The following is a 59,334-nucleotide window of genomic DNA, read 5'->3' as shown; positions in this document are numbered from 1 at the left end:
AGGCAGAAAGATGCTTCCTCCCCCTCCTAACGCAGCTACAGAAGGCAAAGCCACGTGGTTCCTCCTAAGAAGGGAGATGACCCTTCTGCAAATACTCAGTTTTAAGAGTTTCTGATGAGGAGCAACTGTCCTGATATCTTACGCTGATCTCTGAAATACTGGCACACAGAACACAACGTCCTTGCGAAAGCACCCACATGTACAAGGAGATGATAAAGCCCTGGCAATTCTGCTAACCCCACAGTGCTAACGGTGCACTAGAAGTGAGAACAAACGATCTGTTTAAATGTGGTTTAAGGATAAGGAATCCTTAAAGATTTGTCCGTTCTGCTGTAGAAACTGTGCTAGCAACACGGGCAAGAGTTTCCTGGACTCAAGGACGCAAGGGAAAAAAAAAGTGTTAACTATGGAGCAACCCAGGGCTTTATGAACAGATTTAATGCAATTCTCAGCCATGTCTGCTCAGAAGGCACAATCACGCTTGATCTCTGTTTGCAGTAATTACTCTTGCCTCCAGCACAGTTTCAATCATAGCATGGACGGTATGGAACTGGCAAGTTTTCTTAATTAAACCTCTGCCACTGTTCACAGCAGTCCACAACCAGGTCAAAGTCCTGCTGGAGTCAACAGGCATTTTGGGCAGACTATGGATCACATTTTCTGGTGGAAGAGCTCGACCCAAAACTAGATGTAGCCAGCCAGCACAGTGAAGGTGTGACTGCCCGCCTTACCTCCTCGTCTGAACGGGTGTCACTTCCAAAGCGTACCTGGTCAGATGCCAGCAGGGACCATCCTCCCATCCTGCCCCACGGAAAGCGTCCGCTGGCTACAGCAGGAATTTTGCCTGCATTAAGGACTGCGGAGCATTTGTTTTTAAAAAGAGAGGAAGACGGAAAAGAGATCATTAATACCAGTACTACACACAAAACGGTGCAAGGACCAGAATATTCAGTCAGCAATGAAACATGTCCTAATCAACCTCCCAGGCAAGCGGGCAAGTACCCGCAGAGTCAAACAATATCTCTCCTCTCGTGACTCCGGGGAGTTTGCCATTGACCTCAGCAAGATCTGACCTAACCACCAGAAAGGATGGACAAGAGGGTCACTTAGGATGAGGGGTTGTTCTTTGGTGCACGTCTCACTGTAGTCTGTAAGACATGAGTTATACATACTGATCTCCTGGAATATACCGTTACCCTACACAAGACTAGGTTTTTATTTCCCCCAAAGAAAAAAAGATGTCAAAACTGCTTGCACTTTGGAAGATACCACATGCACATTTATCCCTTTTCTAATCCACCGACTCCCACACTAAAACGTCGTCAGTTCAGGAACAAACTAACAAAGGAAAGTAACCCATGCAGCAAATCTACTTAATTTCTGTTGGTCGTCTTGTCCCAGGTTCCGCTCTATCAGGCCAGATAAACATATTGCGAGTTGTCAGCACAAAGTATCTGCCTCTGCAAGACAAAAACGAACCCAAGAAACCTGGGGGCTTGGGACTGGCACGAAGAATCCTGAAAGGGGGAGTGCCATGCACAGAGATCTGCAAAATCAATTATTGCATCAGCAAAACTAAGCCAAAACAAAAACCAAACCCCCCAAAAAACCATCCAAAGAAAACATTGTCAACCATTAAAATAATAAAAAACATTATTTTTTTGACATAGCTATAAAAATCAAGTAATTTATAAAACTGCAACAAATGAAGTCCGGTTGTGTATTCTTTTTCCTTTTATTAGACAGGACAGAGAATTTCCTTAAAATGCCATAACAAGTCACAGTGATTTTAGATGGTTTTTTGAAATGTAATATATTGACGGGAAATACCTTTAACATGGTTTAACTCTTTTTTTTTTTTGTCACTGTATATGTACCCTGGTCCACCAAACCATCTATCTTAAAGTTTCTTGTTTAGAGAGGACACTCTGTCTTCTTCCTCCAAAAATGAATTTTGTCTAATAATCCTGCAAAATAATCAACCTTACAAAAGGCCTTCTTCAAATGTTATATTTATATATATATGTATATACATATATATACACACACATACACACATATATATAAATATAGACTTCTATGATTTTTTTTCCCATTCTACGCAATGTCTCAATAAAGAGATCAGCAATTTTTATTCTACAAAGAAGCAACACATAAAAGGGGAAAATTAAAGTCTTAAGAACATCATATCCATATTTCACTGATTACACATAAAAGGAAAAAAAATCACCATGAACAACTGTCTTTGAAGTTTTCTCAGATTAGCAAAATTCAAGTGCAGAGAGGCCCCGTCTCTCGCTGCCAGCGGCAGGTTGGTTACTGGGCGGCTGAGGACAGCCCAGCCCGGCGTCCTGCCGTTCGGCGTTTTCTGCACTTCCCTCCCGCGGAGTCGGACGTGGTTGGAATGTATGGAGTTTAGGAAAGGTTCCCAACAAAGACCTCGCCGTCGGACGATCCCCTCTAGGCCAGCTTCAGTGTGCTCACTGGGAATGATGGCATGGTTACCATAGTCACCGGATTTAGGACCGTTTGCCCAACTAACTGCGGGTGATGGACAACTTGGGTTCCTACAGCAGGCTTGGCCATCACCGCTTGCTGGCCAAGGTTTGTGGTTCCATTCACTTGCTGGTGCGAGATCGTGTGAGCAATATGGCTCACCACGGGCTGGCTGACGGCCACGGGCTGAGGGTAGATGGGCAGCTGCTGGCCGAGGTGGGCCATGTGGTTGATGGTGGCTGGGTGCACAGTGATGTGGCCGATAGGCTGAGCAGCAGTGGTAAGTTGCACAGGGCTGGACGTGGAAGGTGCAATGTGAGCAATGTGCTTGGTCTGTGGACCCTGAATCACGTGGTTGACAGTCTGAATGACCGAAGCGTGGGTAGTGGCGGTGTGGGCAATAACAGTCGATTGCACTGTCGAAGCCGCCACGATGTGAGTCTGTGCAGGGACGATCGCCTGCGGCTGGACCAGTGCTTGTGTCTGGATGGGAGGCTGTGCGTGGGCTGGGGTCTGTTTCTGCTGGATGGACAGGTGCTGAGGCAGAACCGCCGGGTGGTGGGAAGCAGCGTTTGGAGGGACGGCTTTCAGGAGCTCTGGGTGCTGGCGCTGGGTTAGTTTTGGTAATGAGTTCACTGGCCTGTCATCTTCCATGTCTTCATCCATGTTGTCTTCACCCTCTGGAAAAAACGAAAGGAAGAAACTCCCATAAAAAAGAAAGCAGAGCACCAACTGGACTAACCAGCCTCCCTAAAAGGCAGCACAGGTGGAAGAGATGGCAGCAGGAGGAGTCACTGAACTATGGGCAGGCAGGATCGCACGGCACGGCACGGCACGGCACGGCACGGCACGGCACGGCACGGCACGGCACGGCAGGCTCCACCAAGCCCCAGTGGGGCAGCACACCCCTCTCCTCCCTGCCTGTGGGCCAAGGACCCGGAGCCAGGCAGGCGTGACCAGCTCGAAGCCCCAGCTAGGGAGGGGTGCTCACAGGCTGAGAGATCTCGCTCGGCAGGCACAGGAAGCAACGTGAGCAGAGGCAGACGGAGAGCACCTGGGCTGAACTCCGTCTGGGCTGAGGAGGGCTCCTTCTGGCAAGAAGAACAGGGTTTCCTTTCCTGTCCAGTTGTTCCACCGACCGGTACCACCCCTTCTGCTCCCAGAGCAGGCAGGAAACAGCCATGGAGAAACATGGCAGCAAGTTCCTCGTCTGGTTCTGGAAAACGGACTCTTGTCCAGTCCACTAACTAATGAAGCAATGCAGGAACATGCTGACCCTGCGGAGATCAGGAAGACGAGCACGGCACCTTGCACTAAAGCCAGCCATGCAGTAGAGATTAAAAATCTCGGAAGATACAGAAGCAGCAGGAAAACCAGGGAAGACACTTCCCTTTTGCAAGCTCTGTGGTTAGTAGTAGCTTGAAGCGATCATTTTCAGTAGAGGCCGGCTGGAGAGGTGAACGGCTGACACTCTATTGACAAAGCACTGCTACTCTCAACTTCCATCAGCCTACACTCGGAGTCTGCGAGTATGTTCAAAGGTGATGAGCCCGATACAAGCCTGAATGAACTAGAAAGCTCAGGTTTTCCCTTCCTGGAACCCGCTGTATCGTCTGCCTGCAGTGCCAAGAGCAAATTTGAAGAAACTGCTGCAAATGGTTACGGACTGCTACAGCCTCCCCATCTCTGGACAGCAAAGCACTGTACATCCATGGACTGCCTATTCTTCCCGCTGCAGATCACTGGTATGGAGAAAAGCATGCACTCTCCTATTTCACAACAACTTCTTACTGGGAATAGCACGCCAGATATTCGTTAGTATTGTTTCATCTTCACTGTGAATCCTTTTCACACAACGTGAAGGCTCATTAAGTTGTTCAAATGCTCTGGTGATCCTTCCTGTACCAATTCCTTCTTCTCTACATGGCTGAACACCCTCCCACATCCACGCACAAATACATCAGGATGCTCATACATCACTCAGTTCTAACGAGCAGGAATGCGTATTTGTGCAAGAGGAAAACTAAGTTTTGAAAGCAGGGAGCTCCATGTGAGGTATCAGCAGATTGAATGCACAAATCTGCGCTTTGAATCTACCTAATGTTAATGGACGATTTTCAGTCTACTTTACACAAGCGGCAGTGTATTATTAGGCCAACATCAATGATTACAAAACACTTGAAAACCTTTTACTTTATTCTGAATGCAAAGAAACCTTGATGGTGCTAAATGAAGATCCCCACCACCACTACATAACTGTGTCAGTGACATACAGTGATGATCACAAGACGACAGTAATTATGGGTACCTGATGCTGTCGAGGTAGATGCCTGGTCATCCTCTGGCTGAACTGTCTGTCGAATAATTCTGTCGATCTCCAAGATGTCCATCCACTGGCTCAACTCGTTCTTCAATTCTGCCAGTCGCTGCTGGGTAGCAATCTTCTCTCTTGCCAGCCGCTCCATCTCATGTTCATATTCTTTTTCCTTTCTCTTTAAAGTCTAAAGACAGAAGGAAGAAGAGGAAATAAAAGGAGAACAAAGACAAATACCATCTATACAAATATCATCTGGTCACTCCCACGTCCATAGCTGGTTTTCTTTAATTACCAGTTATGCTGGTGTAAAACGTGTTCAGATACTTATGCCTTTCAAATTCAGGCAGAAAGGGAAAGGACGAGAGCTGGTCACAAAAACCTAGAGGGTTACTTTGGCCAACCGCTTTCTGCCTTCTGAAGGAAAACTGACGAGCCTCCAAAAAGTAAATCTCAACCATGTCAGGTGTGAGTCCCTTCAACTCCAGGGGTAAATTTAAAGCCTAGAACTCCTCAGGAAAAGTTGTAAGGGCTTCTCTCTGAAAAAAAAGTATTTCTGCCACTCTAAAGACAGAAAATGAAATCTTCTTCCTGCATTCTTCCTCTTTGTCTCTAACCTTCCCAACAAAACTAAAAAATTAAGAACCAAGAGCACTGAACTATGACTATGACTCGTACCTGTAGCGTGGAAGCCAGACCCTTCCCAGCACAGCACTTCCACCCTGCTGACTTCCTAAGCTAAACACAGGACACTGACGGTACATGTGTGCAAACGCTAGCAAGAAAGAACCAAAAAACGACTCGTGGATGCAGAGCGCTCGTGGACCATGAAGCAGACTGTCCGACGGCCCAGACAGGTATCTGTTGGAGGTGCAGCAACATGCACCTGGGCTCTCTGTTCACTCCTCTCTTCTGTTTCAGTCCAAGGGAGCTCCTTCTTGCACTTCAACATCAGTGTAGAGTGACAGGGGTCAGTGCTCAGCTCCCAACCTGCCTCGTGAAATACTTGAGGGGGATTAGGGCTCAGCACAGGCTGGTGGGGAGGTGCAAAGGGAGGGAAATGGGTGCAGTTCCCTCCGATCGCCAGGCGAGAGGACACGAGACCACTGTCAGTTAGCCACTCGGCGAGTGGGGCTATGGAGCTTTTACTACATGTATCTATTCCCAAGAATCCCTAAGGAAAGGGAGACCAGTGTTCCTGCACAGCAACGGACTGCTAGCCCATGGCTTGAGAAAAGTGGAAAAAACCCCACACCCTTGCACGAAGACAGAAACCTCGTGCAGAAAACTCTGCTCTTATGCGGGAAGATAAAACCACAGACATTGAAGTATTTCAAAGACAAGGTGCATAGGAAGAGATAGTATCTTTTGCTAAACAAACTGACAGGAGTTGGGGAAAAAAGACAAGCTTTGGGCACACAAGCCCAAGAATGTCTACACAAAATCATGGTGCATTTCTGTAACCAGCACATAAATCATGGAGACAGAGGGAACTTTCACATGGTCAGAAGAAAAGAAAAAGCACAAGTACTAATTAGCTTCTGAGCAACACACACCACACCAAGAGCTCCTGCCCTAGAAGAGACAGCTAAGAGCCGACAATACCCTGCATCACGGGGGAAATCCTGAAGTCAAATGCGAAGGAACAATATATGTTCTCCTCTTCTGCTGATGTCCACTCAGCATTAGAAATCTGATACTTTCATCGGCAGGGAAGGGAAGAGATGCTGCGTCAGTCAGCACAGTACACAAAAATGCTAAACACTACCCAGTACTATTAATGGGAAATATAAACCACATGGATCTGATGGGGATAAATTATTGAGCAGTGCAGCAGAAGAACAGCAGCTGATCTTCACAAAAGGTACTGTTTTATGAGATTTTTAAGCCAGTAGTGTAGCACTGGATAGTAACAGGACAGAGAACCTGTCCCCTAGCCCAGGTCAGCACTTACTGTAAGCATAAAAGAGACAAAGTAAGTGAAATCTGCAAAACCACGTATAGCCTGTTCATTTTCTAAAGTTAAGTTTCGCCATTGGGAATCTAAATCACATACACACTTCTGAAAATACCAGCTATACAGAGCCTGCATGGATGCTTTTTCACTCACTGCTGGCAAGCACCGAATTTAAAAGCAAAGCTTACACTTAGCAGAGCGGCAGAGGATCAGACTCATGATCTTCTGAATACGTGCTCCTTATTTCCCTCTCAAGTCCTCCACGACAGCTGCAATCAGAACCTGACCTCATGCGTTTCAATGGTTCTGCTCATCTTTTATCTCAAAAATTAGCTGGGAATAACTTTAAAGCCTGTTCAGCCAGGCTTTTAATTCAGCCTAAGCCAACACAATGACTAGAGTAGCTCCTGCATTCTTCTTATAGAAAATTAAATTTAAAAAAAAAAAAAAAAAGGGCACCTTTGTCCTGATAATAACAAAAAAAAGGAAGTATTTTTAAAATGGCCAAACAATGCGTATTAGCAGGGCACAATCATTCCAGATGTGGTAATGGAGATAACTCCTTTCAACGAGGCTTATGCTTTGCCTCCTGGCACAGCTGGCTTTAGATCAGCTAAAAGCCTCTCGGAATGGACAGTTTTCAGGCAAAGGGGGCAGTGCTGTCCCTCTCGCTGCTTTTTAAACCATAAGCAGGCAGTGGATATGCCAGCTCCTCAATACCAAAGTTTTATACTGGGAACCCCAGCAGACCTGTAGCCTACAGCAGTGACAGGAGTTACTGGGACAGAGGGTGTCCGCGGCAGGGAAGGTCTCTGGGTGCAGGAGAGGCAGGTAAGCGGGGACGGGGACTCCCGGAGTCCTGGCTCTGCACCAGCACTCACTCCTAGCCCCGAGATGGCGTTTAGATCCATACATGGCTGAAAAATCCATATGCTAGTTTTAAAGTCTCTTATCCTACTGAGGGCGGCCGAAGCACTTTGCCTGACCCAGAAAACACAGTCGTGCTGCATGTGTGCTTTGATTTCCTTGTGGGATGTAGGTCAACACAGAGGGCAAAGCTAAGGCAATGAGGAAGGTGCACGCTTCTGTGCTCAGGTTTAAATATGGAAGAAGAGAACTCGTCCGAACATCTTCCTCTTCAGTCTCTAACCAGGAAAGAAGCAAGTAGGAGAAAGCCTGAGACTAAAATCACTGCGTTCAGACACGAGCCCGCAGCTCTGCAGCGTTTCTCTCCCAGCACATTCTCCATGCAGTTACTCACAGGGCACGATAATGGAAGGACAGAACACAGTAACACAGCTTTCCGGGAAGTGTAAGAAAGAAATCCAGGCAGCCTCAGCACCCGTATCGTGCACAGCACAAGCATATTCAAGCAGATTTGGCTTCCTTCCCTGCTGCAAAAGAAGACTCCTAGCACCAGGGGAAAGCACGACTATAAGGTACAGGCAGAGCAGCTGGTAATTAGTTACGAACTTTTAATTACTGAAAAGGCAGGCAAACCCGTAGCAAGTCCCAGGACGAGTCTCCCAGCGAGCGGGGCCAGGGAGCTCGCTCTGTCGCTCTCCGGGTGCTCCACTCCTCCAGCCCAGGCTTGGGGACATGGCGCTGCTCCAAGCCCGGCCCCGCGGGCTCTGCCTCCCTCTGCGCTGCCAGCAGCCCCAGCCCTCCCCGTGCTGGGAAACGGCTTGACGGGGTGCCAGCTCCCGGCAGCCACTCACCGCGACCGCACACTCCTCTCGGGGCTCCTGCAAACGCCCCCCCCCGCCAGCGTGCTCGCAGGCTGGGTGCACTCCAAGGGAAGCTGCTGGGGAGGCTGGAGGAGCAGATGGGCTGGAGTCTCTGCTGGCACCGATAATCTTTCAAAAACTATTCTAGGATGCAATTCACTATGGCTCGCTTGGTAAAGACGGATCTCCTGGCTGAGCTGCTACTTGGCCTAATAATGAACTCGGTGTGATTAGCCAGAGCCTTCCTCCCTCTCCAGCAGCTCCCCTGCGAGCACTGCCCCACTCTCTGCGGGCACCGGCCTCGCAGGGCGCAGCAGGGGGCTGCGTGCGTGCATGCCCTGCGTTTGAAGGTGAGCCTGGGAGCAGGAACAGACCCGACCCCGACCCGCCGGCCCTGGTGCAGCAGCAGGCACTCATCTCCCGCAGGAACCTGCTGGAGAGGGGACAGGAGTAGGGACCCCCTTGCCTTTGTACTTCTTCCCACTGGCGGCCGGTATGAAGAGGGTGGGTGCACGTCTCCCTGTGTCCTCTCTGACCAGCATCACCGGCAGCACCTTGGACAGACCGCTGTCTAGCACCTGCCTGGCGACAGGTTATTTTCTGCAAATCATCCTGCCCACGTCAGGTGCCAGGTTTTCCTGTCAGTCAGTAGAAAGACCACAGCAACAGCCAAACCTTAGTCATTCTCACTTTGCTCGCCTACCTACTCCCAAATGGAAAACACCTTTAGAGACACGCACCGGTCTCCAGTACATTGTTTCTAAAACAGGAATTTCTTACAACAGCAGCAGTATCACAATGGATCCTACACAATATTTAAAAAAAAAAGTCACAGCAGTTTTAAAGTAAGAAGCAACTACATAGACACTCCTTTCACCAACGCAAATGTTTGGGATCTTCCAACAGAATTGGCACGTAAGGCTAGAGTTGAAACAGGCAGAGGGAACCCTGAAACAACATACAACAAAATAACTAATTAAGAATGAAATTTCAATACAAGGAATTCATACAAATGCCCGACCACCTGTCTTTCAAGGTCTGAAGTTTCACTAAGGCAGAGGCATGTATGTCCGGGACAGCTGCAGGTCGGCAACTGCCATCCGACCCACATCCCTGGCCGCCGCTCCTACTGGGAACTGGGAACTGTGGGAACGGCAACGGTGAGGGCTCTGATAAAGTGCTGGTACCTGGGATGACGTTAAGCTGTCTGCCAAGATCCTGAAGGACACACAGCCCCAGATTTGACCCAGGACTGAAGACTCAAACCCTTGTTCCTGAATTCCCTCCCCAGAAGATGCTGCCTTCCTTCGCACTGTCTTGCTGTTTCTCTCAGGACATGGTCCCTGCAGCAGGGGACAGGTCTGGAGTCCCCCAGACTCCTGGAAGTCACTACTTTAAGGATGGTTGCACCAAAAGGTGAGAAATCCTGAGCAGAGTTCAAAGCAAACAGCTTTGCCTGTCAGAGCAGGAAACCAGCAGGCAGGCAAGAGGACTCACCAAAACGCACCTTTGCCATTGCCGATACTGGCAGATGTAACCGAGGTAGCTGGAATCCCTCCTCCCAAGGTTAAGCTGAATCTGAAACACTACAGTATTAAAAAAAACAAACCACCCCAACCCTGTAATTGTAATCAATTGACCAAAAATTCCTGCCGCACACCAAGCAGCTCAACAAGCACCCGGCATCACAGGACGACCAGCAGACTCCTTTCTCACTGCAGCAGTCCCTTTACCCAGGGTGAGAGGACAAGCACTTGCAGAGGCAAAATGGGCTCGAGGGCAGCTGTGGTTTAGCAGGAGCCCATGGTTGGCAAGCCCTGTGTCCAGGCTTGGAATCCCTATTCCAGGGCTGACCTTGCAGATAGACTTCAAATGTTGTTGTTAAAACCCTCTGCCACCCTCCCTTCGGTATCTGCTGCAGCTTCGGGCTGGGAGATGATAGGAGAAATGAAAATCTGTGTGATTTCAAAGTTTATCTGACTTTGAATTATCTGAATGTGAAACAATTAAAAAAAAAATCCAGCTGAGTTTCCTCCTGATAGGCAGTTATGTGCTTTATGAGTTTTATGCTTGACCGTATGTCATGGGCTTAGTTCCTGGCGAGTATGAGGATCTGTGCGCATCCAGGGAAAGTGCGAAGAGAAAGCCTGCTGCGCGGGCGGGCGCTCCCACTGCCCAGGCTCTCACCGTGCACAGGCCCCCCTCGCACGCAGTGCAACGCTGCAGTTTGGGAAGCGTTCACCAACCTGACGGAGCCGGTCAGATCAGCCCCAACACCCTTTCCTTCTTCTGCACCTACACCCCACGCGTCTGTGTTTAACCAGAGAGGCAGCACACAGACAGAATCATGCCTGCAGCTGCCTGGTGCAAACTGCTTCGCTTGGTTCATGAAATACTGATCCTGCTTCTTCGTGGTGGAAAAGTCACTGAAGTTATGTGCTTTTCTGTTTTCCCACCTGCCTCGGAGAGTGGTGAGGATGGATCGGCACTGGGAGCTGCAGACCCCTGGGGAAGGCAAAGTGTAGCATCTGCAGTTTTGGTTCTCTGTTCTGCACAAAGCAGCGGGGATCTCACAACCCAAAGCCAGTGAGACTTGATTTGAGCACAACCCACGTGTACCTAAGGAGGCAGCATGACTTCCACCAGCTCAACAGACGCGCACCCCCCAAGACTGCTCTTTTCCAAGGAACAAACTTCAGCACAGACTCTTCTCCTTATGTTTGTGCAGCAATGATTGTAGGATTTCTTTTTTTAATGTTAAGAAATTGGAAGCCTTGGTTGCCCAGGCAACTTTTACTCTGCAGTGTAAGGAAGCTACAGAAGCTACAACTTTAAAACTGATATATTTTTCACTTCTATGCACTTAAAAAAATTCCACAAGAGCATCACTCAAAAGAGCCAGTAAACCCTGACCCTGATGTGGGGGAAGCTGATCTACCACAGGAAGAAATCATGGATTTCCTCATTTTCATGTGAATCCACCCATGGCTTTTGGCGGTTGGGAAGTTCTGCATATCAGCTGCTAGCTCTGGTGAAAACGAGTTGATCATTTCACTCCAAACATTTACAGTTCTCGCAATTTAACTCCTAACCTCACACGAAATAGGGAGCTGAGGCCAAATAAAGTGCACAGTAATCGTTTGTTGCAGGGATCAGTATCCCTGCAAGAACAATTTTGAACACGAAGGCCGTATTTAAAAGGTGCTTTAACTGTGCAGCCACACACTTCAGCGTGTGTGTAATATAAAGTACAAGAGTGGTCCCACGGAAAACACGCCTGAGTTTGAAGCTGAGAGCAAGCCCTTTGCTTGGCAATGCCTGCAGAGGACCAAGGGCCTGGGACCCAGTTCTGCCCGTGACCCTCTCCAGTGCAGTCGCCATCCGCACTGCGCGGAGCGGCTGCTGATCCCACAGGCAGGTGGAAACGGTGACAAGGAAGCAAGGGCAGTGGTGAAGAGTCCCTTCATCTTTTATTTAAACACCAGTGATCAAATTAAAATCCGTATGTGGGTTTGCTTTTGCTCCCCATGAGTATCTGATTTTCCTCCTTTACACGTAGCTGTCAGCTTCAAAGCAGCCTTTACCCACATGGATTATTAAAGCAAGACCAGCACAACTGCAGTGACAGCAAACACCCGATGCAACACCAGTTGTAACATTTAGCTCCTTTGTGCCCATTCTTCTCGCTGTTTCAGAGCTGCTATTTGGTCCTTGTGAGCATCCCACTTGCTATTATTTGGTAAACAAACCAGACACAAACTACTGTTGTCACTACACAGCAACAGTCATTTATCACTGTAAAGAATTTTCCATTTTATAGCTGGCTGTAATTAAATTGCTTATTCTTATGTCAAGATTGAAAATTATGCCCCCAATGCTTTCTCTGCGCTTGCCTCAAGAATGTTAGCCTTGTAGTTGGCATCAGTGAGGTTTAAAAGGTCATATTAAAAAGCTCCCCTTATAAACATTATATTAGCAATTTAAAAACACACTTTCAATTACGAGCTTTTCCAAAAGCATATTTCAGCTGTTGTGTTCTATTACATGGCATTCACTGATTAAAAATTCCTCATCAATGAGCAATCATGAAAGTGATTTGCAATTTTGAGCCAGATTCTTTAACTCCTTGCTACTGGGATCGCAGCCGCTGCAGCAAACCAGGAGCTGCTGGGCCAGGGAGGTCCCCGAGCAGCAATCCCACCTGCAGGACCTCCATGCGATTCAGCATAGACCCGACCCAGCCGGTCAGGCTTTCCACTGCCGTACGGAGTTTTGATTCCTATATATAATGGAAAAAAAGCTAAATCCTAAGAAAAGGATCTTATCCTTGCAGGGACTGCCATGGTGCAACAGAACTACAGCACAAGTAGTCCCCCAGCCTGTCTCCACAAATGTTGCAACCAGAAACATCAGAAGACAGTGGGGTGCTGAGGAATGCGCAGTCCCCAAACCCCAAGCCCCCAAGACTCTGTTGGCAGAGGTGTCACATTCACCTGTAGTACTTCGGGGTTCTGCATTAGGTATCTCAGTTTTCGGCATTCCGACTTTGATTCATGCTAAATTTTCTATGAAGTTCTTCAGGTACGATGAGCAGTTTGTTTAAAGCCCAGCATCTAAAGAAATCGCTTGCCCCAACTCAACCCAACCCAACCAGCTGCAATGAAGGAGAGCCCACGAAAGCAGGAAAACCGAGAGCCGGTTCCCCCACGGCATCAGGCCGGCGTCCCCAGCCTCTGCAGCGAGCGTGCACACCAGCAGCAGCTTTGCGCTAGCAAAGGTGACGGCACCCACGGGAGCCTGCCTGCAAAGGACCCGCTCCTGCACCCTGGACCTCCGGGACCTCCTGGCCCCGAGCTCCTGCCGATGCCAACAGGCCCCCCAGTCTGTGGAAAGCAACACTGGGCAGGATCAGGCCATCAGAGATAACAGTGGTACCTCTCCTTCTGCTTGTGTGAAACCCCGGCTGGTTGCCATGGGAACCAAAGCCATGGTTTCCATGGTAACTGCTTCATTCAGCTGGCTCTTGGAGATGAAATCCCGCAGCGGTGCCGGATGCACTAGCCTGGTACCACCGACGGGAAAATACAGGTCGCGGCACAACAGTACCACCGCAGTGACTGACGTAGCTGCCGCTCCGCGCTCCCCGCACGCCGCCCCACTAAAATCACCCACGTGCAGCTACACCCAGACAGTCTGTACTGCAGCAGCGTCTCGTGGGTTTTCCCGAGAGCCTTTGCTCAGGATAGGATTACGATCTCGCTTTCCCCAGATACAACGTAAAATCACGACGGACTCGACGCAAAGCTCCGAGATGTTAACGCGAAGTGCTCAGCGCTGGGGAAACGTGGGGAGGGGTCCCGCAGTGACCAGCTCTCAGCGGAACTGACACTTGCGAGAAGTGACAGCTTGCGTGTTGAGGGAGGGGAGGAGCGGAACGAGGACTTTAGGCTAGCCCTGTTCGCGCACTGATTTCAGCCTCCTAAGCCCTCAAAGCCAACACTTTACACAAGCACCAAAACCAAAACAAAACTTGCAAGGTGAAAGAGAGACCAACCCATGCTACTCGCAGGTCTAATCGCCAGCACCCTGCAGCAGGCCGATCCGATCCCATGCACGGCTGTAGATCCTTCGAAGGAGATGAGGCAATCTGCAGCGTGGTGTGAGGGTGCAGGCCTGCCCGCAGGACTCACAGACCCGACGGGTCATTTGCCAGCAGCCTCGTGACCCAGCTCGTCCATGTGTTTAACCCCGGAGAAGGAAGGCAGCCAAAGAGGGCTGTTATATTCTGGGAGGTGACTTCACCCTCACACGCATGCAGCAAGCACGGTGACTTCAGGAAACGAGCAAGTCGTTTGCTGCAGAGGCTGCACCAGCTTTTCTGCAAGTACAAGTGTGCTGGGCAGGGGCTTGTCATCATCGCATTTTTGAGCGCCCACCACTGTTCAATCTAGTTGCAAGGGCAGATATGAGTATCTAGATAGAAATACTTCAGAGGATAGGAAATCTGCCTGGAGCAGAGAAATCACGGGAAAATGAGAACATGCATTGTTATTTACATTTATTATTTGCACATTGTTAGCACTTAAGACTCCTGATAAAAGAAAGACATTGGGCCATAATCTCTAGAACAAAAATACAGCTGAAACATGGCTATTTGCACTGGCCTTGCAGATCTAAGAGGACCCAGCCTCCTGAAGCACCGCTCTCTGGACAAAGTACAGTTACTAGGGTAGAGGGTAAGAAGAATCCAAATCAGGAAGACAAAGAATAAGTTGAGAAAAAGCAAAAAAAAGGCAGCAAATGACTAGAACACACAGTACAAACACAAACCAGGGAACTGCATAGCCATGCCCAGGGCCAATCACCAAAACCATGCTGACTTCTACCAGTTTAGCAGATCTGTTTTATTCCTTGATATGACTTTCAAGGTTAAGGGAAATCCAATGTTAAAAAAAAAAAAAGTATTATTTGCAATAACTAGCTGTTAAGTTTGGTTGTGTGTTTTCCTTTTTTTAATTTTATTTTTTTTAACGATCTCTGTCATTCAGGAAATAAGTGAGACATTTTCAATTATGCTAATGGATTCTGGATGCCCGAAATACCCCGAAATACTGTGGTGTTTGTTATTCGGAAAATTATCCGAATGGATAATTGGGAATAATAATTATTATTATTATTATGGGAAACGTATCTCTGGTATAAGTGTAATAATTTTCTGCAAGCAAAAATAAAGCAAGCTGCATTTCAACGAGCGATTATCATTAACGACAACTGCTGGATGCGGGACCCTTGCAAGCCTTTCCTGAGCCTACGTGACGATGTACAGACAGCAGTTCTGGCGGGCAACAAGCAGTTACGCTTTAGAGCTACAGCCAGATCTCTTACTGCTAGAGATGAGGAGGAGATTAATGTGGAGACACATTACCGCTACATCTGCTTGCTGCAGTATTCTTGTATTTTTCTTGGAGGCATCTCACAGCGGCTGCTGGGGAAGGCAAAGCAGAGTTTTGGATGGGTCCCGGGTACGGCGCTCCCTTTGTTCATATTCCTACAAATCTGGCTCAGCCAACGGGCAAGCCGCACCAGTGAGCTGTGCATCAGAACGCAAACCCTGCTGAGGCTTTGAGCGGCTGCCCAGGGGAGTGGGTAGCTGAGGGCTTCACCTGGGAGAGGAGCACACCTCCCAAACACAGTTTTGGCAGTCCCAACAACCGTGAGCTCTGAGAGAACCTCCGTCCCCAGCAGAAGAGGACCACCACCCCACTGCACGCACACCGCAGCAGTGGGTCTGGGAGGCTGAAGTCCTGGTGACTCAGAGAAGGATGCTGATCCTCCCACACCACCTCTCTTCCCTGTTTCTCCATCCTTGTAAGGAGGTCAGTGCCGGTTACTCACATCCCGATGGCTCCACCTACGGCCCACGGAGCAGATCTGGGTCACCAGAGGATTTCTCTCGACCTCCATCCCTTATTGTTACGGCCACGGCAGCAGCAGGAGGACAGAAAACCCAGCTGTTAAATACAAACCGACTCCGGCACCTGTGCAAGGCCATGAATCAAAGCCGTGCACCTCAGTGAAAATCTTTGCCTCCACACTAAAGGGTTGAGGGCCGCAAGCGCCGGCTGGCGCGGCAGCTGCGGCGCCCACCGTGCCTGCACTCAGCCTCCCCGCCGCTGCTCATGAAGGTGGTCCCAAGGCTGAAGCTCCTCTGCACGGTACAGCGCAGCCCACTGGGCTGAGAGACTGCCTTAGAGTAGGTAAAGCCCCAAGAAATTCTTAAATATGAAGTGACAGGAAGGTGCCAGCTGCTGGGGACGATGAGCTCTGGATCACGACACACACTACTCTGAAAGAGCAGAATATAGCAAGAATCTACCAGCTTTCTGCAAACCCACCCAACCTGCGCAGCATTAACATCACTGCAGAATGTTTGCAGAATGAAATCAATCTTCTTTTAGAGATACTTCCCTCTCAAAGATCTCGGCCTTTTAGGAAGAGGAGCGAAATAAAAGTTGTTCTTTCTACTGCTGCAGGAAAATGACCAACCGCGCTCAGGGAGCCAGTTCCTGTTTTCCTAAAATACAAATACAGTGAATAATCAGGTGTCTGCCCAACAAATGGCACCCAACTCGCACCTACTTTGTACGGGACAAAGGTCACCTGCCATCTACCTTCCTCTTTCCACCAGAGTCATAATTTTCAAAGACATTATTTTCCTTAAATGCTGTCTCAAATTGACCTGAGCAGCCTCGTTATTCAGCATGACAGGACCAACAGTCCCTACCTGACACCCTCAGTATCAGGCTGTGAACTGTATTTTCTCCTGTGGGTGCTATACTGGCTGTCCCTGAATGAACAGTATGTCACCAAGAGGGATTTAAGAAAACAGTAAGAAGTCCACAGTGAAAGGGTCATTCTAAACCTAAACTTGATATACTATTTTAACTCATAATGATGTAAAAGATGAGTAAGATAGATAAAAGAAAAAGAAATTGGAAAAAAATTAATCCATTTTTTCTCGTTCGTTTATTTGACACACATGTTAACATCCTGTGCAGAAGCAGCTTCACTGTTTCACCAGGTCACCCAGCTTCACTATCCTCCCCACAGTGACAGTGAACAGAGACAAAAAAGAAGTCACTGCTGCACAGAGAAAAGTGTTTGGATAAAACCACAAGAATTGGCAGGGCAAGTCCAAGGCACAGGCAGGATCAGAGTCACTATTAATTTTTGATAAATCACAGCTGAGACAGGGAGCCTTGTAAAAATCTTACTCGTATTTCCACATCCTCCAAAGCATGCTTTATCAGTATTTCTATCACATCAGAGTAACACCGACACGACAACAGGAGATTAAGCTGATACCAACTTCCTGCTGCTGTACAACTGACAGTTTCAAAATCCCCTCATTTATTATTTTGTAGTTGACGATGTCTAGCAAGGCTGCCACCGACATCTACAACTGCAAGGCTTTGTGTAACATGGGCTGAACTCTGCTGCCCTTAGGCACACACAATGATTACTGTTTTCTTGCAACTATTTGTAATTTTGATTGGTCAGTAACTACTTCACTGTAATTTTAAAGAGTATCAACACACACCTTTGCTACTGCTAACAAGAACAGGAATCCAAACTACCCTCGTAACTTGTGCCACAGGGCCCCTGCCCTCTTCCCCATCAGGCTCTTGGGGAAGAGCAAAAACACAAAACAAACCGAACAGTTATGATGTCAGTGGGGTTTTTTGTTTGTTTGGGGGTTTTGACTTGTTTTAAAAGGTAGGTGGCTTCTGCAATATTACACATAAAATAAAGCCCATGCAATCAAGCTGTAATTATCACTACTTTCATCATGTCATGTGCACTCTCTTCTCTCCCGTGCCCGCTCTCTGACAGCAGATGACAACCAGTACGAGCAACGGCACCCGAACAGGCTACAACACAACCATCGTTTTGAAACCCTGTGCTGTGCTCCACTTACAGGTTGTTTTGGTTTTTACCACCTTGAGTGCTTCTTTAAACTACTACTTAAATGACAGCAGTATGATAGATGTAGATTCTCTAACAATTAAAAAAACACATACAAGACTTATAATTCTGTTTACCCTTTCCAAACTCTCGTCACAAGCGAGACACTGTTAAAAAAAATCACCACCCTTTTTGGCAAAGGTTAAGAAACAGCTTCCACTCACTCAACAAGGTTCAAATCCTGGGCATTTTTAAACACTCAATTGCATGACACGTTTTGTGGCCACTCCTGCAAATAAAAATCCACTGATTGCTCTCTGGATGGAGCCTCCCTTCAGGCAGATCACGCTGCAGCTGGGGAGGGATGGCAGAGGATTTAATTTGAGACGTCCGCAGCTGCCTCGGAGCCCGCATCAGTTTTGGCGGATGTGCCAGCGCGAGTACCAAACTCTCTGATTCAAGAAAGGAATCCACGTTTCTTCAACTCAATGACCGTGCAAGTTATCCAAAAGGAAAACGATGTCAGCACTACTGCATGCTAAGCACAGTCCCAGGCTACACGCCGGAAGCTATTAAAACATGCCTGACAGTGGAAACTCTGTCTGTCCGGCTCAGATTGGCACACTGAGTGCCAAGGGACTGGCAGCTCTCCGAGCATCCCCTGGCTTCTCAGGTTGAGCACCCCATCTCCCATATCGATGTAGCCCGATGTCATGCCTCTGAAGCTAAAATCAATTCTTCAATGACTCCATTAAGGGCAGGAACTAGACCCTGCACTTGCTGTGCATGAACAACCCCTGCTGACTCCAGTGGAAGATCAGCCCTACATCCTAATTCTTACCTGTTTCACATTTTTAAGCAGGTTCCAACTTGCTTTACTTTACTAAACACTATTTTTAAAGGTCTTATTTCTCATCACTTTCTGAAATCTACAGATGACACCATGTTGCATGACCACAATCTATTGTTGCTGGAAGCCTTTATTTTTGGCAATAAAATTCAGGCTAATTAGACAAGATAGACTCAATTGATCAAGTCAGGTAAACAAGAACAAGAAGCACTGCTTGGCACGTGAGTGCTGTTCACATGAAGGAGGCACTGAAAGTACTAATGGACCCACTTCTTACTAGGCAAGTTTTACAGAAGGTAAGTATATTCACCTAGTAGCTGGCACAGAATAAAAAAATAACAGTTGCAGCTATACTTTTAAAGGTGGGAAACTTAATTGGATTCAGCACCACAGCCTGGCTTACGCATTTTGATCAATAATCCACTACAGTCCTTGAATGTGAATGAGCCCTACTCTTTATACAACACCAAATGCTACCGTCAGATGTGCGGGGTTTCTGCCTGTGGTACAGTATCTCTCTGCATCAGGAACCGGCACGTTTGCAGTGTCCTCTACTTACGCAACACCTAAACCCTAACTTAAGCATTACCATGGGACTTTAAAAATCCTCTGGTCTTGTTCTGGTCCTCTACCCTAGACAGGGATGAATTCCTGCGTTCAGGCACTGATGAAGCGACCAGTAAGTAAAACCAAACCAAAATAAGAAGAGATGCTGTGGTTATTAACAGGAAAATTTAACAAATGTGAAAACAGTATCTGGTCTGTTCACATGTCCACAAGCTCAGCTTAAAAAGGACAGCACAAGGGATTTTTTACATGCACTATTTAGGCATCCTTGGATGGTACTTTGTATACATTCTGCCCTTGAGGGAGTCAATTTTGTTGTTTATTGTTGGCATAGATGGGAAGCTGCACCATTTTTAGGTGCACAGCGTGTTGCTTCAGGCAGTTTCAAAAGCCAAGACAGACTAGGTGAGGATAAACAATTTAAACATCTCATATAAACAATTAGCATTACTGACGAGCACAGGTAAGTCAGTTCACGATGGATTTCTACTCCTGGCAGGAGGTCAGGAATCAGCTCCGTAATTTACTGTTTGTCTCACACAGCATCCTGTGCTCTCGGAGGCTGTTAAGAACATACCATACGGATAGGAGAGGTGGCAGAAGAGCACCCGCTGCAAACAGCGGTGACAAAGGAGGAAGCAGACACAAGGGAAGTCAAAATAACCAACATGCTAATGGTGAAAAACTGAAACAAGTCTCCCGCATCGAAGCATAATGACTGATGTAGGCATGTCCCCTATTGCAGAATTATGGTTTTTTGTTTACAAAGGGATAGAGCCCACTCTCCCACCTAGGATAATCACTTCTCCCTTAATGCCTATTTTATACCCGCGCCCATGGTTTGAGTTTGCTGAACTACTATTTTTCTTTCCATCTGACAACTATCTGAGACCTATGAACTTCTGTCCTTGCTTTAACTTCAGTCTAAAGCAGTTACATATGACAAAGGAAAATAACATCGATCTGGACAGCAGTGACCTAGCCAGCAGGTCGGCTGAGGCCACAGCACGGCCACGTGAAGCCAGTTCAGCTGAGGAAGCCCGCATTTGTAATCAGATGAGGAAATTAGGCACACTTCCCTCAAAATGAACAATGCAGTGATTTACTTGGGAATCTAAAGAGATGTCAATTACCTTGAGTCCAGCACACGATTTTTTTTTAGCATGAACACTTTTTTTTAGCAGGAATATTTTTCCTGAGAAAGGCATCAGACCACGGAAACTGTAAGGTGTTGCTTCCACTCACTGCGAGGAGCCGGGAGGGAGCTGCAGCCCGGCACCTGTCCCAGCCTTGGAAGGGGAAGATTTCCATCATGAAGATGAAGGCTATTTTACTTTGGTAAAATACTTCTCTGGCTAGCTGGTCTACAGTTCAAGTGACAGCAAGAGGCCTGCATCCTGTTCACACAAGCAGTCTTGTGATTTTTAAATGGCTTTGCCACTCATTCATACATTTCCCTAAGCGCATACAACCAGGAAAATCAAAAGATTGGTTTGCAACAAAAATTTATCTGGTGATTCCTGGGAAGACTACAGGCATGGCCCAAGAAGCAAGTTTTCAGCTAGTGTCAGTCAGTGGCTTTGCTCCAATACTCGTCAAGTCAGCGGGATGTAGGGTACGATGCCAACCCCAGCTCCTGGGGCGGAAAGAAATTCTACCCTTCCTGCCCCTTCCTGAGGCCATAAATGATTTATAAAATGACCAATCTGTCAGCTATTTTCTATCTCTAACACTACAAGCAGCAAGGAGGACTGGTAAATGACTTCTATGAATTTGTAAGGAAAGTTGGTTTCTTAAACAGAGCAAATACTCCTCTGTAGGACTAAGGCCCAACATCTATCATCACAGAACATCGCCCCGCCAATACTTCTGCAAGTATCTAAGCAGCACATGCAGCAGTCTGGATCACAGTGGTGCCCTGCTTTGCAAACTTCAAAGGATTTTACTCTGTGCCTCTTGCACGCCCTGGGAAGCTCAGCTTTGTCTAGTATTTTGTAAGCACGTTATTATTTAGTCAGCACTTGACTCTGGTTGTAGTGGGAAAACTGGCAAACAAGCAGGACTTGCAGTGTGATCTGAAATCTGCCAGGCTGCGGCTGTCCTGCTCACGAGCTGTCTCATTTTGGCTGTTCCAATGTCACCTGGTGATCAAATCGCCTGGATGTCGTCTTACACTAAATATGCAACAGAAAATAACCCCTGAAACTGGAAGGTGTTCAGGTACCATAGTGACAGGCACAGTTTGAGAACACAGAAGAGAAAACAGTCTTGCTTAAGGGCTTCAATTAGCTTCCAACTAAGATGATTACAACATTTCCTAGGGGGCAGGCAATCCTTCAAAGAGAATCAAATCAAAACACCCAGCTGCACGGACGTCCTGGCCATGAACTGCCTGACGTCTTCTGCGCAGAGCTCCGCTCCCTGGCCACCCCACAGCACCTCCTCCCGCACAAGTGAAGCGCGGTGCAATCCCCTCTCACAGCGTGGCTGTCCGGCGAGATGACAGGCTTGTCCTGCGGCTCTCTGCTGGGGGACGCCGCTTCGGTGGCGGGTGCTGGCCTGCCCTAGCCGAGGGGACGCGGCTCTGCTCTCTCAAAGCAAACAGCATTTTCTTCCCGCTGCTTTTTTTTCCACATCACTTCATGCATCTTAGAAACTTTCCAGAGGCCTCCAGCATTTTCACTCATGTTTTGCAGGGAGGAAAGCGAAGAATGAAGGGTGAGGTGGGCCCGTGTAACAAATGTGCTTCGTCACAGGCTCTGCCGCTCGGGACCGGAGCCCACCCCGCTGCCGTGACCCGCAGGGACAACTCCCTCAGCCAAGAGCCACGGCACAACAGCCTACACCGCCTAAAACTGAATCACCATTTAAAAGGATTATTAACTTCCAGCTGCGTTTAGCCTAATTTCCTTTGTGCAACAGTGTGTTTAATTGCAGAGATTCTAATTTACTGTTGCAGAGCACAAGTCCAACTCTAAGGATAAATTAAAATGACAGCTCCATGGGAAGTTCGGAATTTAACTTTCTGACTTATCTGATTTGATGCAGATACAAATATTTAAATCCAGCCAAGGAAACAAACAGCCTGTTTCTAAGAAGTTCCAGCTGGAATGGGGAAAAAGGATTTTGCAGGAAGAGAGGTTGCAACAATTAGTGCACTGTCATACTCCTCGCGGGCACAGATCATCAGCTAAGCAGAGCTTCAGGGCTGGCATGCTGCACTCCTCCTCTGCAAGACTCATTTGGGTTTGGTTTTTTAGTGTTTTTTTCCCCCTTTAGTGAAAAACTACTTTGTTATATTGAGAATAAAAGGTTTTACTTTTAAATCTCTTTTGTACAATTCCCCTGTTCTCTTTTCAAGAGAGAGGTAAGCACCAAACCTGTCAAGTGAAACACACCAAGTCTGCTGTGTGATTTGCTGCCAAGAAGGCGATGTTTCTTTTGGTTTTTCTTGTAATCATGACCAACTCTGTGCTTCTGTCTGCAGATTAGGCTGGGATTCATCTCACCCTGCCTTGGCAGGTAAGAGGTGTCCCAGCCCAGTCCGCAGCCCCACCTATGCTCTCTGTAACCCCTGGGGAGAGGCAAGCGTCATCTGCAGGTGGTTCATCCCATCCCCACACAGATGCACACTATTTTTGTTGAGACAGACTGAAGCTAAATTCAAACTGAATTAAAAAAAAAAAAATTAATTCTGAGCTCTGAAAATTCAAATCAGATTTCTAATAATTGTTTTTTCCAGGCAAATAAACAGAGCGCTCAAATTTTTAGCGCAACTGCATCCCGTGATTCAGGCGTAGACCCACGGCAAAGCCGCTGCCAAGGAAAACACTCTGCTTTCGGGATACTCCCTGCCGCTTGCAAACTCGAGCGAGCAGCCGCCAGAGACGCTCTCACCGAGCCGCGAGAGGAGGAGAAGGCGAGGCGCTGCGAGCAGCAGACGCCGTGCCAGCGAGGAGGTTACACAAGCGGCACGGCCATGCTGTGTCCGCCACCCGTGGGGCGGCAAGCTGGCCCCGCTGCCGGTGCTGGGTCAGGCATGGCCGCGCAGCCCGCCAGCTCGCTCGCCGGCCGCCCCGGGGGAGCAGTCCTGCCACGCGGGGGCTGGCGCTCGCCATGTGCTCGCTGCACACGTGGAGGTGGACGCTGGCACGGGAGCTCCTGGCCCGAGCGGAGGGTGGGCGGCCGGGACGGGCCCGAGGTCGCCGTGACCTTCGCCGCCATGGCCGGCAAGCGCCTGGCTACAGGCCAGCCGACCGACCCGCCTCCTCCCTGCTGCCAGCGCCAGCCCAGCGCCGCCCCACTGACGGACAGACAGACAGGCGGATGGACGCAGCAATGTGCGGGCTGGCCCCATCCCAGAGCTGCGGCCACCCTCGGGCTGTCACAGGTGACGGGGCAGCTCTCCTTTGCAGCGCTCCAGGCAGACTCCTGGCAGGGAAGCTGCTGCTGCGCCCGCAGCCTCGGGGCTTTAGTCGGGTTCTGCTCCTGCACACACCTCCTGCGCCCCACCTGCGGCTTACGGCTCCCAGCCGCCTGCCCCCCCGCCTCCCCTCCCACCCGGCTCACTGCCCCGACCCCGCCTGTCCACCAGAAAACCAGGTCCATTACCCTTAACGCCACCTGCAAGAGGGAAGCTGGAGAGACATTTGGACAAGAGAGACATTTGGACAAGAGAGACATTTGGACAAGAGAGTTCAATTTCTCTGCACTGAAACTGGTGGGAGAAGTCGAGGGCTGCTCCCTGCACACTCCCCGAAGCCATCCCAGAGGGAACGCGGGCAACCAGGGAGTTTCTGAGACACCGGCACCACACATCTGAGGAGTCTCCTCAACAATTTCTCCTGCAAGCCACGTCTGTGGTGCACACAGGCAGCGCAGCAGGTAAACCGGAGCTGTGCAGATACAGCGACCTACGGTGTGACGGTCCCTGACACCGGGATGCAAATATTGCGACGTTAACTGTCAGAACTTCTGCATTTTCATTTCACAGAATGATTAAATACACTGCAACTACACCACCCTGAGACCCTCTTCAGCCCCAGATGCTGGGCACACAGAACAGCACAGGCACACCAGAGTAGTCGGGTCGACGGACCTGATCCCAGCCACTCTAATTCCCAGAATGGATCCATGCTGGGAAGAGCAATTCAGAGGCAGCACTGAAATGGACCCTGAGTGGCAGAAACCTAAAGGAAACAAAACATGGTTCTGAATCTGTAAATACCTTCTGGACCATCATAAAAGTGGTTTACGCTTCCTAAGAGGACGTGACGAGAGTTTAATTACTAGCAATTTACGGAGCTGCTGGTACATATGCTTGTAGGTAGCACAAAACTGCATTGCGTCTTAAGCCTCAAAACATTTCACAACAGATCCAGACCAACATCCCCACCGACATCCTCAAAGAGAATTTTAAGCTGTCTTCCAAAAGCACAGAATAAAAATGCTGCCAGAGAGCAGAGTCTGCTCACGCATAGGTCTGCACCTGTATCAATATTCACAGAGCGTCAGCTACCACACCAGAAACAACTCCCTTCGTGACATCCCGACCCCGGACTCCGCTCCTGAACGCGAGAGCAGGCGATCAGATCGCTCCGTCTCCCTTACTGCTAATGGAAGCTCATCTCTACCGACACCAGCCTGCCTGAAATCAAATGAGAGGCTCAGATCTTTTGTAATGCCCATTAGGCTGCAACACAACCACATCTCCAAAAATGACCTTTTTAAGCAACATGGATTTTTTCCTTTTGTCTGCCATCCTCCAGTGGCTGGGTACCATTAGAATTTGCCCCAACCAAAGGCTCTCCAAGGGAAGTCGCCGGTGAAGACTAATGAGAAGGGCTGAGCTGCTCTAACTCTGAAAGGTGATGAGTAATTACTGACGCTCCAAGTAAAGTTGATGTAAGTAATCAATGTCCAGTACTTGTGAACACAGGAATGAAGTGGTATTTGAGAGAGACTGAGGAAAATGGGAAGAAAGTGAGGAAAAAAGATGATGCTTTACTGTGGAAAAACCCATTGTGAACAGTCCTCAGCACCCTTTATTCCAGCCAAAATGTGAGGTCTATTAGCTCGCTTCATTTGCACTATAAATTTAGCAACTCTTCCACTTTCCAGATGAATTTTAATTGCATTACATGCTATTCACAGTCACAGAGGACATCTCTAAGAATTTATTTTGTGCTACCATTAACCACTTTTACAAATATTAAATAAGCAAATACTTACTTCACTCAACCTGCAAACACCACAACTGAATCTTATCTTTACTTTCTCCCAGACTCATTCTTGGCACCCCGTCCACCTAGAGCTTTCCGCTGCAATCCCAGATTCCGCTCTCTCCCTGCCTCCAAGCAAACGACCTGTACTTACATCTCCATCTCATCAAAAACTTGAGACATTCAAAACCTTCATGGAAGTTTGTCTGTTTTGGTTAAGCAAACAGAAAACCTCCTCAAAATATGGATTAAAATTCCCCGTAGTCCAAAAAGGAGCAGCCTAAGTTTATACAGCCTGGATGTCCCTCTTTAAGATCATCTGAATTATCTGTTCACTGCATCACCACTGCTAGTATGGATGACTTGTGGTTAACTAGGAACTTCTAGTATAAGGAGACTGCATGAAGCAAGTGTTCCTAGAAGATCCAATGTTCTGGAAATCTGGAGTTTATAAATGACTACGCTCGCAAGGGAGGAGAAGGAGGAATGGGAGTTTTTCTCTCCCCTTTTTCCTTTGCACTACAGGAAAAAGATAAGTAACCTGCTTTAAGCACAGTTAGCACCGTTCTCCGTTTTCAGTAGATAGAGTGCTATACAATGACAGCCAACAGTAACCCGAACGCTATACGTACCTGGATGTATCGCAAGGCACTCCTTAGGACGCTGAGGTTTGAGGTCTTCTTGTCATCTACGTTGGGGATGTTGCGTTTTAATGTCTCAAAGCATTCTTTCAAATGCGCACGTCTAAAGAAAACACAGGTGGTTTGTCAGCTTGTGGGAGCACACACCAGAAAGCAATTTAGCAGAGGGCTAGAGCTTAATTTGGGCCTTAATCCAGCAAAGCACTTACACATGTGCATAGCAGTCACAGAGACTACCTGCATGCTAACAACTGAACCAGCTCAATCCAGCAGAAAGACTATGGAGTTGTATGCCTGGATTCTAGTCCTAGCTTTGTTAGGAAACCATTGTGCAATCTTAAGTGAAATATCTCGTCTCCCTGTGCTGTTGCTTCCACTTTCACTGTATTTCCGATTTAGCTAGTTAGACTTATAAGAGTTTTGGATCAGGAACTGGTCTTTATTCTGTACTCACACTGTACACTGACCCCCGATCTTGGCTATTTTATTATTTTAAATCCAAAGAGAAGTTACACCGTTATGCACGTGGGGATTTACTTTGCGGGATCAGGGCTTTGCAGGGTTATTGTAATGCAATTACGCAGGTAAGTAAAACATACCGGGAAGCAAGAGATGCAGAATTGAGCTATAAGAAAGCAAAGCAATACTGCAAGATTCATTAAAAGTCACTAAGAATTTTGTTCAGGTTATTTGTTAAAAAACAAACAGACAAAAAAATGCCAAAGCCAAACAAATGACAGACTAGGCCAAAAAAAAAAAAAAAAAAAAAAGGAAGGGGAATTACAATTAAAAAAAATCAAACCCCTGGCTTTCTACGCACCTGTTCTTCTCCAATTTATTATGTACTTCCCTGGTCCCAACCCTGTAACCCAAACAGAACAAAGATAAACTCAGTGTCAGGTTTAAAACTACTGCCATTCAACCTGTACTTTCAGCAGTGTGTATGTGTGTCTAGGATATACAGGTAAATATTGAAAAGCAATAGAGGTGTTCAGTTATCACTGTTTTAATATTAGTTGCATATATATTTCTACCTATACTCTATCAAGATAAAATCCATACTTTACATGCATATCAGATGGGATAAGCGTTACGCATATCCTGCACATAAGATACAAACAGGTATAATGTGTGTATATATACACAGACACGGCTACTATTAACAACAGGGAAAGACACAAAGTATGAATTGTATGTATTTATAAAGTACTAGATAGCCCAGATTCTGACCCATTTCTGATCTACGCCTACACTCCAGTGGGGTAAGATTTATGCAGTTTCAAATTAAAGTGTACAGGACTTGGCAGACACACTTCAAACTTTAGTTTTTTACTGTGCCTGAAATAACACAGCTGAGCATAAATATGGAATGAAGTAATCCAGGAATCCTCCAGTCACTGCTAAAAGAAGAACCAGGGCGAGCTTCTGGTTTTTGGGGTTCTGGTCTGCCTCCACCCTCTGTACCAGAGGAATACTTTTAGGAAAAGCCAAACAAATTCATGTTATCTTAGTTTTTCAGCTACAGTGGTGATAAAGTACATTAGTAGACACGTGGACATTTCAAATACCTTCCATACACTATGGAAAGTAACTATTTGCCTTTGGCTGAAAATACACCAACATTGATGTGAGCATTTCAGGAGATACGTTAATATTTAATAAATATTCAGGTATTTAAAAACAAATATTTGACAGCCTTTCCCCATGAAAGATTTACAAGCTGAAAAAGACATCTTTTCTCCGCTTATGCCTAAAGGAGTAATTCTGGGGAGACAAGGAGCACGCACCTTGGGGTAACCCATCAAAGTGCATTTCAGGAAACCTTTGCAACTTGCTCAGCATCAGACAGGTATTTTTCTGGTGTGTCTACGCCAAGAGCTCTAGAAATCCTGCACGGTAAAATGCTCTGATTACAGCACAGACACAGCGGTGATGCTGCCCTTTGCACTGGGACAACAGCCCTCCCAGCTTCCCAGGAGCAAAGCTCGGCGTGACGGCACAAGAGCAGTTTGCTGGTGCAACCGCAGCCGTGCCACTGCCCGCTGCCAGCACAGCTGCTGCTCAGACAGCAAAACTCCGCGCAGCCTTCGCTGGTACCCCTGTGCCATCGGAAACCCCCTCTACAGCCGTCTGAACCCACACAACACTGTCAGTGACAGGTTTGCTTGATTAAAGCACAAATATACTTATCGTTTCTGCAGCTGAGCGTTTTACAGACAAGCTCTAAAGATCACATTCTATCTTAGAGGAATTATATTGGCATTTTACGAAGGCCATTATTTTTACAAATTCTTATCTATGTTACTTCTGCTGTTTCCTTCTATGCATTTTGGGATCTCTACACGCCAAAGGACACTATGAACCCCTTTTTTTGTCCATTACATCTTACATCTCTTCCTGCTCCCACCAGATGATACTGAAACTACCACTCCTTGCATGGAGGCCATCCACAGGGAAGGTCAGTACCAATTCACAGCCCTGTGTTCGTGCTCCTCTTACAACTGGGTTACAGTGGTTCTGCATTACAGCCTAAAGCAAACGCCATAAGAACCAGAGGGGGAAAGAAAGTGAACTGCCACGTCCTGACCTTCTGATACATTCAAAATACTGAGCTCCACCCAGGAGGGAGCAAAAGGCAAGGCCAGATTTTGACCTGGCCAAAACATTTCTCCCGAGCAGGTCACTAGCCCGGAAAGGACTACATTTTGTCTGTCTCTTCTCCTGGCACTTGTTTAGGCTGGGTCTATCTCAGCACGGCAGCCTGAGCCGTACTGGAGTATGGCTGCACAGCAAGAGGGGACTCCGGCTGGCATTTTGTCTAGCAGCATCTCCGCCGAACTCCCGACGAGATCCCCATCCCTGCCCTGAAACCAGGGGTACATTTGCTTTATTGCACTGAACAGGCAAGACACACAGAGCAACTTTCTGCCCAGCCTCCATGGGATCAGCATACCATTTTAAACGCCATTGCAAAGAGTATTCTACTAGCTGCAGGCAGTCAGGAGAATGGACAGAGGTCTAGACAACATGGCCCAGGAGGAAAGACTGAACAGATCCAGGTCATTTATCCTGCAGGAAGGAAGACTGAGGGGCCAAGGGAAACAGGTAAAAGCTCGCTGCAAAGAAGGGAACGATTTGTTCTCCCAGTCCACAAGAAATAATACCAGACAACGTATTAGGATACTGTGGTCTGGAAACAACTGCCTAAGGAGAAGACAGAGTCTCCATCAGCCAAAGGCCTCAAGAACAAGTTAGACAAACACTAACCTGGAGCAACATCAGAGTCAAGTCCTGTCCAAGGTGGGGACAGATTAAACAGCCTTCAGTCCCTTCCAGCTGCAGGAGTTTTGAACAAGCAGGAGGCCCTTAGCACTTACAGCACTAAGAAACTGTAACAGCAGCTAAGGTGATCTCTGTCCTGGGAAATAAAACCTCCCAGATCACATCCCAGTTTTCAAGAAAGTTCCTGCAAGCAGCACTGCTGCACGATTTCCCTGACCAGTATAAGCAGAGATCTTTAGCCAAACATAATACCAGATGCCACCTGAGATCGGACAGGCAGTGCTGGGACTTGCTTCCTAATACAGGTCTGTCTTGGAAAAAAAAATCCTTGTACAGAATCCTACAGTGTGTAGTCAGGGAGGAAAAATAAAAAACATCAAGCTAAGAAACCCTGCTATCAAAAAACCAAACAGACATCCAAACATCCACGGATCTTGGTATTTCTGATCTGACAACTCTTTGCAAAAGCAGTAGCTGCTCCAGGTCGATGCAGCTTTTGGTATCATTTTTGTCTGGTCCCTCTCAGAAGCCTCCACACACAAGGTGCACTCACCCTCCAGGTCTCTTCTTCTGCTCATTTGGTTTCGTGTCTTCTGCTGGAGCCAGCTTCAGAGCACCGAGTTGCGGGGGTGCTCCCGGGTGCTGCAGGGGCTGGTGAGGCTGGGGCTGGATGGGCTGCTGAACCACATGGTGCTGGGAGATGGCCAGGACTGGCGCCGCGTAATGCTGGAGCTGCTTCGGGCTGCCCGACGGGGGTGTAGGAGCTTTCCCGTCCGGCAGAAGCGGGCCCGGCGGCCTCTGGATGACCGGCGCGACTGAAGATGCTTCCTTAGTGACACTGGGAGTGCTTACAAGGGGCTGGTGGCGTTGTACGAGCGGCGGGGACAGGGTGGTCTGGGCTGCTTGCTGGGGGGGGCTGGTGACAACGGGGATGGGAATGACTGAAATGGGGGCTGCCAGGGGCGGGGGCGGTGGGGGGGCCGGGGCTGGGGGGGAGATGGGCACCAGCAGTTCGCTCCGGGGCTCCTCCGGGGGAACGGCACTGTTCGCCCGCGGCGTGCTGGCCTTGCCGGCCTTCTTCTGCTCCTGCTCCCTCTCCAGGCGGAGCTTCTCGTGCTTCTCATTCTCCTCTGAAAGAGAAACACGGACAGTGATTAATGGCGCTTCCCTGACCTTCCCCATCCACAGGCCTCTAACCAGGCTGCTGACTAACTGCCTGCGTTTCTGAGAGGGAAGGGGAGGCCTTGGGGCTAACGTGGCCCGGCCCACGGCACGCCCCGAGCCCACGGCAGGGCCTGCGCCCCTGGAGATCCATCTTAGGTCCCAGCCATGCTGCACCTTCCACTCATTGCCCTTTCACTCCAGCACGGACTATTTAAATATAAACCATGTGCTGCCCACACATTCAGCCCCTGAGACCAAGCTGCCAAGGCGGCTCCTGGCTCCTCCACCATTTGCAGCAACCCCGACATCCCCAGGGACACCACGATCACAGATGAAAAGCAAGACATCGCCCGACCAGCCTCCTTCTCCCCCGTCCCAGCACCGCGTGGAGAGAAACGGCCCGATCCAGTCACTTCCCACTCCCAAGGTCTGAACCCACAAATCGCAAGGCCTTCCTGCCAAGGGCAAACATTACTGAGCTGAGCAAGATTAATGAACCTTCGAAACCTCTGGCAGGACCCGGCCGGGAGCCTGTGCCCGCTCCTCAGAGGGATCCGGTGTAGGTGCAGGATCAGTCCCCGCTTGCCCTTGCGCAAGCCCGCAGGGATGGATTCAGCACTCTGAGTGATGTTTACTTCTGTAACACCTTCCCAAAGCCCTCCCTGCTTGTGTCCGTACGTAAACACACCACTGCGCTCTATTGTATAGCAGAAGAAATCAATCCACAACAAAACACTTTCAATTCTTCCTTTTCTATTTTTAAATGGGCAAAGAGCTACTGAGCATTTTACCAAGGAGCCCGCCCTGGCCCCCTGACAGCCCCAGGACAACACCGACGTTCGTTTCCAGGGAGGTCAGGACAAGCCCGGAGACCAGCCCTGACTAACAGCACCCTGGGAAAAACTGTGCCTTTAGGATCGCCTCCTGAACTGGAGCCAGCGTGCAGGAGACGGGAAACCTCGGGAGCCAGGCGTCCCGCACTGACCCAGGACACCCAACGGCCGAGAGATAAACAGCAGCCGCAGGGCTGCGGCTGGTCATAACCAACCCTTGCAGGGCAGGGCAGGCTTCTTAGGTTAAAATACCCTGTATTTTATACTATCAAGTGTAAATCTTAGCTCAATGGACTTTACACTGATACCAACCCGTCAGGGCACTCCTTTACTGCTGTGGATTTCATTCAGGCTCTTAAACTTAGCTTTGATGTGCGTACGTTCCTACGTGTTTTTAGAACACTAGACAAAGTAAATGAAATCTGTGTGGCCCGACTAGCAAAATAAACCTCATTAAATGTGATCCAGGTCTCCGGCTTTAATTGTGTGAACATAGGACAAATGAAATTTATTTATACAAGTCCTGTGGCGCCAGTGGCCCTGGCATCTAGCCATCTCACAGCCTTAATCAAGGATCTCCAAACCCACTGTCCATGAAGCTCAGCAGATCCCATTCCTGACAGCCTCCAAGGTGCTGCAACAAAATATGGTGCACCACAGCATGCTTGGAGCTATGACTTCTTCATAGTAATATACAAATATTTGGAAAATAAACCCTTACTTCATCAAGCAAGGGATCAGAGAAATGATGCATACAGTCTGGTGTCCTGTCTTTTACAGTGGCCAATATCAGGTAATTCAGAGGAAACTAAGAAACATCCCGAAAGAGCCTGTCCACAGGCGAAGCTTGGCTTGACCTAAACGCTGAAGTCAGAGTGTATATTGAGGAAGTTTGATAGAAAAGCATGTATACTGCAACCTGGAATTACCAAGTTATGCTCAAACCCCCAATTATCTTCAAGAAGACGCCATATCAAATACAACAAGTGGAACAAGGGGAAAAGGGCCCCCCCGGTAAGGCAACCTCACCAGCTGCGGAGCTCCCAGGCCTCACACACCACCCGGGGGCCCTGCCGCTGCTTGGGTACTTTCTCACCCAGCTTTTGATTTTGAGGGGTGTAGTGCGAAAGCAACAGAGAGCAATAAAGGGAACAAAACTTTATTCCCGATTCTGAATGACCTGTGGTACATGTGGCCACACAGCACCACTGTCGCTGATTCACAGACGACGTGATTTCCTGAAGTTCCCTTCAGCCCAGGATTTCTACAGCGTACATCGTATTTCCTCCAACCTTCATTGAAGCACTTTGGCCCAACTCTGCTCGCTGGTTGCCGGAACAACTCCGTCAGAGCCACACCAGGCCCGCAGCAGAGTGTCCGAGACGCCCAGGCAGAGGAGGCCAGCGAGGAGCGCCCAAAGTGACATGCAGCGTGAGCTTCAGGGAAGGCAGCCCGGCACCGTACCTGCTGGCGGAGCGGGGAAGGAGGGGAACTTCAAACCTTACAAACCTTAGCAGCCCTAGTTCCACACTCAGCTGCAGCAACAGCCCAAACACACGCGCCTCATGAGACCAGGAACGAGGTCAAGCACCCAGCTGACAGGGTAAATACTGTCCAGCACCTACACGAGGAGAAAGCAACGCCTGGATCGAGCTCCAGCGCCAGGGCTGCATCTCCAGTCTCCGACCCTGCGGCACTTGGGAAGGCACCATGTGAAATTCAGTGATCTGGAAGGATTTCATATCCAAAGAGCACTTTTCCCATGCTGCCCAAGACTCAAATCCAAAATTGTAATTCGACTTCTTGTAGCACCAAGTAGGAGGGTAAGTGAGCTCAAGATCTGACTGACTCCAACATGTGAGGTTGTTTGAACAGAAGTTCAGAGTCTGAATGCAGTATTTCTCTATATTTTCTCAACATATTTCAGGGTAATTATCAACATTTCCTTAAAGGAATAAGTAAAGCAGGGCAGGGTGGCAAAAACCCCAGCAGGAATCCCTTGATGTGAACAACACAAATCTTAGCTACCGATGATTTCAGACTGGTTCAATTGAACAACATTAATAACTAATAAATAAAAGCCCTTTGTCTGCAATTCTTTTGCTCCACTTTGCTGCTTGGTTTGCAGCCAGAGCCAACGTGATGGCCCTGGCACAGGACGCACGAGGAAATTCAACCCCGGTGACCTGCTGACTAACTGTGTTTTCTGTGTGCATGTTTGGCCACGCAGCCAGCGCCGGGGCGGCACAGGTAGCTGGCTTCTGGGAGACGGAGAGCGTCCCGGACGCCGACCCGGCGCCAGCACCGGACGAAAGACCGCACAACTCCCACCCAGACGTACAACTGCACGGTGCCGGACAGGAGGGCAGCAGCAAAGAAGTCAATTAATGGAAGCTCCTGGCACTGCTCAAGGTCTGGTGAGGACAGCAGAACCTGCCCATGCTGAATTCACTTCTGGAGCTAACGTCGCGATAGCAGAGGATCTAGAAAGGAGACCTGCAGCCGAGGTCTGCACTGATGGCAATGCTTTCCAGTGCACGAGCAGGAGCCGGCAGTGAAATTCCTACCACAAGTAATTTTCATTCATCGAGGAAGCTGAGAGAACAGGAAAGTAAGGTTACAAGCGTGCATTACTGATCAGAAATATTTATGTAAATGTCTCTGCGAAGCAGGTGCAGCCCTCAGGCTGCTGACAAGCTGCCAACAAGGCCTTTGGTGTTGCAAATCTTGAGCTCCCTTGAGCTAAAGTTTATTTCAAGGATTTTTTAGCCAAGATCTGACACCAGTGAGCCAGTGTCCTGTGTCCGACTCGTCCACAGGCAAAAAGGAACCACGCTATCGACCCCTCCAGCCACTGAAAGGACTGAAGGGTGTCTAAGCCATCTCTTCCTAACACACACACCTCTTCGGGACAGAAACACTTCACCGAGCTATGAAGATCTGTCTCCTGCTCACTTTGTAGTCACACCTTGCAAACAAACTCAAGACACGCTTTAAAACAGTCCCCCAAGGCTCTTTGTTTTTCCATATGAAATAAGCTCACCCGTTTTCCTTCACAGATATAGATAAAAACAATGAACGGTAACTAGCGCGCCGTGCGCTCAGACACACGCGTGGCTCATTCCTTCACACGCAGTGCGCTCAGTACAGGAGCCTCTGCAAGGCCAGCATGGAAAAAGCACGCAAGGCTTAGGGCGTTTTCTCGGGCCCAGAGGGACAGCTGAACCGCCAGGTGCACACCAAAATGATGTGTAATTTCCACTCGTTCTCGACACTCTCATCAAACGGACCGAGGACTGAATGAATCAAAGGAGCGAACCAGCCCTGCGCACCCTCAGGGGGGCAGAACCACAACCGAGGCACGAGGAGAGAAGGAACCTCACCCTGCCCACACCACACCGCCTGCCAAAAGGCCCACGTCGCAAGAGCGGGGGACCTCAGCTTCCCGGCCAAGCCACCGAGGCGGTACAGCGTAAAGGAGGACGACAGCAACGCCAGCAGCAACAGGATGGAACAGCAAATCTTCTCACAGGAGGACACAGAAACAGGGTCAGCGCTCCTGACCGGTGGACTGGTGCTATTTTAGGGCCCTGATGGTCCAGGAATACACAGGGCCAGGCGCTCTTAAATTTGTTACCTAATAATCTGCCGGGTTTAAATTTATCTCCTCCCTTTTGCCTGCCCTGGAAATGCCACCCATCTGCAACAGCAAGCACTGCCAGCAAAGGGAGCAGCCGTGCAGGCAGAACCGCACGTGCCTCCTGGGCCGGCACCGTGGCCCAGCAGCGGCCAGGGTACGTCACTGAGCCTCCCGCCTAAGTCGTGCTGCAAGAGCACTGCCTGAGCATGACTTTACGGTATTTTAATGCCCTTTTTAATGCTCCTATTTTGTACTATCAGTACTGAGAATTTATCAACGGCATGTGCCTTTGCATAATCAAGCGTCTTACCTCTACGTATGCTTAAAGGTCCCTCCCCAGTAGAGAGAGAGAACATTACTTAACTTCATGAACAGTTAGGCAATGGCAGTTCTGTGGTGTAATTTTCTGAATAGTTTGAAGTGTTTCTCCGAATCCTTCAATGCTTCTGGGAGCTTATACTGCACACCATGAACCATGACAGACCTGCAGAAGAGTGCCCTGGATTTCACTCACACCGGTTCCACAGCAGCGTCACCCACAGGAGTCATTCCTGGTTCATACCAGGAAAGTGCTGGGGACAGAAAGAGTCTCCAGATTTTTTCCCTTCCCGAGGCTGGCCCGGTCGCACTTGGGGAGGGGGACCGCCACGCTGAGAGGAAGGGCAGGCTGGAGCCTGAATGTTGGTTTCTGTTTCTGCAGGTCACAGACTCCGCAGGGGAGAACCAGGAAAGGGAAGATAAGAACCGAGTCAGCAGTACTGGGAGACCAGTAATGCTCAGCCTGAGCCAGGCTAACTCTGAGTCATAACTAAGGCTGCTGACACAAAAGGCTGCGCTAGCTAACAGCCGCTGGCGCTTTCAAGAGCCTAGAAATATGCTGGAGGACTGAGACCGCTTCAAAATTGTGACCCCTTTCTCTGAGCCCCTCTGAATTTTGGCTGACAACAGCACAACGCAAGCCCAACTTCTCTCTCCCATCTCTGCCAAAACCACTGTTCAGTGTCCATCCCTTCACACCGCTGCTTCTCCATCAGTAACGCAGCAGCCCTGAGACACAGCGCTTCTCCCCGAAACCCCCCGGGCTCCCAGCTGTGCCCGCGGCTGCAGCAGGTCCTCACCGGTGAGACCACAGGAAAGAGCCGGCTGCAAGGCACCCGACGACTCTTCAACGAGATCGCTCACTTGCTGCTGCTCATCTAGGTGCTGCACTCAGATTCCAGCCTGCTACCAAGACATCCCATTTTCCTTTCTATTAACACTGGGCCACAAACATTGTATTCTTAAAGAAAGACTAAACCACATTTTAAAAGCATGCTATTCACAAAGGATACTGAAATGCTTAGAAATCAGAAGCTTGTGATACTCTCCAGAAGAGTGAGAGCTAAGCCAGCCCTCCTGGGATTTCAATTTCAGGGTTTTAAAGACCCTGGCTCCCACCTGATACTCCCTCTGCTGAGCTATCCTCACTGCACTGGCATACCGCACACAATGTCACCATTCACTATTAATGACAAAAATCCTTGAATCTCCATTTGCTCAGCCAGAGGATGATGACACATTTATGTCATATCTGTAAAAGCAAAGAAAAATCAGCCTGCACATAAACTACCCCGCCTTAGCACCAACCAATACAGACCATTAGGGGTTTCAGCATGAGGGGCTTATCTGTAACTCTTAGAAATCAAAGTGACCTCAGTATCCAAACCTGAAATAAACTAGAGAAATGACAAGATGATCCTCTTGCCTGATAAAATCTAGGGTGCAGACATGCTTTATTCCTACTTTATGGAGACAGATGGCTTACGAGGAAGTGAGTACTTCCCTTCAACAAAACCATTGCAGCTCCTAAAACGCAGAAAGGAAGGTTGGAAAGACCCTCAAGAAATCTCGTAGTTCATCTCCCAAGCCGCAAAGAAGAATCAACCATAACTAAATAATACCTGGCAGATGTTTCTCAAAGCAACAGCTTCTCAAATCTCTACGGATAATTTACATTGTGCTTTAATTTGCTATTCCAGTGCTTAACTGAAACTCTGAATCAGCTCCAGATAGTCATTTTAGCTGCATTTTAGTTACAACTAACTCTTAGTGGACAGAAGACAGAAATAAAGGGCCAGGATTTAGCAGTACTACAAAGGAAAAGAAAACAGATCAAGACTGCTAAAAAAATAAAACCATCGTGGACAGCCTTACACATACACAGACCATCCCAGTGCCTTCAAGCTGTAAAGGCACCGAGCACGCCGCGTGCTGTCTCTGCTGCAGCACCGAAGCTTGGCAGGCTGCACTGATGTAAAACCCTTGTTGCACCTTTCTGCTGAGTTTCAGGATAAAGTGCAGAAAAGCACTGGCTCTGACAGGCAGAGTGGGCACCAACAGCACACGACTGACTACTGACTCTGCTGGAGTCAGTCTGAGGAGCTTCACCTGGGCAGACAACCAGCAGAGCTGTTTCTATACGAGACGCTGTCTCAATGCTTTTCCTTTGGGCATCGGCATTTTTAAGAAATAAGGAGACAAAGTGATGTGTTCCGATAAGCCGTTAATTGCAAGTTGAACAGCTTCTGTGTCGCAGTTCAGAGCAAAAAGCGGCACCGATGACAGGCAGGATCCAACCCCACCTGCTCCAACGCACACGGGGAATCTGCTGTCTCCCCTTCTGGCCCTGGGACAGTGTGACGCACTGAAGTCTGCAGAAACACAGTGAACGATGATGTGCTTTAAATGTACTGGTCGGAAAAGAATGGTAAACATGAGCTGACTTAATAAAGCGTATTATAAACAAACTATGTACTCTTAAAACAAAACAAAAAGCCCAGACACTTGATGTGCCCACAGAAGAGACTCTGAGACCCCACTTCATCCGCCGCTCGCAAGCAGGTCTCAGACCCTCGGGATGCAAGCGGTCTGCAAACTTCTTTAAGTCAGACAACACACTGCTTGTATTTTACACACGCCAGAAACCGAAGCAAAGACAGGTTAAATGACTTCATGTCACACACTGAGTCATGTCAAAACCGGATCTGTCGGTTAATTACCACCCTGTTAGGTAAGTGTATTTGCTCGACACCAGTTCACGTAATGTTCCTCGATCCCCGAGACAAGAACGACAGCCCACTGCTGCACCTTCATCCCAGGGCTGTGCCAGGAGTTGTCTTCACAGGCTGCTTGCACCAGTCAGCTCTCTTCCCAAGGAAATGAATGGAAGTGTGCAGATTATCCTTCAGAACCCTATCTCCGTACTTGAAAAAGAAAAGGAGATAAGAATCCAAGGGTATCTGCCCATCAAAGCACACGTGCGCACAGGAGTCGGAAGCTTTCCTCGATCACCCGAATTGGCTGCACCAGGGCAGTTACCCTGCCATCTCTGAATTCACACAGACATTGCTCTCAGTCGTAGAGCAAGGCTCTTCCCAAAGTTAATGTCTAACTCGGAGAGTCAGCGTGCCAGTACCCCAGAGGAAGAGCAGGTTCCTGGAGCAGGCCACATCCTCCTCCAGCACACATTACAGCACACGTTACACTGCGATTCCGCCCACCTTCACAACAAAAACCTTGAACCTACAGCATCCTCTGCCGATGGTCCAGGCACACACTAGACTGTGCTCCTCATCAAAAATACTTGGTACAGCCTTTGTTCACCCAGTTTCCTGCAAATTGACAAGAGCTCAATCTACATCACACCTAAAACTACTGCATGTCCTCACTAGCGAGATCCTGCCATTTGGCCATTGCAATTTTAATCAGAGAGAACAAAGCTAATCAAAACCAGAGTGACAGACTTGTTTGAATGCTTCAAGCTGTCAGCTGGTAGCAGGAGATTTTCCAGAGGGAGATACCTGCTCTGCCTGACTGTCTGACAGCACCCAGATCATCAACCGATCTACGTGAGGTGCTGCCAAGTCCTCTCAAACCTTATCCTGTGTATGAAGGAAACAGTCAAGAACGCGACCAAAATTTCATACAGTGGACATCAAATTCAGATGGTCCTGTTCATACCAGGCAATTTTGGAAACGTGGGAGAGAGCGCTACAGAGGGAAAATGAGTTTGATCTCTCTCCCAGCATCTCTCACTAGCTCAGGTTCACCAGCCTAAGCAGAACCAGCTCCCACGTACCTTGCTGAGGTCACTCCAGACAGCCTCTCTCTGTCCCTTGCCTCTTCTACATACAGAAATACAAACACACTGTCCAGGGACACTGGGAATCCCATTACCAGCAACAGCACTTAGGTACAGTTCCTGGTAGCACTACCTGTGTTATGCACCAGCATAAGACATGTGCTAACACATGGCACATCCATCGCCTTCTGCAGGGTTATCACCGCCCTGGAGGCTCTCCTGAGCTACCACCAGATATACATCATGCTCCTTATGTAGAACCCTGAGCACAGAAACACAGATGAAAGAACTTTATCAGATGCTGCTATGAAAAAGATCAGAGGCCGAAGGAAGGACAAGGAAAGCCCAAGGGAATCTTTAACTAGCAAGCAGAGTGAACTGTATCATCTGCAATAAGACAGACTTGATTTCAGTACAAAACACTCCTTATTCATCCCTATCCCATCCTCTACAATGCAACGCAGGCAGCTTCCAGTCAGGAGATGTTGTGATGTTCAGTGAGTCTGGGGCTTTCTATACTCCACCCTCCACATCCAGCTAGACAGGAGACGGGGAACCAGAAAGCTCAACTTTACTTCTTGCCTTATCAAGGCACAGCTTTAGGTAAGGCACTTCACATCCCTGCACCTCAGCTCTTCCACCTGTGACCTTTCAGAAGTGCTGCAAAATTTAACTAAGGACTATCAAATGCTTTGACATCCCTTGGTGAAATGTACAATTTATCAGCAAGTGGAAGGGAATTTTGCTTTTTTTTTTGGCAAGGAAGACCTACAAACTCTATACGCTGTATTTTGTATTTGTATTATCGTTCCCTTTCTAAGCATACCCGCCTGTATGTGTAGAGAAGACAGGAGGGGATGAAGATGGGAAATGAAGGACAACTTATCTGCAGTTTTACTTCTTCTCTCAGACTGTACGTGTGGCTCTGCCCTGAACCGGAGCCCCCAGACCAGCGTGCAGGGTGGGCAGCCAGCGCGCTCCTCAGCACTATGTATCTCAAACACCTGAAAAGCAACCAGTTAAAAACAAAGAAACCCTTTCACATATTGAATGTGATTACACTGTGGGACTCACTGCCACAAGATACCACTGAGGGGATCAGAGCTCTCTTCAATTTAAAAAGGAAAAAAAAAAAGTTTTGATGTTTATATAGCTTTATCAGGTTTCAGGAAGTTCAGCATTTTATAGACAAAATTCAACTGACATGCCCCACAGTACAGAAAAAAGGCACCAGCGGGGTTAAGAAAAGCAGATTCCCAACTTCCAGCCCTGCTGCTGACCTATGACGCAGTGCTGCTTCGCAAAACAATGAGATAAAAGTTACTTTAGTGCAACAGGAGAGATGAACTGTGCAAACAACATCAGAGTTGACAGGGGTCCTCTGCTGCAGCCAGTGAGACTCCCTCATCCTCCACCACCAGCCCTGGTTGCCTACACCAGGTTTGCACTCATCATAAAGGAAAAAAGGGAAAGAAATAGAGGAAAAGGTGAGCATAACAGCTAGTCTAGCACTTGAGTAACAAGAAAGGTTAGGATTACGTGAGGCAATTATCTTCCAGAAGCCAGCCTGCTGTCAGTTTATTCTGTGGTTTCGACAGGCCTATGCAGATTCCAGAAAGTGAAGCTCGTGTTCATGTCTAGCAGAGCTATTTCCACCTGCCACCGTGGCACTGGCGTCCTCCGGGGCCGCAGCGTAGCCCTCCTGTACCTGGAAGCCTTTGAAAAAAGATAAACACTGCACTGTTTGTCAGGAGGCACTTTAACTTCTCCTGAAAGAAATGCAGGTGGATGAGCTGCCTGCAGCACGCCAACGAGGACATGGCCACATGCACCCAGAGATGCTCAGCACCTGCATGCATCCGGAGCTGGCCAGACACAAGCCAGCTCTGGCCTAAAAGCCCTATCGGGTTTCTGGAGATGTGTCTCAACATCACACTGATGAGACCTGTTGAGAGACACCAGTGGAGGACCACACTGAGCACAGCACCAAGCTGTTCCCAAAACATGGAGGCTGGGCATGAGCTGGTCCTCTTCTTCACCCATCAGCACTAGGTGGGTGGCACTACAGCCAAAGAAAATCTTCCTGGTCACCACACATCTTGTTATCAATCCCATGCAATTAAGATGTGTGCCAAAATGGCAGTTAGATGAGTCGGGAAAGGCCAGCACTATGCTTACTGTTTGGTCACCACCCTCGCTGGCAATGTTCAAAAAAATGAAAGGCTATAAACATAATTGAGCAGCATCAAGCAAAGCAGAGAGCGCAAAATAAGCGGGTCGTAGACGAATACCTATGGGAAAAACCCTAAGAAAACAAATATTAGTTACTTGCAATTATAAATAAACGTGTTTTCTTAGATCACGAAACATTCTTGGATAAACCTAAATTCAAAGAAATCGGCCACCCTCTAATTCAAGTCAAATGCCTCTGGAGTTTGCAAATAACAGACAGAAAAAGGATCTCAGTTTGCAGGTTTGTGCATGTGTAAACATATGCATTTATGTGCACCTGAGCCACTTGTTTACAGAAAAAAGGGTTATCAGCAGCAACATTATGAAGCATGAAAGCACAGATGTGGACAAGACAAGAACGCTTCAAAATCCTGACTCCCAAAACAATCAGAAACGCTGAAGTATGTGGCCAACACAGTGCATGTCCAGGGTGTGTCAGTTACTGTTTGTATTCCCATGGTGTTAATATTAGAATAAGAAATGTATAACACCAACTACCTCCCTCACCTCCCTCAAATCCATTGTTTTTTCCCCCATAAATTAATGAGATCCAAATAAAATTATTACTAGTATCACCATTTACATAACATTTGTCATCATGTAGGAGAACGGGTCTGCTGAGCGTATAAATAGGAGTACTGATGATGAGCCAAACCACTGAAGTTTCATTTTCGTTACATCTCTCCACATATCTACATAAATCCGTCATACGCATTTGTAAGAAACTATTTCCGAGTCATAAAAGCCCAGCACAAAAAAGCATGCAACAAAACCAAGCATACTCACAGGATCAAACTGGGATGTGCAATGAGCACACAAGCAAAAGAGCCTCCAAAAGTCACTATTTTAAGTGAATAGCAGAATGTTTACGTTGTGGAAGTGTCATCAAGAGTGAGGATTCTATAGATGTAAAAATCATTAGATATATCTGGGTAGTTGCTTAATTAATAAGCATACAATTCCCTCTAACTTAGTCTGTTACTTGCATTTCATTTGCTCCCAGTTTACCTGGGAGATAACAACCAACCACTTGTGCTGTCTCCTTCAAATTCCAGCAAGTGTTTTAGCAAAGCCTGAACTCCTCTTTAATAACGAACGGCACAACTCAAGGACCCCCACAGCACTGCGGTCTTTTTCGCCCCCGAGGTCCCAATCACAACTGTACTATACTCCATCAAGCTGCTACTCTTATGGGTACATCTCAAGCTGGTGTATTTAGACTCTGCTTTTTTCAGCAATTTGAAATGTTGTTCTCTGAAATATTAATACATACAATATGTAATATTCAACAGGCTTTTGGGTAAACACCTTGTAAACACAGTTTGAACCATATTGTAGGCAGTGCCTGATTACCTAGGGACACAAGAAGTGACACCGCTGTGTCCAGGCTGACGGCAGGGCAGGCTCCACAGCAAAAGCCGCCTGGGTTTCCCTGCGTGGGTCAGAGGGGCCGGCAGCAGGGCTTCACCCCAGCCACACAGGCAAACCCAAACAGTACTGCAAACCGCTCCCCAAAGCCATAAACGGCCCTCAGAGAGCTGAAGGCACAGAACAAGACTTGCTCTGGTCACACATTAAGAAAAGCCTACATGGTTCAATCTTCCACCAGTGGAAGAGGCTGCAGGAGCAGGAAAAGCCACGTGCATACCTGCCGGAAAACGAAACAGAGCAGAGCAAAGGCATCGGTTAGGGCCAGGGAAAGGGGACGTCCTGCGGCACTCGTGTCAGGTTTGAAGTGCCTGGACGCCACGTGTGTGCTGACGGAAACCAGCGCCTCGGTGAATACAGCAGGACCTGACTCCAAAGTCAAGTGCTGCTTTATTTGCAGCCCTGCGGAATGCGGCACGCGCTGCACGAGGCAGCACATGGATGGCCAGGGACACCACCACCCGGCCTGCGCCGCTGGCCTTCTCCTGGAGCTTCAGGGGTCTCGGGTGTCACACGTAGCACCACGCACTCCATGGAAGGAGGAGGTAGGTGTTGGGGTGTGTGCTGGGGTAGATGTTGATCTCACAGCTTTGCAGACACCACTTTCCTCCCTGAAGGACCTGATTTCATTTCAGGTTAGTCCACAGAGCTCTCCCAGCAGCTGTACCCTGCACTACTCCCCAAAGCTTGAGATTATTCAAGCTGCACCCTAGTAACTATCAACCACAAAAAGAAGTACAAAGCAGTGACAAAACCTGCTGGCCTGACCTCCCGGCCAGTCCAAGGAGAATGTGAAGATACAACTGCTTCTGCTTTCAGGGAATCCTGCTGCATCTCCTCTTTTCAGAAAGCTCTCCCTCTCGGTTACGAACCGCACACAGAGGCAGTCCTCCACCACCTCTGTCCAGCTGGGAAGCAGCCACAGTGCTCTCCATGTAGGCAGAACGAGCGGCTATGCCTCACACACTGCGTTTTCATGTGCAAGCACCGCTGCGCTCCACGTCTCCAGGAATCCCCGCGAAGGGGACCAGCCGTACCTTAACCCTCTTCCCTCCCAAAGCCATTCTGCTCTCCTTTCTCCAAAACCTTTCTGGTTTTTCCTTCTGTCACTTTTCTCCCCCATAAAGACAGGACGGTGAACATCTGGCTGAATGGAAGACTTTTTCCTCCTCTACTCCCAGGTTTGATAAAGCAACAGCCTAAGTATTTACCGTATTTTACCACCTGGTTGGTAGGAGAGCCTGGACACCAGCTGGGCAGACCCACAAGGAATGACCACAGACCACGCTCACCATCGTCTTAGCAAGGACTCCTGAGCAGGTTTCCGTCCTGCTCTCCTGCCTGAGGCCAAGCACTCTGCAGCACCGCTGTCAGCTCTCAACCCAGCAGCCTTAAATTAGTTTTATTTTAGATTTTCTAATGCTGTTCCCAAATTGGATTGATTTTAAGGCCAGCCTGGACCCCCAGAGTTATGCAGTGTAACTATGGGTGTAATGCAGACCATAAAGCTTCCCCGTACACACATCTGAAGGGGGAGGAGAGGAAGAAGGCGAGGGAAGGAAGCCAATCTAGAACGCTTTATTGTTGCCCAAACAGTTTTTCCCAGCTATTTCTCTGCTTGTGCTCTCCCCTGACATCTTCCTGTTACCCAAAGTTCAAGCGACGGGCTCCTCCCTCTCATGCCACATGTCTTCCTGGTGCTCACGACTTCCCTGAAGTAGCCACGTTTGCACTGACGCTGCTGCTCCACCAGCCAGTTCAGCCCCGACATGTCTGTTGCAGCAGAAATGGTAACTGCGTATATGGCAGCAGAACACAAAGCACCCAGTCACAACCGAGGAAGTGCTGCGCTGGGTGCTCTGCAACTCACCCAGGCAGGTCCTACCTGCAGTGGGCTTTGCTATAAGAACAGCATCGCCACAAACCCTTGCGTGCTGCTCGTTGTAACTAGAAAGCCCGCCCAATTTCTTTTTTGTTTTTTTGGTGCATTGCCTTGCCCATGCCCCACTTAGACATAATTTCTGCCTTCAGAGGTTACCCAACACGATGCAGCGAGGTCACTTCTGCGCCTCCTGCCTTGCAGTCGACACTTCTTCCCATGTATCCCAGATCCTCACTTGTTGCATCAGTTTACGAAACGTTCTCATAACGTGGAGTAGCTGGATCATAATTAAAATCTTTTCCAGCACCAGAAGATGTAATAAACAACCCTGCTTAATACCAGTTCTCCAATGTTTCACCTCTGCTATACCCAGAGCACAGTCGTTGTCTGTGAGCCACAGAGCTGCGAATGTTGACAGCCATTGAGCACGTCTGACCAGAAAGGCGAAGAAATTGTCACAGGCTTGAAACAGGCGCTCGGAGCTCTGTCACCCACCCCGCTCGGGGCTGCAGGGACAGCTCCCGCCTCGCCTGGGGCGCCAGTGCCAGGCTAGAAAAAGAGGACCACTGTAGTCCCTAAATCCACGTTTTTGTTTCTTATTCAGGAAGCCTCTTGCCCCTGCACGTCTCCGAGCTGTCTTGCTTCATAACATCTACTATCTCCTGCATGACTCATCACTGAAACAATGGGTTTGCAGCTACAGCCCGGCAGTGACACACAAAGAGCTGTTCCCTCCCGCTCCTGCCGCAGGTACACACTGCTGTCACTGAGCTAATGCTGCATCACGGCTCCATCGCCCCTTGCAGCACGCAGACGGAAAGCAACAAAACGGTCCGACGGCGGCGGCTGCAGGGACCGTTCTTCAAAAGCGATCAGCCGACAGCGCTACCGCCGAGCTGTACGGCAACCACCCCTCCGGGGCGGCCGGAGCCCAGGGCTGGGGCGGCGGGAGCCCGCGGCAGCAGAGGAGCGGCGGGGAGAGGGGCCGGGCAGGCAGCGCTGCTGGCGCTGGGGGAGCCGCCGCGGCCGGGCGGAACGCGGCACCGCCGCGGGGCTCCCCCGGGGCGGGCCGGGACCCCGCAGCCCCGCGCCGCGCACACCCCGCGGAGCGGCGGGGGCCGGGCCGGACGGAGCGGGGCTCCCCGCCGGGGGGGGGGCGGCCGCCGGCGGGCCGGGCCGGGGCGGGGCGGGCCGGGGCTCCCCGCGCGCGGGCGGGGCGGGGCCGCGCGCACGTGGTGGCGGGCGGCGCCTGGCGCGTCACGCGGCGCGGCCCCGCCCCCGCCCCGCCCGCGGCGCGGGGACACGCAGCGCGCGGCGGCGGCGCGCCCGCGGGAGGGGCGGGGGCGGCCGGCGCCCCCCGGCGCGGCCCGAGGCCCGGGGCCCGGGGCCCGCGGGGCCGCCCCGCCCGCAGGGAGCCCCCGCCGGGGCGGCACCGCGCTCTCCGCCCCCCCCCCCCCCCCCCGCGCCCTGTCACTTCCCCGCGCGGCGGCAGCCGCCCGCCGCGGGCTTCCCCCGCCGCCGCCCCCGGCCGGGCCCCGGCGGCAGCGCCTCGCACGGGCGGCGCCGCGCCCCCGCCCGCGCCCCCCGAGGTGACGGCGCGGCCGGCCCGGCGCCGCCTCGGCCGGCCATGGGCTGTCAGGCGGCGGCCCCGGCCGGCCCCTTACCACGTGCGGTCTGCTGCTGCTGCGCCTGCCACTCCAGGAACCGCGCCGCCTCCAGCAGCGTCTCGATGCTCATGGCGCGGGCCCCGGCCGCCGCCGCCGCCGCCTCCCCGGTCGCGCGGGCCCGGCCGCAGGCGCCGCGCCGCCCCGCGGCTCGCCCCGACGGCAGCAGCGCTGGCGACAAGATGGCGGGCGGCAACAGAAACACAACAGGCGGGCGCTGGCGCGGCCCCGCTACTACGCGGCGGGCGGCGGCAAGACGCGGCGCGGAGCGTGGGGCGCCGCCCGGACGGGACGGGGCGGGACGGGACGGGGCGGCCAGCCCGGCCCGCCGTGACGCGGGGGCGGCCCCACAGCCCCGCCGGCCGCGCGGAGCGGCCGCGGCCGCCGGCTCGCCCCGGGGCGGGAGCTGGACGCGGGAGGGCGCCGGGCGCGGTCGGGGCCGGGCCGGGCCGGCGGCGCAGCGCTCCGGCCGCCGGGTTTTCCGGGCGACCCTCCCCCCGCAGTGCGCTCGCGGCCCATTACAATATGTCACCGCGGCGCGGGCCAATGGGCGCGGAGGACAACAAGGCATGGAGCACCTCCACATGGGCGCCCCGCGCCGCCGCCGCGCGCCTTAAAGGCGCCGCGCCGCCCCGCGCCCCACCCCACCCGTCGCAGACCTGCCGGATCGCGGGCGCTCCCTGCCCGCGGCCCCCGCAGCCTCCCGCCGGCCGCACCCGGCCCCGACCAGCGGGCAGCCGCCCCGGGGACCGGGGGGCGGCCCGGCAGCGGCCGGGAGCAGCGGTTCACCGAAATCCGCTTTTCTAGGTAAGGTCCCGCAGGGCCGCACGGCCCGGCCCGGCCGAGGCACCGCGCCGCCGCTCCGCAGCGGGCTGCTCCGGCCCGGCCGGGGAGCGGAGGGCGCAGCGGAGTCACGCAAAGCTGCAGCGAGCGGGCTGCCGCAGGCTGCGGGATCGGAACCGCGCGGCGGGGTGGGTGCGCTGGGTGTTGGTGCGAGCGCGCCTTTGCTGGGCGCCGGCTCGGAGCACACGCGCGCGCCCACGCGCATCGGGGGCGTGGGTGGCGTGTCTGTCTTGAATCCTCTACCTCCAGCGGATGGATTTCCCCAAATACCCTAAAGCCAAGAAAATAAAATAGATTTTTTTAAATCCTTATGGATTTGGCTAGGCAGTGTGAAATCTGTACTCCCCCCTGAAACACTACAACTGCCGTAAATAAAAGTTTTGATCACCAACAGGCTAGGACCTGGGCACAACTCTTCTCGCAGCAGATCTCCTTCCAGGTTCTGTTCTCTGCGCTGTTTTAGCAGAACCTTTCCCGAGCTATTCTCAGCCACAGGCTCTAAGGGCTCTGGTGTGCCCGCCCCCCGCCCCGCGTCTGGTGGGGTGGAAAGGAAAAGCCAAGCCCTTTCTATTGAGCAAAAGCAAAGAACGAGGGAGCCTTTTGGAAAGCGTTCACAGAAAGTCATCACACATAGTGCCTGCTCTTTTGGAAATGCCTTGCAGTAGAGCTGAAAGTGCTGCCTGCGGTCAACATCAGCTAACGTTTTCCTTTGTAAGGCCCTTTTTTCAGTAGCTTGCAAAACTAAATTAAACTTCAATTATTCATACTGAAATTTTCCATGCTAAGTATCTGCCTCTGATTGACTTAGGTTTTTGGACTGGGAGAAGATACTGAAGTAAAGGAAAAAGAAAACAATTAGAAAAAACAATGCTGCTCATGGAAGGAATGGGATTGGGAAAAAAAAAAAGATTTTCATGTGAGAATTTTCATTCTGCTTAAAAAAATTAAGGAATTTACAGACCAAAAACTAGACTGAATAATGGCCACTGGAGGTAGCAAAACGAAACCCTCGTGAGCTGGGCTGTACTGGTTTGTGGAGCTCGGGACAGGCTTCTGAAGGTGCCCCTGTTCCGCACCACCTGCACCAGCCAGGCAGGACGTTGTCTCGTCCTCCTCGCTCAGCGTCTGGCTGATGGCCTCCCTTACTGCACGCTCGTCAGATCTTTCTCTGCAGATGGAAGTAGTCATTTCCTCCTGGGCTTTGCCATGAACTCATCTCTGTGTTATCTGAATACCTCACAGCATTGATGAGTATATCGTCATCACTCACGAGTGGAAGATGTAGATAACAACTGTGAAAGCCTGGCCAAAGTAACTCACCTGGAACCATCAGGCAGTTGTAGCTAATGGAGGGACGTGCTTCATTTTTCAAGGAGCTCCTCGGCTGCTTTTCAGTCATCTATCCTCTTTCTGCAAACCGCCTCAACCCGCTTCTCACAGCTTCTGCAATAAATGAAGGGGTTTTAACAACATGAATGCCCTTCATCATCCAGCTGATTCTTTAGAGCGGATGTCCAGGCTGTGTACTGAACTCCACAGGAGGCCTATATAAAGGCTCCGTATATAAAAATATGCTAACATAAGTCAGTCATACAATGCATATACCCTTAAGGAGCTCAGTAAAGGCTACTCCAGGGCAGACTTAATCTGACATTTCCTCAGTCCTTCCCTTTGTAGTCTGGACATATTTAGATATATTTTACATGTGTTGTATATGTTTGTATATGTTACATCCAAAAATCAGTTTGTCAGATCATAGCAGAGGAGCCAAGGATCGAATGGCACCTTGCAAGCCAAAGCTGAAAAACACTGGCAGAGCTTTGGGTAGGACAGCCTGCAACTCGTGCTGGTTTTGCTGTGTTATTACAGGACTATCAGACTTCAGATGTTAGACTGGTCAGTGTGGCACTTCAAAAAGCAGGGCATTCCGACAACAAGGTGACAACAACAAAAAGGTGAGTTAGACTGACTGTCTCAGAGGAACAAGGGTTGAAATCCACAGCTGGGACGAGCATTTGCTGCAGTCTAAGTTGATGGTGTGGGCTGCAGTTTTGTTGACCAGGTCTGTGTGCAAGTGCAGTAAACCAGATTCTTTCTCCAACCACTTCTCTCTTGCCTTTCATACTGTGCGTAATTCTACAAACCACACAGCTTTACAGATGGCCTCAGTTTTAAGAAGGAATTGCTATTCTGCGATCAAACTTGCTTTACAAATAATAACTCTTAACCACAGAACTTGTGCCCTTGCAGAGATGGACAGTACCCGCCTGTGGCTTTACAGCACAGCTCAGAGACCTGCTGCTGGCCCTGCACTCCTGCAGGTGCTACTAGCTCTCAGCTTTTAGCAGGTGAGATAAAAAAACAAGACAACAAAAATGAATCGTTAGAGGAACTTACTGGAAATGTGACAGGCAGTGGTCTAAAGGAGTGTACTTGTCAGAACACAGCTTTTAAAAGAAACATTTTCAGATACGTTTGTATAGTTTAGTCCTGTGCTGGGTTAACCGCTTTAGTAGGAGGCAAAACTTTCCTTCTGCCCATCTAGTAATATCTCTTGCAACACTTTCATCTCCAAGGAGAATTGTTTGTTCTGAAACCTTGAGCTCTGTGGGCTCTCCACTGCTAAGCTAGCTCCTGACTTTGGCAGCTGAAGTATAAATCAGTGCCATTAAACATTCATATCAGAGCGATGTTTTCTGATTAGATTCATTTATTGCGAGTTTTTGGACCCAACCGATGGAGCAGCTTAGGAACACATCCAAACTCCATCAACTGTGTATTCATCTACTCTGGAAGATTATACTAAGAAAGGTTTTCGCTGAATCATTTGACCCTGTTACTAGGGACAACAATAAACCAGAACACTTAAATTATTTGTGAACACTTAGGGAGAGTTTTTAAAACTTTGCGTATGTGCTAAAAGTACAAAGAGGTCCAACGTCTACCCTGTTACAGCCCACATTTGTGAAGAGCAGGCGCTGGGCTATCTATACAACCCAGCCGAGCACAGACTTTGGGCGCTGAGGATACCAAGAAGCAGAGCGGCTTGGTCTGAAGTCGGAGCCGTCCTCGGGGACTCTGCTCTGGGTTAAGGCTGCTCTTCCTCACCTGGGCCACTCCTGACAACGACCCACGGCAGCAATCACTTGCAGGCTGCAGCAGCCTTCCCAGGGCGAGCGGGCTCCGGCCCCTTCTGCTGCGCAGCTGGAGGCACTGCTGCTCCCTCTGCGCAGCTCTGGGGCGCTTCTGGCGCTCCCCGCGCCCAGCCCTGCACCGCGGGACAGGAGGGCTCTTCGGTTTCCATCTGTGGTTCTGAAACTTTCAGACAAATCCTTTGACTAATGTTTTTTTCATCTTCTCCAAAGATTAGATGTGACTTGCAAGATGAGAATTTAAAGCTTTTGTTTCCTTTACAAGCATGTATACGTTCAGAGGTGTGTCTTTTTACCTGTTTTGAGGGAATGCGAAGGGCATTTTAACTTCTTATCTGTTTATTATTTCCTGTTTAGTCAGTCCTTTAGATAATACTGGATGATATTCAGATGGTACAGATATTAATCTCTACTATCTTCTGGCTGTAGTAAGTTTAAAATCAATGGAGTTGAGCATGAATGAAATTGCTCCATACACTATGAGCAGTGAATTTGGATAATATCTTAAACATGAAGCTGGGTTGTGAAAAAAATATTTAAGCATCTTGAATAGCACAACAAATGCAAAGTCTTACTGTACTCAGTAAAATGGATTTCTTTATTTTCAGGGTTATTGATGGCATTATATAAAGTTTGAATAGGTTTAGATTTATTTAGATAGAATTATGATTGTGATATTCATATATTGATAGCGCAGGGAAAACAAGCAATGGTTATAGGTCCCATTATCTTTCCTTATATCCGCCCTTCCCAAAAAACCCCAAAAGACAAGATTTCAAAGGAGATGAAAAATTGCCATTTTGAGGATGACACTATCTTACAATGCCACCTATACACAAAATGCCACAAGGATCACCTAATACCCCAAACATCATATTCTATACTAGGAATATGATGGATGTTTAAAAAAAAACAACTTCAGCTGGGCAAATTTGGAAGAATAACTGCAATACTGCTGAAGACTCGACAATCTCCTTCCTGTTATTCTGCTTATTTCCTTTCCGCCTATGCAGCAAACAGCTTCTCCTTACAGAAAACCATCCTCAGAATTTCTGCATCACGTGACCGTTGGTAAGTTTAGCTTTCTGGCAATATTCATCACTAAGACTTTCCCCCCCGGTTCAGAAATTACTCACATTCATTTGCTGGCGGGAGGTGCCTGGAGCAGGAGGTGGTTTGAGGCTCGCGAGGAGCAGCTGTTGGGTGTTTACACTGTTGGCACGAGGATGTTCTTTAAAACTTGTGCTACAGCCCCGGAGAAACCACGTCGCCTGCACGTTGCAGCTGGGGAGCAGCCTGGTCTCCACATCTCTCTCTGACGCTCTCGCCCCTGGCCCTAACTGCTCATCTGCCGATTGTGGACAATCCACTGGGTAGCACTGTCTGGTGTGGATGCACCACTGACTTGTTTTCCTATTTTTTCTCATCAGGAAGGAGCTTTTATGGAATATCACTTCCTAGTTGTGCCTGTTGGTAGAAAAAATAACGCCTAAATGGGAGCTTTTTACTAGCAAGGTAAAAAGTTACATCCCAGCCAAAATTATTTGTATTTAATTTGAAATATAGTTGATTTTAGAGCACCTTGGGTAATGTAAGCTCATTAAATCTCTCTTAGAAACCCAGCTAAATTACTTTCTAAAGTTAAAGAAATTTCACTATTCATGCTATTTATAAATGTTCAAATAAAGATTGGATGAGCAACTCACATAATTGATTTTGTGCCACACACTCACACAGACTTGCATCAGGTTGGATCATTGGGACAGTACTAGACAAAGTGATGTGACTTTTCCTAGATCATACAAACCCCTGCTAGCCAGAGAATCGCCCTCTGCAAGCCGGTGGCCGTGCAGGACTGAGCTCTGCGTTCTGCGCCCCAGATCGTAAACTCTCATCATCCATCTCCCCAGCTCGGGCACCATGACCGGCTTCCAGCACATGTGAATTCTGCTCTTCCCTTACTCCGAATAAACAACTTTTCATTTCGGGCCTCTGAATAATCCTTCTGGAGTCAGTGGGAATACTTGACTGCTTAAAGTTTTATAGCCTGCCTAAATATTTTGTTGCTCAGGGCCTAAATTATGACTGAACGTAAATGATTAGATGAGTGTTTATTCTCCTTTTTCAGGCTTCACACTGAATAAGAAATTACACCAACTATACTCACATGAAAGCAGGAGTTTATCTCAATATTTTCATTTTGAAGTTGTGCTGGTTTTGGCTGGGACAGAGTTAATTTTCTTCACAGTAGCTAGTCTGGGGCTATGTTTTGGATTTGTGCTGGAAACAGTGTTGATAACACAGGGATGTTTCGTCACTGCTGAGCAGTGCTTACACAGAGTCAAGGTCTTTTCTGCTCCTCACCCCACCCCACCAGCGAGCAGGCTGGGGGTGCACAAGGAGCTGGGAGGGGACAGCCGGGACAGCTCACCCCAGCTGACCAAAGGGACATCCCATACCATGTGGCGTCACGCTCAGCATATAGAGCTGGGGGAAGGAGAAGGAGGGGGGGATGTTCGGAGTGGTGGCGTTTGTCTTCCCAAGTCACCGTTAGGTGTGATGGAGCCCTGCTTTCCTGGAGATGGCTGAACACCTGCCTGCCGATGGGAAGTGGTGAATTAATTCCTTGGTTTGCTTTGCTTGTGCGTGCGTGGCTTTTGATTTCCCTGTTAAACTGTCTTTATCTCAAATCACGAATTTTCTCACTTTTACTCTTCCAATTCTCTCCCCCATCCCATTGTGGGGGAAGTGAGCGAGCAGCTCTGTGGAGCTTAGTTGCCGGATGGGGTTAAACCATGACAAAATTCAAGTATTGAATGCAGAAAAACTCACATGGGTGAAAATAATTAGTGCTCTTTCCTGACTGAACCATTCTGACTTTCTCTGTAATCCTTTTATTTATGGTTTTAATGATGAATAAATTCTTACTGCAAATATTTAATCATGAAGAGTGGTTAAGCAGGACTTATGGGTCTCGCACAGATCTGCCGATATGGCTGAAAACTTGCCCGTTCCTCCCCGCAGCAGCGCCTGACATCCACCCTCGGGCAGCGCTGGGATGTGCCGACACTGGATTCACAAGGTCTTGGACACTCTCCAGATTCCTCCTGGTTTTACCCAGTAATCTCCATACTGGACCAGTAACATTGGCATGACATAAGGACAGCTTGTATTATGCTAAGGTGTATTGTCCGAAAAATACCTAGTTGTCATCTGGAAATGTCATAAGCAGGAGAAATCAGCATTTCTACCTGTCCCAGTGGCTATTTACACCCTCCAGTAAAAAGCGGTGCTTAGTTTTTCCTTTGAAGAAGCCTGAATTCAGCTTCCAGCCACTCGGCCTCCTTACAGCTTTCTCTGCTAGCTTAAGAAACTTAAACTGATCAGTACCTTGTGTTTCCTCCCAGAAAGCTACTTATATTTTGTAATGCAATTGTCTTTCAATGTTTTGGGTAAGCCAGACTGAGTTGTTTTAAGTTTCTGACTGTAAGGTATATTAATATTAAACCCCCAGAAGCATTAAAGGTAGCTTTTCTTCACTCCCCGTTTTTCAGTCACTCTTGTGGACACCAAAGCTCTGTACAATATGTTAGTATCAATCACATCAATACGATACACATTAGTAAAATCTCTATTATTGCCAAACCAGCCTTAGATACTCAGGCAACCATCTGTAGGGCCTGCAGCAGCGTGACAGTGCCAGCACCATTACTGTGCGTTTCTTCCTGGCTACATTCTCCCTAACACCATTTGTAACATTTCTACAATATATGGCATGCATTCCTACAGAAGTGCGTAAAAGAGACAGGTTCAGACAAACTGAACCAAAAAGTCATTGCGGCATTCAGAAGTACTTATTGGGCTCCCAATATTTGCACTCAGTGCTGGGTTTTTGGGGCACGCTGCTAAATCCTGTAGTCTTTACTTGTGCAATCTGAGCATTTGTTCAGGTCTGGATTTGAACTTCCGATGTGGTCTGTGCTAAGGCACAAGGCAGTTAATACTAGCTTTGCAGATTTCTAAGCAGGTAAAAACCTGACCTGTTGTTTACAACAGAATAAGGAAATGCCGTGTGGCAGCAATAGACTGCAATCAGCTGCAGAAAGAGCTTCTGGAATTGTTGATAAATAGTGGGGGAGAAAAGGTCCATCCAAAGTCCATAGACTACATGCTAAGGTCTCCTGGGCTTGGGGAACAATAGCTGACTAAGAAATGAACACTGAACATATCTTCCCAATCCGCTGCAAACTATTGTCTGTGATAAAATACCTACTCGGAATGATAGAATTTCATCTACGAAAAACACACGGAAACCCCAGTATTCTCCACTGAGAAATGGGTTTGCCTCTACATTGCTTTGAGTCACTTCTTAACTGTGTTAAAATTGTGCCAAATAAAAGAATTCTGGAGAAGAATGCTGCAGAGCAATTTTGACACACCAAACCCAAGCGTGCTCTCCCGCTAAGTGAACCTCAAAACACAGAGAAAAGGTTTAACATACAGAATCACAGAATCATAGAATAGCTTGGGTTGGATGGGACCTTCAAAGGTCCCCCCATATACTTGCCTAATCTCACTGGAGCAAAAGGTGCTTCCGTGGCAAGACTGCAAAGATGGGGCAACTTCACGGTGCTCTGCTGAGCGTGATGGCCCAGGGGGTCGCTGGGGAGCCCCCGGGGGAGCGCTGGGGAGCCCCGGGGAGCGCTGGGGAGCCCCCGGGGGAGCGCTGGGGAGCCCCTGGAGGGTCGCTGGGGAGCCCCCAGGGGAGCGCTGGGGAGCTCCGGGGATCGCTGGGGAGCCCCCGGGGGAGCGCTGGGGAGCCCCTGGGGGAGCGCTGGGGAGCCTCCTCCCCCGGCCGGTGTTTCGGGGGGATCTCGTTCTCCAGCGTTGGTACCCGCGCCCGTCCCCAGCGAGGCCCCGGCAGTGCCCGGGAGCCGCCGGCAGATGGACCCCCACGCTGCTGCATCCCGGCACGGCCGCCCCCGCGGGACCGGCCGCCCCCGCCCCACGGGCGACCGCGGGCCTGCCGGGTACCGCTGCAAACTGCGGGAGTGGGTGGAACAGCGACAGCAGCATAACCTGGTATGCTCAAACCCCTGGGTTTGTGTTTGCAGAGCTTTCTAAAAACACGCATTATTAAACTTGTAGCCTAGCTAGCAGGCAATAATTAGCTTTGAAATCTAATGATAAATAGCAATGAGTGTAATATAATAAAGGTGTTCTATCATTTTCTGTTTCAAAGCCATCATCATGTCAGCACTGTTGTATACCAATATTATTTCAATTCTGCAAACATTTCCAGACTGATCAGCTAATCAGGTAAGCGTTTATGATACCGTATTACCTTTCTGCAGCAATATAGGGGGACCTGTTTCTAGCTGAGACTGCTAAATTCATACATAGCATTTGAGAGATCTGTATACATCCCATTAGTCCTTGTCTTTAATGCAAAACCACTAAAAGCTATTTAAATCTACAACTGAAATAAAACAAACTGACCAAAAGATAATGTGCTGGTGAAACAGCCAAGTAAGAAACGAGGATGCGAGAGTTTGGGTGAGTGAACCTTATCTGCTTGGGCAACGGAGAGGGATGTGTAGTGTAAAAGAGGTCTTGATTTACTGAGCGAGGAGGTGTCAGTACGTTGCAGAGGACGCCCTGTGTTTTTCCCACATAACAAAGAGGCTGACCCCTGCTTTAGGTCCTTCCCTGCAGAGCTGTGGCCGCTGCCTCAGCTGTGCAATCCCTGCCTGGGGAGTGATCTCTGTCTCCGTGTTTATAAAGCCAAGGGTAAGCAGGCGTGATCGGAGCAGGATGCAAAGCGCCGTAAGCAGCCATCTATTTCCAGCACCAAACAATCACTGTCAATAACCCCACCATAAATGTCAGCCTCAGACATGGTGTCAATAACTTATTGTGTAAGGATAATGCGCTGTCTTGGTAAAGGCCAGTGTAAAGACCAGTTTGCTAGCCAGCATTGTGTGATTACAATTACTGAGGGGTTTTCATATATAGGGTCAATCATTTGATGGATGGAAGCTGGTGTATTTAGGTGAGATTATTACTGTATTGCTGAATAGCGGCGTTTGGACTTGTTCAGAGCAGCGTTTCTCAGACATCAGGCTCCTCTCTGGGGAGGCTGTGACCTCTGAGGGACGCAGAAACTGGTCTAGAGAAAATGGGAGGAAAAATATTTGCTGCTCCCTGCAAGTTCATTTAAATTGAAGACTCAGCAAAAGAACACTTAATAGATGTTTCTTGCTTTTGATGATTTAACCAAAGCTGACCCAGCACAAGAGGGTAATCAACACATTCTGCTCTGTTTGCCACAGTCAGTAAAGATGCAGAATATTAAAAATAAAATGAAGTTGTTAGAGAAATTACATACCTATCATCAATGTCTGTACATGACTTAAACCCATACAGGAGTGTATTAAGCTCTTCAGAGACAAAGTCTCTGCACAATGACAGTGCAAACACCCAGTTAAATAACTTATGTGTCAACATGCTATTTTATTTCTAAATGTTTTCTACAATATACATGTGTGAAAATAGAAGTTTTTGAATGGCACAAGCCAATTAAATTTGACAAAAGTTCTGAAAAAGGATTTTATTTAGATTTATGATCAACACCTGCATGGTTCATAAAAATGCAATTTTCCCTTTCTGCCTATATGTACTCATGCTTGTATTGAACATTTCTATATTGTAATATATGGCCATATTAAAATGGAATGATAGCAAAAGCAGGTTTTAAGGAACAGCAGCTCTACAAATCATGCTTTGTGCTTGCAGTAGGATGACACTATTGGACACTGTAAAATAAAACTTCAATAAGATAACGTAATGTTAGAAAAGACACCCCCCTTTTTTTAAAGCAGACACTAAAAAGTAAGACAGTTCAAAGTTTGCCTGTATCTTAAAACAGTCATTGTCTGGATCTGTTCTGAGAAGGGCCAGAGCAATCAAACTGCCACAATCTCGTTTAGGAGGCAATGTGCACATAAATTATTCAGCATTCTAAAATCTAAAAATCAATGCTTTACACTGCGTAATCCAGCTTAATGTAACAACCAATTTATGAGCAATTTTAGATTAGGTTTTCCCACAAAACCTCAAGAACTGCAATTGCAACACGGAACAAGAGGAACGAGCCTTTGCCTCCCCTATGTTACGCATATATACCATTTTGTAGGATAATGCTGGGTTGACAGCAAACACTGTGACTCTCAGTGCTGGCTACATCCTAACCCTCCTCCCCCTTGCAGTATAATTAATAAGGAGCTCTACATAAAATGCTGACATAAGTCTTTTAAAACGTTTGTACTCCCTGAAGTAGTAGTACTGTTGCCGCCCGAGCCCTCACATACCTCACTGTCATTTCTAAATCTTAGTGGGATGAATCACAGAAAGGGAGAAGCAGTATACCGTGTCTGCAAACTCCAACCTGTACGGTTTACTGACAGCTGCATCACTGCAATCAATGTAAACAGTAGCTATACATAAACAAACAGACAATAATAGTAAATTCATCTGTATTCCCTCCAGTACCAAGCATACTATCAGGGCTTAAATAATTAATACTCTGGCTTACGATGTACCTTTCACCCCAGGATCTCAAAGCACTTTGCAGTGTGTGGGGATGGATTTTTATTTTGCTGGAGTAAATAGGGTAGAGAAAGATTAACTGATTGACCAAGGTCATGCTGCGTTAACATTTTATTTCTGCTCTACCATTTAACTGGATAGCTGCTGTGACCTTGTAAAGCTAGAAGGCGGCTGCATTTTAAAGCTAACAATGTAAAGATAATCTCCCTTAAAGTGTACCATATGTTTGTGATTAGGCAAAACAAAAAGCTTCAGAAGAGTTGCTGGTTGTGCGAGTGTTCACAGTGTTCTCCGGGGTATAATAGCTGGAATTTTCAGCGGAGCCTGAGAGAAGTAGATGCAAAGCTCCCCCTCTATTTCAAGGAAAGATATTCAGCATCCCTGGGCTCTGCTGAAAAATCAAGCTTGAATACCTATGGAAGTTTCTCAATTAGAAAAACTGGAGTGATCAGGTGAGATCATGGAGGGTATGCCAGTCCATTCCCATGGAAGTTTTGATCCAGGAAGCTCGAGATGCCACCGCAAAGCCATAAATCAAATATCTTAGCAATGGACGCTGGTCTGTGTGGGGGAAGCCATTTGGGATATAGCTGTTAAAGCCAGGCTGACGATCTAATATGTCAGTAAAAGACAAAATGGACTAGTTGATTAAACAAAAAAAGGCTTGTCACCGCAAAGGTACTTAGAAACAGATGTGTTCTGCACTGCCTGGCTCTGGGCTCTGAACACGTGTCCACTGCTTCCGCCGAGCCATGCCCTCGCGGTCCACCCCGCGGCACAGGCTCGGCAGCTCGTGCCTTCCCCCAAACGGGGGAATTGCAGCGTGCCGGGAGCCACTGCGCTCCCCTCCTGCACAGCCCCGCTCTGTCGCCAGAGCCAGCCCAACGCACCCCAGTGTTTTAGCTAGGCTGACATCCTCTTGCAAAGCAGATAAACTCAACTTATTGCCAATGGTTTTTCAAGGGAATGAGGGCGTTGTAACGTTTGACCGTCTTCTCTTGTGGCCCTAAACTGATTCTGCAAAGCCATGCCAACCTCAAACACCGACCAGACGAACTCAGACGAGAGCAATGGGCTGCAGAAAAGGAGCCACTTGACTTGGCAGGAAAAGAAAACAATCTTTTTTCTTTGCGCGGCTCCCCCAGAAGTGAGTCAGTAGGCCTGACGAACAGAAACACAAGTTGCCATAGAAACTTGCATGCCTTCCACCAGGAGAAGAAAATGTAGGCCAATATTTCTGCTTAGCTG

General features: G+C 48.8%; 1 protein-coding gene and 1 long non-coding RNA gene across 2 annotated transcripts; both read right to left on the bottom strand.

Annotated features, from left to right (window-relative positions):
• Positions 1-1,711: 1,711 nt before the first annotated feature.
• On the bottom strand, positions 1,712-46,617 carry MNT (MAX network transcriptional repressor). The gene is made up of 6 exons (XM_075168215.1): positions 46,484-46,617; positions 30,074-30,650; positions 27,059-27,100; positions 26,230-26,341; positions 4,805-4,997; positions 1,712-3,176 (listed from the first exon to the last, which is right to left on the bottom strand). The coding sequence occupies exons 1-6, from the start codon at positions 46,554-46,556 to the stop codon at positions 2,461-2,463; spliced, it is 1,713 nt and encodes a 570-aa protein (XP_075024316.1). The 5' UTR covers positions 46,557-46,617; the 3' UTR covers positions 1,712-2,460.
• LOC142090419 (uncharacterized) lies at positions 19,650-26,216 on the bottom strand. The gene is made up of 2 exons (XR_012676525.1): positions 22,775-26,216; positions 19,650-22,231 (listed from the first exon to the last, which is right to left on the bottom strand). It is a non-coding gene; the product is annotated as an uncharacterized LOC142090419 (long non-coding RNA).
• Positions 46,618-59,334: the final 12,717 nt, after the last annotated feature.

The sequence above is a fragment of the Calonectris borealis genome, chromosome 19 (genome assembly GCF_964195595.1).
Source record: "Calonectris borealis chromosome 19, bCalBor7.hap1.2, whole genome shotgun sequence".
NCBI lineage: Eukaryota > Metazoa > Chordata > Aves > Procellariiformes > Procellariidae > Calonectris > Calonectris borealis.
The sequence above is the reverse complement of the archived record's forward strand: the minus strand, read 5'-3'. Positions and strand labels throughout refer to the sequence as shown.

Excerpts from the sequence above, each read along its gene's own strand:
- MNT (XM_075168215.1), bottom strand. The coding sequence starts at position 46,556 with ATGAGCATCGAGACGCTGCTGGAGGCGGCGCGGTTCCTGGAGTGGCAG. Across the intron at positions 30,651-46,483 it reads GCAGCAGCAGACCGCACGTG|AGGAGAATGAGAAGCACGAG; the intron begins GTAAGGGGCCGG and ends TTTCTCTTTCAG. Across the intron at positions 27,101-30,073 it reads CAGAAGAAGAGACCTGGAGG|GGTTGGGACCAGGGAAGTAC; the intron begins GTGAGTGCACCT and ends TTTGGGTTACAG.